Source organism: Anomaloglossus baeobatrachus, chromosome 9 (genome assembly GCF_048569485.1).
Source record: "Anomaloglossus baeobatrachus isolate aAnoBae1 chromosome 9, aAnoBae1.hap1, whole genome shotgun sequence".
NCBI classification, from domain to species: Eukaryota; Metazoa; Chordata; class Amphibia; order Anura; family Aromobatidae; genus Anomaloglossus; species Anomaloglossus baeobatrachus.
Window position 1 is genome coordinate 219150523 of NC_134361.1, and position 69200 is coordinate 219219722.

Here is a 69200-nt window from a genome sequence, read left to right on the forward strand (position 1 = left end):
TGCTCCATCTCCCATGCTGCGCACCCCCCCATCGTGCTCCATCCCCCATGCTGCGCACCCGTCATCGTGCTCCATCGCCCATGCTGCGCACCCCCCATCGTGCTCCATCCCCCATGCTGCACACCCCTCATCGTGCTCCATCCCCCATGCTGCACACCCCCCATCGTGCTGCTCCATCTCCCATGCTGCGCACCCCCCATCGTGCTCCATCCCCCATGCTGCGCACCCGTCATCGTGCTCCATCGCCCATGCTGCGCACCCCCCATCGTGCTGCTCCATCTCCCATGCTGCGCACCCCCCATCGTGCTCCATCCCGCATGCTGCACACCCCCCATCGTGCTGCTCCATCTCCCATGCTGTGCACCCCCCATCGTGCTCCATCCCCCATGCTGCGCACCCCCATCGTGCTCCATCCCCCATGCTGCGCACACCCCCCATCGTGCTCCATCCCCCATGCTGCACACCCCCCATCGTGCTCCATCCCCCATGCTATAATAGACCTCCTATTATACTCAGAGAGGAGTATAATAGGAGGACTATAATAGGAGGAGTGGTGCTGGGGAAAGAGGAGTATAATGGGAGGAGTGGTCCTGGGGTGCCGGCTCCCTGCACATGTGTACCGGGAGCCGGTGTACGCTGGTAACCATGATACACATCGGGTAACTAAGGGAAGCGCTTCCTATAGTTACCCGATGTTTATCATGGTTACCAGCGTACACCGGCTCTGTCACGATCCCAGCATCGCAAGGTTATGTCTGGGCTGGGTTGCCGGTGTGGACTCCTGGGAGTCGGGGCTTCGTTTGAATTCGGGGGAAGGGGCGTGGCCAAGCGGGCGATGCGTGCGAAGGGCCGGGGCAAGCGGCCAATCCATGCGGGGGGCGGGACCAGGCCGAGGCGAGCGGCCAATCTGTGGGGGGGGCGGGGCCAGGCCGAGCCCAGCGGCCAATCCGACGGCTGTCACTGTAACGACACAATTTTGGAGCAAGACAGACAGACAGAATAAGGCAATTGTATATATAGATATATAGAACAATCATTTTATATAAATATTTTTATTATAACTTTATTTATATAAATATATTTATATATTATATACAGTACAGACCAAAAGTTTGGACACACCTTATCATTCAAAGAGTTTTCTTTATTTTCATGACTCTGGAAATTGTAGATTCACATTGAAGGCATCAAAACTATGAATTATCACATGTGGAATAAAATAGTTCACAAAAAAGTGTGAAACAACTGAAAATATGTCTTATATTCTAGGTTCTTCACAGTCGCCACCTTTTGCTTTGATCACTGCTTTGCACACTTTGGCATTCTCTTGATGAGCTTCAAGAGGTAGTGACCGGAAATGGTCTTCCACAGTCTTGAAGGAATAGAGACAGACGGGGAAAGAGACAGACGGGGAAAGAGACAGACGGGGAAAGAGACAGACGGGGAAAGAGACAGACGGGGAAAGAGACAGACGGGGAAAGAGACAGACGGGGAAAGAGACAGACGGGGAAAGAGACAGACGGGGAAAGAGACAGACGGGGAAAGAGACAGACGGGGAAAGAGACAGACGGGGAAAGAGACAGACGGGGAAAGAGACAGACGGGGAAAGAGACAGACGGGGAAAGAGACAGACGGGGAAAGAGACAGACGGGGAAAGAGACAGACGGGGAAAGAGACAGACGGGGAAAGAGACAGACAGGCAAACGGGGAAAGAGACAGATGGGGAAAGAAACAGAGCGATTTGAGACAGACAAAGAAAGAGACAGACAGAGACAGGCAAACGGGGAAAGAGACAGACGGGGAAAGAGACAGGCAAACGGGGAAAGAGACAGACGGGGAAAGAGACAGGCAAACGGGGAAAGAGACAGACAGAGACAGGCAAACGGGGAAAGAGACAGCTTCTATTAGCTTAGTTTTTGCCTTTTAATAATTACATTTCTATCTATTTGTTTTGTGGTTTTTGTGTGCAGAATACATTTTTGTTAACAGCAGTTATTAACCCGGGCGAAGCCGGGTAGTACAGCTAGTGTATATATTATATATATATCTCAAGAAATAAAAATAATAGAAGATATATATATATATATATATATATATATATATATATATATCTCATATATATATATCTCATACATACACACACACACACACACACACACACACACACACACACACACACACTATATATAGAATTTATATTTGTATTTATTAGATATATATTTCATTATTTTTTTATTTTTTTATATATATATATAATATATATATATAAAAATATATTTTTAGTTTTAGAAATTTCCATTTTTTTTTGTCCACTCAAAAAAAAAAAAAAGTTTGGTTTTGCTGCCCTCGCACTTACCAGGAAAGTCATATTATTTATTATCAAGCAATTCTTACCGCATGATGTAAAAAATAAAACCCAAATAACAATGGCGAATTTGCATTTTTATTTTTTTACAAGTTGGATTTCATTTTCCATTTTCAAATGTCGTTAACTGTAAAGACCTCAAATCAATTAATATTTTTTATATTAAATATAAAGAATTGCGCAAAATCAAAATAAAATAACTGATACAAATGCCAGTGCAGTATACACTGACACCCTTAAAAGAATCAGCTGGAGACTAATGATAAGGGATGTAATACACACCTAGAGGGCCACCTGCTGGTGGAGAGTATGTATTGCAGGCGGAATTTCTTTCTGGGTGTCATATGCTCTGGTATGTGTACGATCAGCCTTTGCTATGAGCGACCTTTATAAATCGCCGGGTATTTTTTTTGTCTTTCTGCTCCCTCCTCTGGTGTCAGGGTGTGTGGGGTGTCAAGAAAGGGCACAGTGTTTAAGGAAGCCCTGGGGAGATCACATCATGCCTGTAGAACCAGCCCCCCTGGAATGGAGCAGAGTTTGATTCATTGTCTATGGGACTTAGCAGTCCCATAGACAATGAGAGGAGTGGAGGTGGAGCATGCGCACTTCTGCTCCATTTTTAGTAGTGATAAGGAAGCAGCAGCCTGGGTCTTAATGGGAAAAAGTCTCCTCTGGAAAATATTACAAAAAAGAAAAAGGTTTCAGCCATTTTTCAGTAAAAAAACCCATTTTATTTCTAAGAAATAGTTCATTAAAAAAAACAGTCATAAGACGCCAATATTTTTACTGCACCATAACTGGAAATTATATAGATCAGTGACACAGGTTGCTATGCACAGCGTTACAGTCGGGATGATTTTGCCATCACCTGCTGTGCTCTGCATAGGCAGCAACTGAAGGGGTAAAGACTGTAGTGTGCACGCGAACAGCTCTGTACCTCTCATTTCACTTGTCATTTTGTCATTGGAGCAATAGATACATGTTGGGAGGTGGGAGGGGATTGTGCCAAATTAAAAAAAAAGAAAAAAAATCCCGTGTCTAAAAATAACAAATATCCCCAAACATTAAAAGGTATAACAAACCTTATGTTTTTACATAAATGTAGTCCTATTTAGGGTTTGAAAAAGTGAGTATAAGGATCCAAAATTATATGCTGTATTATCCTTCAGAGCTGCACTCACTATTCTGCTGGTGCAGTCACTGTGTACATACATTACATTACTAATCCTGAGTTACCTCCTGTATTATACCCCAGAGCTGCACTCACTATTCTGCTGGTGCAGTCACTGTGTACATACATTACATTACTGATCCTGAGTTACCTCCTGTACTATACTCCAGAGCTGCACTCACTATTCTGCTGGTGCAGTCACTGTGTACATACATTACTGATCCTGAGTTACCTTCTGTATTATACTCCAGAGCTGCACTCACTATTCTGCTGGTGCAGTCACTGTGTACATACATTACATTACTAATCCTGAGTTACCTCCTGTATTATACTCCAGAGCTGCACTCACTATTCTGCTGGTGCAGTCACTGTGTACATACATTACATTACTGATCCTGAGTTACCTCCTGTACTATACTCCAGAGCTGCACTCACTATTCTGCTGGTGCAGTCACTGTGTACATACATTACTGATCCTGAGTTACCTCCTGTATTATACTCCAGAGCTGCACTCACTATTCTGCTGGTGCAGTCACTGTGTACATACATTACTGATCCTGAGTTACCTCCTGTATTATACTCCAGAGCTGCACTCACTATTCTGCTGGTGCATTCACTGTGTACATACATTACATTACTGATCCTGAGTTACCTCCTGTATTATACTCCAGAGCTGCACTCACTATTCTACTGGAGCAGTCACTGTGTACATACAGGAGGTAACTCAGGATCAGTAATGTATTTACACAGTGACTGCACCAGCAGAATAGTGAGTGCAGCTCTGGAGTATAATACAGGAGGTAACTCAGGATCAGTAATGTATTATACTACAGAGCTGCACTCACTATTCTGCTTGTGCAGTCACTGTTTACATACATTACTTTACTGATCCTGAGCTACCTCCTGTATTATCCTCCAGAGCTGCACTCACTATTCTGCTGGTGCAGTCACGGTGTACATACATTACTGATCATGAGTTACCTCCTGTATTTTACTCCAGAGCTGCACTCACTATTCTGCTTGTGCAGTCACTGTTTACATACATTACTATACTGATATTGAGTTACCTCCTGTATTATACTCCAGAGCTGCACTCACTATTCTGCTGGTGCAGTCACTGTGTACATATATTACTGTATTATACTCCAGAGCTGCACTCACTATTCTGCTGGTGCAGTCACTGTGTACATACATTATATTACTGATCCTGAGTTACCTGCTGTACAATACTCCAGAGCTGCACTCACTATTCTACTGGAGCAGTCACTATGTACAAACATTGCATTACTGATCCTGAGTTACCTCCTGTATTATACTCCAGAGCTGCACTCACTATTCTGCTGGTGCAGTCACTGTATACATACATTACTGATCCTGAGTTACCTCCTGTATTATACTCCAGAGCTGCACTCACTATTCTGCTGGTGCAGTCACTGTGTACATACATTACTAATCTTGAGTTACCTCCTGTATTATACTCCAGAGCTGCACTCACTATTCTGCTGGTGCAGTCACTGTGTACATACATTACATTACTGATCCTGAGCTACCTCCTGTATTATCCTCCAGAGCTGCACTCACTATTCTGCTGGTGCAGTCACGGTGTACATACATTACTGATCCTGAGTTACCTCCTGTATTATACTCCAGAGCTGCACTCACTATTCTGCTGGTGCAGTCACTGTGTACATACATTACTGATCCTGAGTTACCTCGTGTATTTTACTCCAGAGCTGCACTCACTATTCTGCTTGTGCAGTCACTGTTTACATACATTACTATACTGATCTTGAGTTACCTCCTGTATTATACTCCAGAGCTGCACTCACTATTCTGCTGGTGCAGTCACTGTGTACATATATTACTGTATTATACTCCAGAGCTGCACTCACTATTCTGCTGGTGCAATCACTGTGTACATTACATTACTGATCCTGAGTTACCTCCTGTATTATACTCAAGAGCTGCACTCACTATTCTGCTGGTGCAGTCACTGTGTACATACATTATATTACTGATCCTGAGTTACCTGCTGTACAATACTCCAGAGCTGCACTCACTATTCTACTGGAGCAGTCACTATGTACAAACATTGCATTACTGATCCTGAGTTACCTCCTGTATTATACTCCAGAGCTGCACTCACTATTCTGCTGGTGCAGTCACTGTGTACATACAGGAGGTAACTCAGGATCAGTAATGTATTTACACAGTGACTGCACCAGCAGAATAGTGAGTGCAGCTCTGGGGTATAATACAGGAGGTAACTCAGGATCTGTAATGTAATGTACACAGTGACTGCACCAGCAGAATAGTGAGTGTAGCTCTGGAGTATAATACAGGAGGTAACTCAGGATCAGTAATGTAATGTATGTACACAGTGACTGCACCAGCAGAATAGTGAGTGCAGCTCTGGAGTATAATACATGAGGTAACTCAGGATCAGTAATGTATGTACACAGTGACTGCACCAGCAGAATAGTGAGTGCAGCTCTGGAGTATAATACAGGAGGTAACTCAGGATCAGTAATGTATGTACACAGTGACTGCACCAGCAGAATAGTGAGTGCAGCTCTGGAGTATAATACAGGAGGTAACTCAGGATCAGTAATGTATTATACTCCAGAGCTGCACTCACTATTCTGCTGGTGCAGTCACTGTGTACATACACACCTAGTGAGGGAGGGAGGAAATGAGAAAACTCACACAAACACGGGGACAACATAGAAATGCCTTGCAGATGTCATGCTTGTGGGGGGGATGTGAACTCAGGTTCCCCGAGCTGCAAAGCAACAGTGCTAACCACTGAGCCTACGTAAACGCCTAACTACTGAACCACCGTATAGAGGTAACCACTGAGCCACCATGTACTAATCACTGAGTAACTGTATAGTGCTAACTACTGAACCACTGCATAGCGCTAACCACGGAGCCACGTATAGTGCTAACCACTGAGCCACCTTATCATGATAATCACTGATCCACCAAAATGTGCTACCCACTGAGCCACTATCGTGCTAAACACTGAGCCACTGTATCAAGTTAACCACTGAGCCACTGTATAGTGCTAACTAGTAAGCTACAATATAGTGCCAACGACTGAACCATCAGATAGTTTTAACCATTGAGCCACCATATCATGCTAACCACTGAGCCACTGTATAGCGCTAACCACTGAGCCACCATAGTGCTAACCACTAAATCACTGCATAGTGCTACCCACTGAGCCACCATATTGTTCTAACTACTGAGCCACCATATTATGCCAACTGCTGAGCCATTGTATAGTGATAACTACTGAGACACAGTATAGTACTAACCACTGAACCATCGGATAGTGTTAACCACTGAGCCACCCTATCATGCTAACCACTGAGTCACCATACAGTACTACCCACTGAACCACTGTATTGTGCTAAACACTGAGCCACCATATCATGCTAAGCACTGAGCCACCATATCATGCTAAGCACTGAGCCACTGTATAGTGCTAACCACTGAGCCACCATGTTGACATAAGCAGCCTGGTTTTGCTCTACATAACCGGTTGCTTTATTCCTTAGGCTATGTGCACACAGTGCGTTTTTCGCGGCGTTTTTCGGGTGCGTTTTTGGCCTCAAAACTGCATGACTTTGCTTCCCCAGCAAAGTCTGAGTTTTCATTTTTGCTGTCCCCACACAGCGTTTTTTTTCAGCTGCGTTTTTGTGGTGCCACAAAAACGCAGCATGTCAATTATTCCCGCGTTTTTCACTGCGCTTTTCATCCATTGAGTGCAATGGGATGTTGAAAGACGCAATGAGAAACGCAAATAGCTGCGTTTTGTTGCGTTTCTAGACCAAAAACGCAGCTATAAACGCAGGAGGTGGGTAGTAAAGTGACGTGTACAGGAAGAGGATTCCTTCTGTCAGTATATACAGAAGCGTGAATCCTCCCGGTACCGTCACCGCCGCGTCCACCTCCCGTCCTGTGCATGTCTGCTGCCGTGCGGCGCCATGTACAGGCAGGAGGTGGAAGCGGCTGCGAAAACAAAAGTGAACAGTAGAAAAAAAAGTCATACTCACCTGTCTGCAGGGTCCCGGTGCCATGCCCGCTCCCATCTCCTCTCACGGTATCGCCGCTCTGGGTGTGTGCAGTCTCCCCGGGCAGTACGATAGATGCAGGACCTGGCGATGGATCACCTGATGCAGTCACCTGACGCATCAGGTGATCGTAAGTCTCGGGCTGACGCCAGCGGCCGGCCGGTATCAGCGGATGCGTCAGGAGACTTCATCCCTGATTACCGGCAGCTCCTGCAGCGATCGGACGGGATCAGACTCCGCTGCAGGAGCTGCCGGTAATCAGCACATAAGTGAGTATTTTTTTTTTTTTTGCACCGATGCATCAGCTGATTGTATAAATGGCTTTTATACAATCAGCTGATATGTGATGTGATTCAGGCACTTGATCCTGACACATTATCTGATCGCTTTGCCTTCCAGCAAACCGATCAGATGATATTGGATCCGGATTGGACGACGCGGGACCCTTGACCCAGGATTACTGCGGAGGGGGGTTTATTTCAATAAAGATGGAGTCACTAATTGTGTTGTGTTTTATTTCTAATAAAAATATTTTTCTGTGTGTTGTGTTTTTTTTATCTTTACTAGAAATTCATGGTGGCCATGTCTAATATTGGCGTGACACCATGAATTTCGGGCTTAGGGCCAGCTATACAGCTAGCCCTAACCCCATTATTACCCAGCGAGCCACCCGGCATCAGGGCAGCTGGAAGAGTTGGATACAGCGCCATTTTCTGGGGTGGCTGCGGGACTGCAATTCACAGCGGGGGTGCCCAGAAAGCTTGGGCACCCTGTACTGCGGATTCCAATCCCCAGCTGCCTAGTTGTACCCGGCTGGACTCAAAAATTGGGCGAAGCTCACATCATTTTTTTATTTTAAATTATTTCATGAAATTCATGAAATAATTAAAAAGAAGGGAATTTTGTTTACTTACCGTAAATTCCTTTTCTTCTAGCTCCAATTGGGAGACCCAGACAATTGGGTGTATAGCTTCTGCCTCCGGAGGCCACACAAAGTATTACACTTAAAAGTGTAAAGCCCCTCCCCTTCTGCCTATACACCCCCCCGTGTATCACGGGCTCCTCAGTTTTGGTGCAAAAGCAGGAAGGAGGAAACTTATAATTTGGTCTAAAGTAATTCAATCCGAAGGAAGTTCGGAAAACTGAAAACCATTCAACATGAACAACATGTGTACACAAAGAACAACAGCCCGAAGGGAACAGGGGCGGGTGCTGGGTCTCCCAATTGGAGCTAGAAGAAAAGGAATTTACGGTAAGTAAACAAAATTCCCTTCTTCTTTGTCGCTCCATTGGGAGACCCAGACAATTGGGACGTCCAAAAGCAGTCCCTGGGTGGGTAAAATAATACCTCGTAATAGAGCCGTAAAACGGCCCCTTCCTACAGGTGGGCAACCGCCGCCTGAAGGACTCGCCTACCTAGGCTGGCATCTGCCGAAGCATAGGTATGCACCTGATAGTGTTTCGTGAAAGTGTGCAGACTCGACCAGGTAGCTGCCTGACACACCTGCTGAGCCGTAGCCTGGTGCCTCAAAGCCCAGGATGCACCCACGGCTCTGGTAGAATGGGCCTTCAGCCCTGAGGGAACCGGAAGCCCAGAGGAACGGTAGGCTTCGAGAATTGGTTCCTTAATCCACCGAGCCAGGGTTGATTTGGAAGCCTGTGACCCTTTACGCTGGCCAGCGACAAGGACAAAGAGTGCATCCGAGCGGCGCAGGGGCGCCGTACGAGAAATGTAGAGTCTGAGTGCTCTCACCAGATCTAACAAGTGCAAATCCTTTTCACATTGGTGAACTGGATGAGGACAAAAAGAAGGTAAGGAGATATCCTGATTGAGATGAAAGGGGGATACCACCTTAGGGAGAAATTCCGGAACCGGACGCAGAACCACCTTGTCCTGGTGAAACACCAGGAAAGGAGCTTTGCATGACAGCGCTGCTAGCTCAGACACTCTCCGAAGTGATGTGACTGCTACTAGGAAGGCCACTTTCTGCGAAAGGCGTGAGAGAGGAATATCCCTCATTGGCTCAAAAGGTGGTTTCTGAAGAGCCATCAGCACCCTGTTCAGATCCCAGGGTTCTAACGGCCGCTTGTAAGGAGGGACTATGTGACAAACCCCCTGCAGGAACGTGCGCACCTTTGGAAGTCTGGCTAGGCGCTTCTGGAAAAACACAGAGAGCGCAGAGACTTGTCCCTTAAGAGAACCGAGCGACAAACCCTTTTCCAGTCCAGATTGAAGGAAGGAAAGAAAAGTGGGCAAGGCAAATGGCCAGGGAGTAAAACCCTGAGCAGCGCACCAGGATAAGAATATTCTCCACGTCCTGTGGTAGATCTTGGCGGACGTTGGTTTCCTAGCCTGTCTCATAGTGGCAATGACCTCTTGAGATAACCCTGAAGATGCTAGGATCCAGGACTCAATGGCCACACAGTCAGGTTGAGGGCCGCAGAATTCAGATGGAAAAACGGCCCTTGAGACAGCAAGTCTGGTCGGTCTGGTAGTGGCCACGGTTGACCCACCGTGAGATGCCACAGATCCGGGTACCACGACCTCCTCGGCCAGTCTGGAGCGACGAGGATGGCGCGGCGGCAGTCTGACATGATCTTGCGTAACACTCTGGGCAACAGTGCCAGAGGGGGAAACACATAAGGCAGTTGAAACTGCGACCAATCCTGAACTAATGCGTCTGCCGCCAGAGCTCTGTGATCTTGAGACCGTGCCATGAATGCCGGGACCTTGTTGTTGTGCCGAGACGCCATGAGATCGACGTCCGGCACCCCCCAGCGGCAACAGATCTCTTGAAATATGTCCGGGTGAAGGGACCATTCCCCTGCGTCCATGCCCTGGCGACTGAGAAAGTCTGCTTCCCAGTTTTCTACGCCCGGGATGTGAACTGCGGATATGGCGGATGCTGTGGCTTCCGCCCACAGCAGAATCCGCCGGACTTCCTGGAAGGCTTGCCGACTGCGTGTGCCGCCTTGGTGGTTGATGTATGCCACCGCTGTGGAGTTGTCCGACTGAATTCGGATCTGTTTGCCTTCCAGCCACGGCTGGAACGCTTTTAGGGCAAGATACACTGCCCTTATCTCCAGAACATTGATCTGCAGGGAGGACTCTGGCTGAGTCCAGGTACCCTGGGCCCTGTGGTGGAGAAAGACCGCTCCCCACCCTGACAGGCTCGCGTCCGTCGTGACCACCGCCCAGGATGGTGGTAGGAAGGATTTCCCCTTCGACAATGAAGTGGGAAGAAGCCACCACCGAAGAGAGGCTTTGGCTGCCCGAGAAAGGGAGACGTTCCTGTCGAGGGACGTCGACTTCCTGTCCCACTTGCGGAGAATGTCCCATTGAAGTGGACGCAGATGAAACTGCGCAAAAGGAACTGCCTCCATTGCTGCCACCATCGTCCCTAGGAAGTGCATGAGGCGCCTCAAGGGGTGTGACTGGCCTTGAAGGAGAGATTGCACCCCTGTCTGTAGTGAACGCTGTTTGTCCAGCGGAAGCTTCACTATCGCTGAGAGAGTATGAAACTCCATGCCAAGATATGTCAGTGATTGGGTCGGTGTCAGATTTAACTTTGTGAAATTGATGATCCACCCGAATCTCTGGAGAGTCTCCAGAGCAATGTCCAGGCTGTGTTGGCATGCCACTCGGGAGGGTGCCTTGACAAGCAGATCGTCTAAGTAAGGGATCACCGAGTGTCCCTGAGAGTGTAGGACTGCTACAACTGCTGCCATGACCTTGGTGAAGACCCGTGGGGCTGTCGCCAGGTCGAAAGGCAGTGCCACAAACTGAAGGTGTTCGTCCCCTATGGCGAAACGCAGGAAGCGCTGATGCTCTGGTGCAATTGGTACGTGGAGATAAGCATCTTTGATGTCGATTGATGCTAGGAAATCTCCCTGGGACATTGAGGCGATGACGGAGCGGAGCGATTCCATCCGGAACCGCCTGGTTTTCACGTGTTTGTTGAGCAGTTTTAGGTCCAGAACAGGACGGAAAGATCCGTCCTTTTTTGGCACCACAAACAAGTTGGAGTAAAAACCGTGACCCTGTTGCTGAAGAGGAACAGGGATCACCACTCCTTCTGCCTTCAGAGTGCACACCGCCTGAAGAAGAGCATCGGCTCACTCGGGGGGCGGAGATGTTCTGAAGAAACGAGTCGGAGGACGAGAGCTGAACTCTATCCTGTAACCGTGAGACAGAATGTCTCTCACCCAACGGTCTTGTACCTGTGGCAACCAGGCGTCGCAAAAGCGGGAGAGCCTGCCACCGACCGAGGATGCGGCGTGAAGAGGCCGAAAGTCATGAGGAGGCCGCTTTGGGAGCGGTTCCTCCGGCGGTCTTTTTAGGACGTGACTTAGACCGCCATGAATCGGAGTTCGTCTGACCCTTCTGTGGCCTGTTGGACGAGGAGAATTGAGACCTGCCCGCGGGCCGAAAGGACCGAAACCTCGATTGTACCTTCCGTTGTTGAGGTCTTTTTGGTTTGGACTGGGGTAAGGATGAGTCCTTTCCCTTGGATTGTTTAATGATTTCATCCAATCGCTCACCAAACAAGCGGTCGCCAGACAATGGCAAACCGGTTAAGAACTTTTTGGAAGCAGAGTCTGCTTTCCATTCACGTAGCCACATGGCCCTGCGGACTGCCACCGAATTGGCGGATGCTACCGCCGTACGGCTCATAGAGTCCAGGACAGCATTAATGGTGTAGGACGCAAACGCCGACGCCTGAGAGGTTAATGACACCACCTGCGGAGCAGAGGCACGTGTGACTGCATTAATCTGCGAGTGACAAGCTGAGATAGCTTGGAGCGCCCATACGGCTGCGAATGCTGGAGCAAAAGACGCGCCGATAGCTTCATAGATGGATTTCAACCAGAGCTCCATCTGTCTGTCAGTGGCATCTTTGAGTGAAGCCCCATCTTCCACTGCGACTATGGATCTGGCCGCCAGTCTGGAGACAGGAGGATCCACCTTGGGACACTGAGCCCAGCCCTTGACAACGTCAGGGGGAAAGGGATAACGTGTGTCCTTAAGGCGCTTAGAAAAACGCTTATCTGGACAAGCTCGGTGTTTCTGGACTGCCTCTCTGAAGTCAGAGTGATCCAGAAACGTACTCAATGGACGCTTGGGAAACCTAAAACGGAATTTCTCCTGCTGAGAAGCTGACTCCTCAATTGGAGGAGCTGGGGGAGAAAGATCCAACACCTGATTGATGGTTGCTATAAGGTCATTCACTATGGCGTCCCCTTCTGGTGTATCTAGGTTGAGAGCGGCTTCAGGATCAGAATCCTGATCTGCCACCTCCGCTTCATCCTCTAGAGAGTCCTCCTGCTGAGACCCTGAGCAGTGTGATGAAGTTGAGGGAAGCTCCCAGCGAGCCCGCTTAGGCGGTCTGGGACTGCGGTCCGTGTCAGAGACCTCACCTTGGGACCTATGAGTCACCCCAGGAGCACTTTGCTGCTCCAACAGAGGGGGGCCTGGGGTCAATGATTCAACAGTGCCCGGGGCCTGTGTTACAGGTCTGGACTGCAAAGCTTCTAGTATCTTAGCAGACCATTTATCCATACTCTCAGACAGTTTGTCAGCAAATACTGCAAACTCTGTCCCTGTCACCTGGACAGTGGCAGCCGGTGTTTCTACCTGGGCCGAGGGTCCCACTAGTGGCTGAGGCTCCGGCTGAGTAAGTACCATAGGTGCCGAGCATTGCACACAATGAGGGTAGGTGGAACCTGCCGGTAGCATAGCCGCACATGAGGTACAGGTTGCAATGTAAGCCTGTGCTTTGGCACCCTTGCTATTTGCAGACGACATGCTGTTGTCTCCTCTGAGTACAATCTGGGAGGGTATATAGCCAAAAACCAGTGCGACCGTACAGAGTAAATGTATAGCATATAAGCATATATATATATATATATACACTTCGGCACCCAGGGGGGCCAGCACCTAGAAACAGGTGCGGCTTACCGACCGCCCAAAGCGGTTGTGTGACCACCAGATTCCCTGCCTGGATCTCCCAGAGCCGTTTAGCTCTCCTCTCTAGCTTCAGAAGTGCTGACAGGAATGGCTGCCAGCGTTCTGTGAGGAGGAGGGGGCCGTGGGCGTGCCCAAGAAAGTGCGGGAATCTGGTGCCCCACGGTGCTCAGTGAGGGGGGAGGAGGATACAAAGTATGCTCCAGCCCTCAGCACTGACGTCCAGTGCAGCGTCCCTCCCTTCCCCTGACTGACAGGCCCGGGGGCGGGAATATGCGGTACTAGGCCGCAAAAGCCGGGGACTAAAGTTATAAGCGCGGCCGGCAAACAAGCGCGGTCAGCGCGGTAGTCCCGGCGCACTAACACACCCAGCAGTGCTGCAGCGTGTATGACACAAGCGCTCCATGCGCTGTCCCCAAGGGGACACAGAGTACCTCACAGTAGCAGGGCCTTGTCCCTGACGATACCCGGCTCCTGTCCAGCAGATTCCCCAGGGGCTGCGGAGGGAGCACGGTCCCAGTGTCTGGAGATCGATTAGGATCCCACTTCACCCAGAGCCCCTAGGGGATGGGGAAGGAAAACAGCATGTTGGCTCCTGCCTATGTACCCGCAATGGGTACCTCAACCTTAACAGCACCGCCGACCAGAGTGGGGTGAGAAGGGAGCATGCTGGGGGCCCTATATGGGCCCACTTTTCTTCCATCCGATATAGTCAGCAGCTGCTGCTGACTAAATTGTGGAGCTATGCGTGCATGTGTGCCTCCTTCAACACAAAGCATAAAAACTGAGGAGCCCGTGATACACGGGGGGGGTGTATAGGCAGAAGGGGAGGGGCTTTACACTTTTAAGTGTAATACTTTGTGTGGCCTCCGGAGGCATAGCTATACACCCAATTGTCTGGGTCTCCCAATGGAGCGACAAAGAAAAAAGGGCTTCCCTATATTTTTGGTTCCCAGCCGGGTACAAATAGGCAGCTGGGGGTTGGGGGCAGCCCGTACCTGCCTGCTGTACCCGGCTAGCATACAAAAATATGGCGAAGCCCACGTCATTTTTTTTGTTGGGGGGGCAAAGAAATCCTGCATACAGTCCTGGAAGGAGGATGCTGAGCCTTGTAGTTCGACAGCTGCTGTCTGCTCTCCTGCATTCACTATTGGATGGAGGATGCTGAGCCTTGTAGTTCGACAGCTGCTGTCTGCTCTCCTGCATACACTATTGGATGGAGGATGCTGAGCCTTGTAGTCCTGCAGCTGCTGTCTGCTCTCCTGCATACACTATTGGATGGAGGATGCTGAGCCTTGTAGTCCTGCAGCTGCTGTCTGCTCTCCTGCATACACTATTGGATGGAGGATGCTGAGCCTTGTAGTTCGACAGCTGCTGTCTGCTCTCCTGCATACACTATTGGATGGAGGATGCTGAGCCTTGTAGGTCTACTCACCCTGACTCTCCCTCAAGCATATAGTCCTGGATGGAGCATGCTGAGCCTTGTAGTTCGACAGCTGCTGTCTGCTCTCCTGCATACACTATTGGATGGAGGATGCTGAGCCTTGTAGTTCGACAGCTGCTGTCTGCTCTCCTGCATACACTATTGGATGGAGGATGCTGAGCCTTGTAGTTCGACAGCTGCTATCTGCTCTCCTGCATACACTAGCGGAGAATGAAGAACACATTAAAGAAGGAAATGACATCAGAGCTTTTTTTTTTGTTCACTGATAAAAAACGCATAAAGACGCAGTGAGCAAAAACGCAGCAAAAAACGCGTGCGTTTTTTGACGCGGGTGCGTTTTTGTGCGGTTTTTGCCACAAAAAAACGCACAAACGCAGCGTCAAAAAAACGCAGTGTGTGAACCTAGCCTTAGATTGTCAGTGTCCCAATAAAGTGTGTCCACCCATATCCTGTATACACCGCACCTATACACAGCGTGTCCACCCATGTCCTGTCCACCGCACCTATATACAGTGTGTCCACCCATATCCTGTATACACCGCACCTATATACAGTGTGTCCACCCATGTCCTGTATACACCGCACCTATATACAGTGTGTCCACCCATATTCTGTATACACCGCACCTATATACAGTGTGTCCACCCATATCCTGTATACACCGCACCTATATACAGCGTGTCCACCCATATCCTGTCCACCGCACCTATATACAGTGTGTCCACCCATATCCTGTATACACCGCACCTATATACAGTGTGTCCACCCATATCCTGTATACACCGCAGCTATATACAGTGTGTCCACCCATATCCTGTATACACCGCACCTATATACAGTGTGTCCACCCATATCCTGTATACACCGCACCTATATACAGTGTGTCCACCCATCTCCTGTATACACCGCACCTATATACAGTGTGTCCACCCATATCCTGTATACACCGCAGCTATATACAGTGTGTCCACCCATATCCTGTATACACCGCACCTATATACAGTGTGTCCACCCATATCCTGTATACACCGCACCTATATACAGTGTGTCCACCCATATCCTGTATACACCGCACCTATATAGTGTGTCCACCCATCTCCTGTATACACCGCACCTATATACAGTGTGTCCACCCATATCCTGTATACACCGCACCTACAGTGCCTACAAGTAGTATTCAACCCCCTGCAGATTTAGCAGGTTTACATATTCGGAATTAACTTGGCATTGTGACATTTGGGCTGTAGATCAGCCTGGAAGTGTGAAATGCAGCAAAAAAGAATGTTATTTCTTTTTTTATTTTTTTTTTAAATTGTGAAAAGTTTATTCTGAGGGTCATTTATTATTCAACCCCTCAAACCACCAGAATTCTGTTTGGTTCCCCTAAAGTATTAAGAAGTATTTCAGGCACAAAAAACAATAAGCTTCACATGTTTGGATTAATTATCTCTTTTTCCAGCCTTTTCTGATTAATTAAGACCCTCCCCAAACTTGTGAACAGCACTCATACTTGGTCAACATGGGAAAGACAAAGGAGCATTCCAAGGCCATCAGAGACAAGATCGTGGAGGGTCACAAGGCTGGCAAGGGGTACAAAACCCTTTCCAAGGAGTTGGGCCTACCTGTCTCCACTGTTGGGAGCATCATCCGGAAGTGGAAGGCTTATGGAACTACTGTTAGCCTTCCACGGCCTGGACAGCCTTTGAAAGTTTCCACCCGTGCCGAGGCCAGGCTTGTCCGAAGAGTCAAGGCTAACCCAAGGACAACAAGGAAGGAGCTCCAGGAAGATCTCATGGCAGTGGGGACATTGGTTTCAGTCAATACCATAAGTAACGTACTCCACCGCAATGGTCTCCGTTCCAGACGAGCCCGTAAGGTACCTTTACTTTCAAAGCATCATGTCAAGGCTCGTCTACAGTTTGCTCATGATCACTTGGAGGACTCTGAGACAGACTGGTTCAAGGTTCTCTGGTCTGATGAGACCAAGATCAAGATCTTTGGTGCCAACCACACACGTGACGTTTGGAGACTGGATGGCACTGCATACGACCCCAAGAATACCATCCCTACAGTCAAGCATGGTGGTGGCAGCATCATGCTGTGGGGCTGTTTCTCAGCCAAGGGGCCTGGCCATCTGGTCCGCATCCATGGGAAGATGGATAGCACGGCCTACCTGGAGATTTTGGCCAAGAACCTCCGCTCCTCCATCAAGGATCTTAAGATGGGTCGTCATTTCATCTTCCAACAAGACAACGACCCAAAGCACACAGCCAAGAAAACCAAGGCCTGGTTCAAGAGGGAAAAAATCAAGGTGTTTCAGTGGCCTAGTCAGTCTCCTGACCTTAACCCAATTGAAAACTTGTGGAAGGAGCTCAAGATTAAAGTCCACATGAGACACCCAAAGAACCTAGATAACTTGGAGAAGATCTGCATGGAGGAGTGGGCTAAGATAACTCCAGAGACCTGTGCCGGCCTGATCAGGTCTTATAAAAGACGATTATTAGCTGTAATTGCAAACAAGGGTTATTCCACAAAATATTAAATCTAGGGGTTGAATAATAATTGACCCACACTTTTATGTTGAAAATTTATTAAAATTTAACTGAGCAACATAACTTGTTGGTTTGTAAGATTTATGCATCTGTTAATAAATCCTGCTCTTGCTTGAAGTTTGCAGGCGCTAACTTATTTGCATCTTATCAAACCTGCTAAATCTGCAGGGGGTTGAATACTACTTGTAGGCACTGTATATACAGTGTGTCCACCCATATCCTGTATACACCGCAGCTATATACAGTGTGTCCACCCATATCCTGTATACACCGCACCTATATACAGTGTGTCCACCCATATCCTGTATACACCGCACCTATATACAGTGTGTGCACCCATATCCTGTATACACCGCACCTATATAGTGTGTCCACCCATCTCCTGTATACACCGCACCTATATACAGTGTGTCCACCCATCTCCTGTATACACCGCACCTATATACAGTGTGTCCACCCATCTCCTGTATACACCGCACCTATATAGTGTGTCCACCCATCTCCTGTATACACCGCACCTATATACAGTGTGTCCACCCATCTCCTGTATACACCGCACCTATATACAGTGTGTCCACCCATCTCCTGTATACACCGCACCTATATACAGTGTGTCCACCCATATCCTGTATACACCGCACCTATATACAGCGTGTCCACCCATCTCCTGTATACACCGCACCTATATACAGCGTGTCCACCCATATCATGTATACACCGCACCTATATAGTGTGTCCACCCATCTCCTGTATACACCGCACCTATATACAGCGTGTCCACCCATATCCTGTATACACCTCACCTATATACAGTGTGTCCACCCATCTCCTGTATACACCGCACCTATATACAGTGTGTCCACCCATCTCCTGTATACACCGCACCTATATACAGTGTGTCCACCCATCTCCTATATACACCGCACCTATATACAGTGTGTCCACCCATCTCCTGTATACACCGCACCTATATACAGTGTGTCCACCCATCTCCTGTATACACCGCACCTATATACAGTGTGTCCACCCATCTCCTGTATACACCGCACCTATATAGTGTGTCCACCCATATCCTGTATACACCGCACCTATATACAGTGTGTCCACCCATCTCCTGTATACACCGCACCTATATAGTGTGTCCACCCATATCCTGTATACACCGCACCTATATACAGTGTGTCCACCCATATCCTGTATACACCGCACCTATATACAGTGTGTCCACCCATATCCTGTATACACCGCACCTATATAGTGTGTCCTCCCATATCCTGTATACACCGCACCTATATAGTGTGTCCCCCCATCTCCTGTATACACCGCACCTCTATACAGTGTGTCCACCCATATCCTGTATACACCGCACCTATATACAGTGTGTCCACCCATCTCCTGTATACACCGCACCTATATACAGTGTGTCCACCCATCTCCTGTATACACCGCACCTATATACAGTGTGTCCACCCATCTCCTGTATACACCGCACCTATATAGTGTGTCCACCCATATCCTGTATACACCGCACCTATATACAGTGTGTCCACCCATATCCTGTATACACCGCACCTATATAGTGTGTCCTCCCATATCCTGTATACACCGCACCTATATAGTGTGTCCCCCCATCTCCTGTATACACCGCACCTATATACAGTGTGTCCACTCATCTCCTGTATACACCGCACCTATATACAGTGTGTCCACCCATATCCTGTATACACCGCACCTATATACAGTGTGTCCACCCATCTCCTGTATACACCGCACCTATATACAGTGTGTCCACCCATCTCCTGTATACACCGCACCTATATACAGTGTCCCCCCATATCCTGTATACACCGCACCTATATACAGTGTGTCCACCCATCTCCTGTATACACCGCACCCATATACAGTGTGTCCACCCATCTCCTGTATACACCGCACCTATATACAGTGTGTCCTCCCATATCCTGTATACACCGCACCTATATACAGTGTGTCCACCCATATCCTGTATACACCGCACCTATATAGTGTGTCCTCCCATATCCTGTATACACCGCACCTATATAGTGTGTCCCCCCATCTCCTGTATACACCGCACCTATATACAGTGTCCACCCATATCCTGTATACACCGCACCTATATACAGTGTGTCCACCCATCTCCTGTATACACCGCACCTATATACAGTGTGTCCACCCATCTCCTGTATACACCGCACCTATATACAGTGTGTCCTCCCATATCCTGTATACACCGCACCTATATACAGTGTGTCCACCCATCTCCTGTATACACCGCACCTATATACAGTGTGTCCACCCATCTCCTGTATACACCGCGCCCATATACAGTGTGTCCACCCATCTCCTGTATACACCGCACCTATATACAGTGTGTCCTCCCATATCCTGTATACACCGCACCTATATACAGTGTGTCCACCCATATCCTGTATACACCGCACCTATATAGTGTGTCCTCCCATATCCTGTATACACCGCACCTATATAGTGTGTCCCCCCATCTCCTGTATACACCGCACCTATATACAGTGTCCACCCATATCCTGTATACACCGCACCTATATACAGTGTGTCCACCCATATCCTGTATACACCGCACCTATATACAGTGTCCACCCATCTCCTGTATACACTGCACCTATATACAGTGTGTCCACCCATCTCCTGTATACACCGCACCTATATACAGTGTGTCCCCCCATATCCTGTATACACCGCACCTATATACAGTGTGTCCACCCATCTCCTGTATACACCGCACCTATATACAGTGTGTCCACCCATCTCCTGTATACACCGCACCTATATACAGTGTGTGCACCCATATCCTGTATACACCACACCTATATACAGTGTGTCCACACATATCCTGTATACACCACACCTATATACAGTGTGTCCACCCATCTCCTGTATACACCGCACCTATATACAGTATGTCCCCCCATATCCTCTATACACCGCACCTATATACAGTGTGTCCACCCATATCCTGTATACACCGCACCTATATACAGTGTGTCCTCACATCTCCTGTATACACCGCACCTATATACAGTGTGTCCACCCATATCCTGTATACACCGCACCTATATAGTGTGTCCACCCATATCCTGTATACACCGCACCTATATACAGCGTGTCCACCCGTATCCTGTATACACCGCACCTATATACAGTGTGTCCACCCATCTCCTGTATACACCGCACCTATATACAGTGTGTCCACCCATATCCTGTATACACCACACCTATATACAGTGTGTCCACCCATATCCTCTATACACCGCACCTATATACAGTGTGTCCACCCATATCCTGTATACACCGCACCTATATACAGTGTGTCCCCCCATATCCTCTATACACAGCACCTATATACAGTGTGTCCACCCATATCCTGTATACACCGCACCTATATACAGTGTGTCCTCACATCTCCTGTATACACCGCACCTATATACAGTGTGTCCACCCATATCCTGTATACACCGCACCTATATAGTGTGTCCACCCATATCCTGTATACACCGCACCTATATACAGCGTGTCCACCCGTATCCTGTATACACCGCACCTATATACAGTGTGTCCACCCATCTCCTGTATACACCGCACCTATATACAGTGTGTCCACCCATATCCTGTATACACCGCACCTATATACAGTGTGTCCACCCATATCCTCTATACACCGCACCTATATACAGTGTGCCACCCATGTCCTGTATACACCGCACCTATATACAGTGTGTCCACCCATCTCCTGTATACACCGCACCTATATACAGTGTGTCCACCCATATCCTGTATACACCACACCTATATACAGTGTGTCCACCCATGTCCTGTATACACCGCACCTATATACAGTGTGTCCACCCATCTCCTGTATACACCGCACCTATATACAGTGTGTCCACCCATATCCTGTATACACCGCACCTATATACAGTGTGTCCACCCATATCCTCTATACACCGCACCTATATACAGTGTGCCACCCATATCCTGTATACACCGCACCTATATACAGTGTGTCCACCCATGTCCTGTATACACCGCACCTATATACAGTGTGTCCACCCATCTCCTGTCCACTGCCATTAACTTGAGAACGGCGGCAGCTATAGGCATAGAAGTGGTGTCTAGGTATAGTAAAGTAGCCATGCGCTACGCAATGAAGCCACCTATAGCGCCACCTGGTGGAAAACAACGGAGTTAGCATTTTTATCTGGAAAATGGAACGAGATAGAGAAAAAAAGTGAATTCCAAAGTTTTGGGCATCATCAATTCAATACGAATCCACACCTTGCATACAGAAATGCTATGATTAGAAGGTGTAAACCTCACAAGGCTGCGGACGTGAAGCGATACCTCATGGAGACCTTCCTACAAGTCATTGGGTATGGTGGCTGTGTGGAGTGGCCTCCGCTCACCTGACCTGACCCCATTGGACTTCTTTCTGTGAGGTCACATCAAACAGCAGGTGTATGCGACCCCTCCCCCAACATTGCAGGACCTACCACCACGTATCACAGATGCTTGTGCAGACGTGTCACCACCATATTGCACAGCGTGCAGCAAGATACAGTATGCTGTGCAGAGGCCAGATGTGCATTGCAGCAAGATACAGAATGCTGTGCAGAGGCCAGATGTGCATTGCAGCAGGATACAGTATGCTGTGCAGAGGCCAGATGTGCATTGCAGCAGGATACAGTATGCTGTGCAGAGGCCAGATGTGCATTGCAGCAAGATACAGTATGCTGTGCAGAGGCCAGATGTGCATTGCAGCAAGATACAGTATGCTGTGCAGAGCCCAGATGTGCATTACAGCAAGATACAGTATGCTGTGCAGGGGCCAGATGTGCATTGCAGCAAGATACAGTATGCTGTGCAGAGGCCAGATGTGCATTGCAGCAAGATACAGTATGCTGTGCAGAGTCCAGATGTGCATTGCAGCAAGATACAGTATGCTGTGCAGAGTCCAGATGTGCATTGCAGCAAGATACAGTATGCTGTGCAGAGGCCAGATGTGCATTGCAGCAAGATACAGTATGCTGTGCAGAGCCCAGATGTGCATTGCAGCAAGATACAGTATGCTGTGCAGAGTCCAGATGTGCATTGTAGCAAGATACAGTATGCTGTGCAGAGGCCAGATGTGCATTGCAGCAAGATACAGTATGCTGTGCAGAGGCCAGATGTGCATTGCAGCAAGATACAGTATGCTGTCCAGAGGCCAGATGTGCATTGCAGCCAGATACAGTATGCTGTGCAGAGTCCAGATGTGCATTGCAGCAAGATACAGTATGCTGTGCAGAGGTCAGATGTGCATTGCAGCAAGATACAGTATGCTGTGCAGAGGCCAGATGTGCATTGCAGCAAGATACAGTATGCTGTGCAGAGGCCAGATTGCATTGCAGCAAGATACAGTATGCTGTGCAGAGGCCAGATGTGCATTGCAGCAAGATACAGTATGCTGTGCAGAGGCCAGATGTGCATTGCAGCAAGATACAGTATGCTGTGCAGAGTCCAGATGTGCATTGCAGCAAGATACAGTATGCTGTGCAGAGTCCAGATGTGCATTGCAGCAAGATACAGTATGCTGTGCAGAGGCCAGATGTGCATTGCAGCAAGATACAGTATGCTGTGCAGAGGCCAGATGTGCATTGCAGCAAGATACAGTATGCTGTGCAGAGGTCAGATGTGCATTGCAGCAAGATACAGTATGCTGTGCAGAGGCCAGATTGCATTGCAGCAAGATACAGTATGCTGTGCAGAGGCCAGATGTGCATTGCAGCAAGATACAGTATGCTGTGCAGAGGTCAGATGTGCATTGCAGCAAGATACAGTATGCTGTGCAGAGGCCAGATGTGCATTGCAGCAAGATACAGTATGCTGTGCAGAGGCCAGATGTGCATTGCAGCAAGATACAGTATGCTGTGCAGAGGCCAGATGTGCATTGCAGCAAGATACAGTATGCTGTGCAGAGGCCAGATGTGCATTGCAGCCATATCTAGTATGCTGTGCAGAGGCCAGATGTGCATTGCAGCAAGATACAGTATGCTGTGCAGAGTCCAGATGTGCATTGCAGCAAGATACAGTATGCTGTGCAGAGGCCAGATGTGCATTGCAGCAAGATACAGTATGCTGTGCAGAGGCCAGATTGCATTGCAGCAAGATACAGTATGCTGTGCAGAGGCCAGATGTGCATTGCAGCAAGATACAGTATGCTGTGCAGAGGCCAGATGTGCATTGCAGCAAGATACAGTATGCTGTGCAGAGTCCAGATGTGCATTGCAGCAAGATACAGTATGCTGTGCAGAGGCCAGATGTGCATTGCAGCCATATACAGTATGCTGTGCAGAGGCCAGATGTGCATTGCAGCAAGATACAGTATGCTGTGCAGAGGCCAGATTGCATTGCAGCAAGATACAGTATGCTGTGCAGAGGCCAGATGTGCATTGCAGCCATATACAGTATGCTGTGCAGAGGCCAGATGTGCATTGCAGCAAGATACAGTATGCTGTGCAGAGGCCAGATTGCATTGCAGCAAGATACAGTATGCTGTGCAGAGGCCAGATGTGCATTGCAGCCAGATACAGTATGCTGTGCAGAGGCCAGATGTGCATTGCAGCCAGATACAGTATGCTGTGCAGAGGCCAGATGTGCATTGCAGCAAGATACAGTATGCTGTGCAGAGGCCAGATTGCATTGCAGCAAGATACAGTATGCTGTGCAGAGGCCAGATGTGCATTGCAGCAAGATACAGTATGCTGTGCAGAGGCCAGATGTGCATTGCAGCTGACGGGGGACACTGTGACCATCAAAGTTACATGAGCGCCATATGCGTGACCAGCATTCAATGGTTTTTTTGGGGGTGGGGGGGGGTCATGGGTTTCATATCATAGCATTTCTGTATGCAAGGTGTTGATTCGTATTGAATTGATGATGCCCTACAACTTTGTAATTCACTTTTTTTCTCTATCTCGTTCCGTTTTCGAGATAAAATTGCTAACTCCGATGTTTTACACCAGGTGGCGCTATAGGTGGTTTCATTGCGTAGCACATGGCTACTTTACTATACCTAGACACCACTTCTATGCCTATAGCTGCCGCCGTTCTCAAGTTGATGTCGTGGACAGGATATAGGTGGACACACTGTATATCTATATACTGTGTTATTCTTGCCATACACTGCCAACCCTACCACCCAAGGGTGAATTAGCCAAGGGTTCATGTGCTCTCGGGATGGTAATCTGTGGGCCGACACCTCTGACAGCGACTTCTCTTCCCATGCACAAGGGTGAGGTCATGAAACTGAAATCCAACTGCTTGAGCCTTAATTTCCATAGGGAGAAAGTTGGCACCATAAACCTTGAATTGTAGACAAACCTAAAATCGACCTAGTCACAGTTGACCAGAATAACCCCCAAAGGGTCAAACTAAAGGGGGAAAGTACAGATGTAAATGTACCCAATCCTTCAATTCTTGTGTATGTAAATTAATACAGATAAGCTGCCCTATAAAGGATGATCTCAATGGATGAAGTCAATGTGTCAAGAGTCACTGAATTTTTTCTTCTGGGCCTTTCTCACGACCAAGACCAGAAGATGACACACTTTGTTGGGTTTCTTTTGACGTATCTTCTGACTCTTCTGGGCAATTCACTGATCATTATGGTCACCAACAAGGATCCAAGGCTTAACTCTCCCATGTACTTCTTCCTCGGGAACCTCTCCTTCGTCGACATTTGTTTCAGCTCCCTTACGGCTCCAGTCATGTTGGCCAACCTTCTCCGGGAGAGGAAGACTATCACCTTTAAAGGATGTATGAGCCAGCTGTTCTTTCTGTTCTGCACGGCCAGCATGGAATGCTTCGTCTTGGCCGTCATGGCTTACGACAGACTGGTTGCCATCAGGAATCCTCTTCGTTACTTTTCCATCATGGATAGGAAGACGTGTTTGGGTCTCATTGTGTTCTGCTGGATATTCACCTTGTTACATTCACTTCTACACGTCTGTATCGTTTCTTCTATGAACTTCTGTGGACCAAACAAGATCCGAGAACACTTCTGCGACCTGCCCCCTTTGCTTGCCTTGTCCTGCTCGGATACATCACAATATGACCTTTTAGTGTTTACCGAAGGTTCCCTGGTCACAATGAGCCCCTTCGTATTTGTAGTCTTCTCCTATTGTAGGATTCGGAAAATCATCTTAATGCGTTCATCCTCCGGAAGACATCAGGCTTTCTCCACTTGTTCTTCTCATCTTACATCTGTAGGACTTTTCTTCGGCACCGTATTCTTTACATATTTCCACCCTTCCTCGTCGAATTCTGTGGAAGACGACAGGTCGGTGACCGTTGTGTACTCCATCCTTACCCCTCTTCTCAACCCTTTTATCTATAGTCTAAGGAACAAGCAAATAGAGTCTCTGAAGAAGATTTTTCCCAAGTCGTCGCTCTACCCATGAGGTCCATGTTTGTAGACAAGTCCTCAAAAATCGACGTTCCACGCGTGAGGTCCATGTTTGTAGACAAGTCCTCCCAAATCGTCGTTCCACGCGTGAGGTCCATGTTTGTAGACAAGTTCTCCCAAGTTGTTGCTCCACCCATAAGGTCCATGTTTGTAGACAAGTCCTCTCAAGTCGTCACTCCAACCATGAGGTCCATGCTTGTAGACAAGTCCAAGTCATCACTCCACCCATAAGGTCGATGTTTGTAGACAAGTCTTCCGAAGTCGTAGCTCCACCCATGAGGTCCATGTTTGTAGACAAGTCCTTCCAAGTAGTCGCTGTACCCATGAGGTCCATGTTTGTAGACAAGTCCTCCCAAGTTATCACTCCAACCATGAGGTCCATGCTTGTAGACAAGTCCTCCCAAGTCGCCACTCCAACCATGAGGTCCATGCTTGTAGACAAGTCCAAGTCATCGCTCCACCCATAAGGTCCATGTTTGTAGAGAAGTCTTCCGCAGTCTTCGCTCCATCCATGAGGTCCATTTTTGTAGACAAGTCCTCCCAAGTAGTCACTCTACCCATGAGGTCCATATTTGTAGACAAGTCCTCCCAAGTAGTCACTCTACCCATGAGGTCCATGTTTGTAGACAAGTCCTCCCAAGTAGTCGTTCCACCCATGAGGACCATGTTTGTAGACAAGTCCTCCCAAGTCGTTGCTCCACCCATGAGGACCATGTTTGTAGACAAGTCCTCCCAAGTCGTTGCTCCACCCATGAGGTACATGTTTGTAGACAAGTCCTCCCAAGTAGTCGTTCCACCCATGAGGTCCATGTTTGTAGACAAGTCCTCCCAAGTAGTCGTTCCACCCATGAGGACCATGTTTGTAGACAAGTCCTCCCAAGTCGTTGCTCCACACATGAGGTCCATGTTTGTAGACAAGTCCTCCCAAGTCGTTGCTCCACCCATGAGGTACATGTTTGTAGACAAGCCCTCCAGATAAAAAGAAAAAAAAAAAAAAGAGGGGAAACTTGCTCATCGTAAACAAAATAAAATTTATTGGAGAAACAATGAACTTCCTCGAAAGGTGAAACTCGGTTACAGTTACTTATGGCAAATCACACATAAAACCTGAAATTGTAGACTGGATCCGTCACTTTCTCACCGGACATTTTTGTTGGTAAGCTAAAAAGATAGCGTTACCCATTGCATAAGAGGAAAATAAAAGGTCTACGATATTCGGGAAGTGTCCTAGTGACATCAGTACAACTGCTGCCCACGGTAATAACGGTTACCCGAGATGCTGATATATCCGTCCGGGGAGATAATACTGTGTCCGGGATCCGCAGTGCAAACGTTTACTTCTAAGGTGGTGGAATTATACGTCTTAAGTCATTGACTTGGCTATGGACGTGCTCCAGTGTTTTATACTAAGACCCTACATCAGAGTCGCCCCGGAATGATGCAAAATACATATCTGAGCGGACACATCCGGGAAGGCAAAATAAAGGGCAGCTCCATCCGACTACGGACAGAAAATATTAAGTATCCGTGGTCTTCATTCTTTGGAATAATCTGAGACTTCAAGCTACCGTACTAGGTGGCATTAAAAGGCAAGTATTGCTAAGACGATCCTCAATAAAGGGGAAGCCCACCATTAAAATATATAATATATTCTATATATGAAAACAAGATGCAATGGAAAGTTGTAAGTACATTACTGATCCGGAGTTATATCTTGTATTATACCCCAGAGCTGCACTCACTATTCTGCAGGTTCATATATTACATTACTTATCCTGTACTGATCCGGAGTTACCTCCTGTATTATACTCCAGAGCTGCACTCACTATTCTGCTGGTGCAGTCACTGTGTACATACATTACTGATCCTGAGTTACCTCCTGTATTATACTCCAGAGCTGCACTCACTATTCTGCTGGTGCAGTCACTGTGTACATACATTACTGATCCTGAGTTACCTCCTGTATTATACTCCAGAGCTGCACTCACTATTCTGCTGGTGCAGTCACTGTGTACATACATTACTGATCCTGAGTTACCTCCTGTATTATACTCCAGAGCTGCACTCACTATTCTGCTGGTGCAATCACTGTGTACGTACATTACTAATCCTGCGTTACCTCCTGTATTATACTCCAGAGCTGCACTCACTATTCTGCTGGTGCAGTCACTGTGTACATACATTACTGATCCTGAGTTACCTCCTGTATTATGCTCCAGAGCTGCACTCACTATTCTGCTGGTGCAATCACTGTGTACATACATTACTAATCCTGCGTTACCTCCTGTATTATACTCCAGAGCTGCACTCACTATTCTGCTGGTGCAGTCACTGTGTACATTACATTACTGATCCTGAGTTACCTCCTGCATTATACTCCAGAGCTGTACTCACTATTCTGCTGATGCAGTCACTGTGTACATTACATTACTGATCCTGAGTTACCTCCTGTATTATACTCCAGAGCTGCACTCACTGTTCTGCTGGTTGCCAAATGAAATAGTCAGAAACTCTAACAACCTAGTCAAGAGGAATTTGGTACAAATCAGTATAGTGCCAGGTGTAAATACTAACAGGATTTCAGCTCTGAAGCCGGTAAAAATTGTTAATGTAGCTCTGAATAATAATACGGGATATAATGCAAGATCAGTAATGTAATGTATGTACACAGTGACTGCACCAGCAGAATAGTGAGTGCAGCTCTGAAGTATAATACAGGATGTAACTCAGCATCAGTAATGTATGTACACAGTGACTGCACCAGCAGAATAGTGAGTGCAGCTCTGGAGTATAATACAGGATGTAACTCAGGATCAGTAATGTATGTACACAATGACTGCACCAGCAGAATAGTGAGTGCAGCTCTGGAGTATACTACAGGGCCTGTAATGTAATGTATGTACACAGTGACTTCTCCAGCAGAATAGTGAGTGCAGCTCTGGAGTATACTACAGGAGGTAACTCAGGATCAGTAATGTAATGTATGTACACAGTGACTGCACCAGCAGAATAGTGAGTGCAGCTCTGGAGTATAATACAGGAAGTAACTCAGGATCAGTAATGTATGTACACAGTGACTATACCAGCAGAATATTGAGGGCAGCTCTGGAGTATAATACAGGGCCTGTAATGTAATGTACGTACACAGTGACTTCAGCAGAATAGTAAGTGCAGCTCTGGAGTATAATACAGGAGGTAACTCAGGATCAGTAATGTAATGTATGTACACAGTGACTGCACCAGCAGAATAGTGAGTGCAGCTCTGGAGTATAATACTGGAGGTAACTCAGGATCAGTAATGTATGTACACAGTGACTGCACCAGCAGAATAGTGAGTGCAGCTCTGGAGTATAATACAGGAGGTAACTCAGGATCAGTAATGTAATGTATGTACACAGTGACTGCACCAGCAGAATAGTGAGTGCAGCTCTGGAGTATAATACAGGAGGTAACTCAGGATCAGTACAGGATAATTAATGTAATTTTCTCGGGGGATCCCCTAATTCTAGGGGGTTTGTGCCAGATGGCTATTGGGCAATAACAAAAAAAATATTTCTTAACAAAGAGGGGTCCATTAACGAGACAGTGGTGCCTGTTCACACTTGACCCCCCCGACAGGACAACGCGACGTATAAACCAGACATTTCTGTACAGAATAACAAATATAAACATATTTATCCTTTATTTAAAAAGCAGCAACTTTTTTTTTTGTGTTTGTTTTTTGATCTCCGGTGAGGAGAGGTCCTACTGCCGGCAACACGAAAGCCCGCCCGTCTGCGGAGAAACTGATAGGAAGACTGATCAGACGGGGCCGGGGTAAAAGACATAAAACCAACTCTGCGGAAAAACCTGAAAATATACGATTAACCAAGAACTTTATATTATCTGCGGCCCAGCCTCAGGTACGTCCAGTGTAGAAAGAACAAAGAGTCCGGAGAACCGTCCCCCTAAAAGATCATCTATTCCCTAGAAATCTGAGAACAGCTCACGTCACGAGACAACACAAAAAAAGAACCGAACACTACGGGCCCAGCTAGAACACCCCATAGGGACCCCCTGCACCCCCACAATGACCTCTGACAGGCCAAGACCACCTCATCGGTGACAAGTGGAGGTCTCGCCTCCTCCCCAATGTGACCTTTCGACTGAGAGTGCCACAAAGGGGGAGAAGGTCTTCTTGGTGGAACTTGATGACCACCATTGGCCAAGTCTTGGCTGAACGCTCGTTTTCACCAACAGTTATCGCTTCCGACCTCTCCGTAGACGTGCGTGGTCGGTTTGGTTGAGCATGCGTTTTGAGTGGGAAGACCGACGTAAGGTCGGTTTAACACATCCACGTGTCATGGTTTGGGGTCTCCTCGCCCAAACTCTACACCTCCATGGGCATAAATGAGGCATTAGGGTTGGGAAGGTTCATTCATCGCGGTCCGGACTTGGCCGACAGATGTGTTTGGGGTCTCCTCGTCCAAACTCTACGCCTCCATGGGGATAAACAAGGCATTAGGGTTAAGAAGGTTTATTCATCGCGGTCCAGACTTGGCCGACAGATGTGTTTGGGGTCTCCTCACCCAAACTCTACACCTCCATGGGTATAAATGAGGCATTAGGGTTAAGAAGGTTCATTCATCGCGGTCCGGACTTGTTCTTCAGATGTGTTTGGGGTCTCCTCGCCAAAACTCTACACCTCCATGGGCATAAATGAGGCATTAGGGTTAGGAAGGTTCATTCATCGCGGTCCGGACTTGTTCTTCAGATGTGTTTGGGGTCTCCTCGCCAAAACTCTACACCTCAATGGACATAAATGAGGCATTCGGGTTAGGAAGGTTCATTCATCGCGGTCTGGACTTGGCCGACAGATGTGTTTGGGGTCTCCTCGCCAAAACTCTACACCTCCATGGGCATAAATGAGGCATTAGGGTTAGGAAGGTTCATTCATCGCGGTCCGGACTTGGCAGACAGATGTGTTTGGGGTCTCTTTGCCAAAACTCTACACCTCCATGGGCATAAATGAGGCATTCGGGTTAAGAAGGTTCATACATCGCGGTCCAGACTTGGCTGACAGATGTGTTTGGGGTCTTCTCGCCTGAACTCTACACCTCCACGGGGATAAAGGCGGAATTTGGATTGAGAAGGTTCATTCATCGCGGTCTGAACTTGGCCCACAGATGTGTTAAACCGACCTAATGAGAAAGGATTGGGCGTGTCCAAATCCAACATGCCCGATCCCTTTTACTAGGGAGAACATTACATACACGTTGGCAGGTGAAGGTGTTGTGGTCACTTTAACCTCCTGTGATGTTATACATGTAGACGATCTGAGTCAAGACAGGAGTCGTTCTTACAAGTGGCGCCAAGACAGGAGTCGTTCTTACAAGTGGCGCCAAGACAGGAGTCGGTCTTACAAGTGGCGCCAAGAGAGGAGTCGGTCTTACAAGTGGCGCCAAGAGAGGAGTCGGTCTTACAAGTGGCGCCAAGAGAGGAGTCCTTCTTACCAGTCGTGTCAAGACAAGAGTTGTTCTTACAAATGGCGCGAAGACAGGAGTCGTTCTTACAAATGGCGCGAAGACAGGAGTCGTTCTTAGAAATGGCGCGAAGACAGGAGTCGTTCTTACAAATGGCGCGAAGACAGGAGTCGTTCTTACAAATGGCGCGAAGACAGGAGTCGTTCTTACAAATGGCGCGAAGACAGGAGTCGTTCTTACAAGTGGTGCCAAGACAACAGTCATTGTTACAGGTTGCGCCAAGACAGGAGCCATTCTTACAACAGGGGGACCCCTGTCAATGAGCCCCCCAGACACTGTAAAATCTCAAAACAAAAAAAGGGGGGGTCTTACTTACCCTTTAAGTTAAAGGGGCTGTGCCAAGATTGCCGGTTCGGATAGGTGATAACGTGCTGATTATAGGGGGTCCTAACAATCACAAGAACAGGGGTCCCGTTGCGGTTGAGCAAGCGTACTGCCGAGGTTGCAGTGCACAAGCTGGACAGGGGGCTCCTGTGACTTGTGGGGGTCCCAGCAATCTTGGCTACAGCCCCCGTGACCCCCAATCCTACGCATACTATCATCCCTCTAAACGAAAACATGGCTTTTATTTGGTCCCTATGACTGAAGCTGGGTGGAAGTGATGTTATGCTTAGATACACCTATAGCTAAAATCGGCTACACCTCTGGGCTATTGGGAAGCCCCCGCTAATAATCGGCCCCTCGCTCACTCTTCTTTGGACGCTGAGATGCCCAGCTTTAATGGGAGGTGGGATATTTAACCACCCTCCGTGCACAGGCTTGTCCATTCTGATCCTGTCCATCCACAGCTAAAATGTCATGAGCAGTCCCTTGTCCCTGAGCGCTGGCCCACCCTTCACCCTCGGCTTCAGTGGTAAATGCCTGACGGCCAGGGTGTTGTGCAACATTCGGGGCACCGATCCTCGTACACCAACACCATACAGTTTGGAGAAGGCAGGCCGCTTTTCGGTAGACCTCCGCAGGGACGATAGGCCTCCAGGTCGCAGATGAGCTCCACCACCTCGTCCACGGTGGTGAGCCGGCTCGGATGCTTGCTGAAGAGTTCGTGGGTGGTGGGGACGGGGTAATTCCTCACTGCGATATTAAAGTGAAGTCCCGGTAGTATGTGGATGATTGTCTCTGCCATGGTGGACACCCGCGACCTCTGGATTAGGTGTAGGTTGGGGCCGGTGGGAGCAAGGACTTCCCAGTGTGCCGGTAAGGGAATCTCATTCAGTTCATCCATAAATTCCTGCAGGAGTGGATCCAGATCATTTCTGGCGTTGTAAGAGCCCAGACTGTAGATCTCCATGATCTGTGGAGCAAATGGAAACACGGAGGGATAAGTCAAATGGAAGCACTCCCAATCCTGCCAACCCCGGAACAACTCCTAATCCCGCCAACCCCGGAACGACTCCCAATCCCGCCAACCCCGGAAAAACGACTCCCAATCCCGCCAACCCCGAAAGAACTCCCAATCCCGCCAGCCCCGGAACGACTCCCAATCCCACCAACCCCGGAACGACTCCCAATCAAGCCAACCCCAAAAGGACTCCCAATCCCGCCAACTCCGGAAGGACTCCCAATCCCGCCAACTCTGGAATTACGACTCCCAATCCCGCCAACCCCGGAATTACGACTCCCAATCCCGCCAACCCCGGAACGACTCCCAATCCCGCCAACCCCGGAACGACTCCCAATCCCGCCAACCCCGGAACGACTCCCAATCCCGCCAACCCCAGAAGGACTCCCAATCCCGCCAACCCCGGAACGACTCCCAATCCCGCCAACCCCAAAAGTACTCCCAATCCCGCCAACCCCGGAAGGACTCCCAATCCCGCCAACCCCGGAAGGACTCCCAATCCCGCCAACCCCGGAAGGACTCCCAATCCCGCCAACCCCGGAAGGACTCCCAATCCCGCCAACCCCGGAAGGACTCCCAATCCCGCCAACCCCGGAAGGACTCCCAATCCCGCCAACCCCGGAAGGACTCCCAATCCCGCCAACCCCGGAAGGACTCCCAATCCCGCCAACCCCGGAAGGACTCCCAATCCCGCCAACCCCGGAAGGACTCCCAATCCCGCCAACCCCGGAACGACTCCCAATCCCGCCAACCCCGGAACGACTCCCAATCCCGCCAACCCCGGAACGACTCCCAATACCGCCAACCCCGGAACGACTCCCAATCCCGCCAACCCCGGAACGACTCCCAATCCCGCCAACCCCGGAACGAAGGGAATTTTGTTTACTTACCGTAAATTCCTTTTCTTCTAGCTCCAATTGGGAGACCCAGACAATTGGGTGTATAGCTATTGCCTCTGGAGGCCACACAAAGTATTACACTTAAAAGTGTAAGGCCCCTCCCCTTCTGGCTATACACCCCCAGTGGGATCACTGGCTCACCAGTTTTAGTGCCAAAGCAAGAAGGAGGAAAGCCAATAACTGGTTTAAAGACCAATTCAATCCGAGGAAACATCGGAGAACTGAACCATACCACATGAACAACATGTGTACCCGAAAAAACCGAAAAACCCCGAGAAAACAGGGCGGGTGCTGGGTCTCCCAATTGGAGCTAGAAGAAAAGGAATTTACGGTAAGTAAACAAAATTCCCTTCTTCTTTTTCGCTCCTAATTGGGAGACCCAGACAATTGGGACGTCCAAAAGCAGTCCCTGGGTGGGTAAAAGAATACCTCGTGATAGGGCCGTCAAACAGCCCTTCCCTACAGGTGGGCAATCGCCGCCTGAAGGACTTATCTACCTAGGCTGGCGTCTGCCGAAGCGTAGGTATGCACCTGAAAATGCTTGGTAAAAGTATGCAGACTCAATCAGGTAGGTGCCTGACACACCTGCTGAGCCGTAGCCTGGTGCCGTAATGCCCAGGATGCACCCACGGCTCTGGTAGAATGGGCCTTCAGCCTTGAGAGAACCAGAAGCCCAGAAGAACTGTAGGTTTCAAGAATTGGTTCCTCGATCCCCCGAGCCAGGGTGGATTCAGAAGCTTGCGACTGTTTACGCCGACCAGCGACAAGGACAAAGAGTGCATCCGGGTGGCGCAGGAGCGCCATGCGGGAAGTAGAACCTGAGTGCTCTCACCAGAACCAACAGATGCAAATCCTTCTGAAATTGATGGACTGGACGAGGGCACAAAGAAGGTGAGGTGATATCCTGATTGATATGAAAGAGGGACACCACCTTAGGGAGAAATTCCGGAATCGGACGCAGAACTACCCTGTCCTGGTGAAGGACCAGGAAGGGAGATTTGTATGAGAGCGTTGCTAGCTCGGAAACTCTCCCAAGAGACGAGACCGTTACTAGAAGGCCACTTCCCGAGAAAGCGGGAAGGGAGACCTCTTTCAAAGGCTCGAAAGGCGGCATCTGGAGAGCAATTAGAACCTTGTTCAGATCCCAGGGCTCTGACGGCCGCCTGTACGGAGTGCTGAGAAGACAAACTCCCCGTAGGAACGTGCGTACCTGAGGAAGTCGTTTCTGAAAAAATACAGATAGCGCTGAGACTTGTCCCTGAAGGGAACTGAGCGACAACCCTTTTTCCAACCTAGATTGCAGGAAGGAAGGAAACATGGACGATGCAACCGGCCAGGGAGAAACACCCTGCGCCGAGCACTGAGATAAGAATATCTTCCACGTCCTGTGGTCAATCTTGGCGGACGTTGGTATGCTAGCCTGTCTCATGGTGGCAACCACGTCCTGAGGTAACCCTGACGACACTAGGTTCCAGGACTCAATGCCACACCATCAGGTTGAGGGCCTTAGAATTCAAATGGAAGAATGGCCCTTGAGACAGCCAGTCTGATTGGTCTGGTAGTGCCCCCGGTTAGCCTACCGTGAGGCACCACAGAACCGGGAACCACAACACCCTCGGCCAATCTGTAGCGACGAGGATGGCGCGGCCGCAGTCGGTCCTGATCTAACGCAGCACTCTGGGCAATAATGCTAGAGGTGGCACATAAGGTAGCTGGAACTGCGACCAATGCTGAACTAAGGCGTCTGCCGCCAGAGCTCAATGATTGTGAAACCGTGCCATGAAGCTGGCACATTGTTGTTGTGCCGTGACGCCATTAGATCGACGTCCGGCCTCTGTCAGCGGCGCCAGATCTCCTGAAACCCGTCCGGGTGAAGAGACCATACTCTTTCGGCCACACCCCGGCGACTTAGGAAGTCAGCTTCCTAGTTTTCCACGCCTGGGATGTGAACTGTGGATATGGTGGATGCCGTGTCTTCCACCCATATCAGAACCTGCCGGACTTCCTGGAAGGCTTGTCGGTTGCGCGTTCTTCCTTGGTGGTTGATGTATGCCACCGCTGTGGAGTTGTCCGACTGAAGTCGGATTTGCTTGCTTTCCAGCTGCTGTTGGAAGGTTTGTAGGGCAAGATACACTGCTCTGTGTTCAAGAACATTGATCTGAAGGGTGGACTGTTGCTGAGTCCACGTACCCTGAGCGCTGTGGTGGAGAAAAAACTGCTCCCCACCCTGATCGACTCGCGTCTGTCGTAACTATCGCCCAGGATGGGGATAGGAAGGACCTTCTTTTTGACCATGAGGTGGGAAGAAGCCACCACCGTAGAGATTCCTTGGCCGCCTGAGAAAGAAAGACGACTCTGTTGAGGGAGGTCGACTCCCCGTCCCATTGGCGGAGAATGTCACATTGTAGTGGACGCAGATGAAACTGCGCGAAAAGAACTGCCTCCATTGCTACCATCTTACGTAGGAAGTGCATGAGGCGTCTCAATGTGTGCGACTGGTTCTTAAAGAAGAGATTGCAGCCCGTAGTGAATGCTGTTTGTCTAGCGGAAGCTTCACTATCGCTGAGAGAGTATGAAACTCCATGCCTAGATATGTTAGCGATAGGGTCGGGGTCGGATCTGACTTTAAAAAGTTGATGATCCACCCAAAACTCTAGAGAGTCTCCAGCGCAACGTTCGGGCAGTGTCGGCATGTTTCCTAAGAGAGTGCCTTGACAAGTAGATCGTCTAAATATGGGATCACAGAGTGACCCTGAGAGTGCAGGACTGTGACTACTGCTGCCCTGACCTTGGCGAAGACCAGTGGGACTGTCGCTAGCCGGAAGGTAGAGCTACGAACAGAAGGTGTTCGTCTCCTATAACGAAGCGTAGAAACGCTAGTGCTCTGGATCAAACGGCACGTGTGGATAGGCATCCTTGATGCCTAATGATGCTAGGAAATCTCCTTGGGACACTGAGGCGATGACATGGCGGAGGGATTCCATCCGGAACCGCCTGGTGTCCACGAGCTTGCTGAGCAGTTTTAGATCTAGAACGGGACGGAACGGCCCGTTCTTATAGGCACCGCAAATAATTTGGGGTAAAAACCGTGACCTTGTTCCTGAAGAGGAACGGGGGTCATCACTCTTTCTGCCTATAGAGTGCACCCTGTTTGCAGAAGAGCAGCGGCTCGGCCGGGAGGTGGAGAAGTTCTGAAGAATCGAGTTGGAGGACGAGAAGTGAGCTCTATCCTGTACCCGTGAGACAGAATGTCTCACACCCAACGGTCATTGACCTATGGCAGCTAAATATCGCCAAGGCGGGAGAGCCTGCTACCGACCGAGGATGCGGAGAGAGGAGGCCGCAATTCATGAGGAAGCCGCCTTGGAAGCGGGTTTTCAGACTGTCTCTTTTTTGGGCGTGACTGAGCCCGCCAAGAATCTGAGCTCCTCTGATCCTTTTGAGTCCACATTGGACGAGGAAAAATGGGACCTGGCCGAGCCTCGAAAAGACCGAAACCCCGACTGCCTCCTGCTCTGTTGGGGTTTGTTGTGTCCGGGCTGAGGAAAGGATGAATCCTTACCCCTGGACTGTTTAATGGTTACATCCAAACGCTCACCAAACAGTCGGTCAGCAGAAAAAGGCAACTGGTTAAGCACCCTTTTTTGGAAGCAGAATGTGCCTTCCATTCACTTAACGAGCAGACCAGGCTCTGCTTAAAAACACGGAGTAGCGGAGGCTACTGCCGCACGGTTCGCAGAGTCTAGGGCAACCTGACTCGCGTAAGAAAGAAATGCAGACATTTGAGAGGTTAAGGATGCCACCTGCGGCACAGATGTACGTGTAACCGTGTCAATCTGTGTAAGACAAGCTGAAATAGCTTGGAGTGCCCCAAGGGTGAGAATGCTGGAGCCAACGGTGCGCCGACAGCCTCATAGATGGATTTCGACCAGAGATCCATCTGTCTGTCAGTGGCATCTTTAAGTGCAGCTCCATCTCCCACTGCAACTATGGATCTAGCTACAAGCCTGGAGATTGGAGGATGCCGCTTGGGACACTGGGTCCAGTCCTTGACCACGTCAGGGGGCAGGGATAACGTGTATCCTAAGCCGTTTGGAGAAGCGCATATCTGGATAAGTGTGGTGTTCCTGGACTGCCTCTCTGAAGGCAGAGTGCTCCAGAAAAATACGTGTGAGAAATAACCAACATTCTATTGATGGACGCTATAAGATTATTCACTATGGCGTCACCATTAGGTGTATCCAGATTGAGAGCGGTCTCAGGATCAGAATCCTGAGCCGCTACTTCCGCCTCAGTACACAGAGAGTCCTTCTGCTAGGACCCTGATGAAACCGAGGGCCGCTCATAGTGAGCCCGCTTAGGCTGTCTGGGACTGACGTCTGTGCAGAGCCGTGACTCTGGGATGCGTGTGACATTCCCGGAGTTGTTAGTTGTTCACACTGAGGGGGGCCATGGATCAATGATTCAACAGTGCCCATATTGTGAGAGACATGTCCGGACTGCTAGGCTTCTAGTATCATAGCCATAGTCTCAGAAAATCTGTCAGTAAATACTGCAGACACCGTCCTCATCCTCTGGCCATTAGCAGAGACTCCGGCTGAGTTGGATACAATGGGGGTCTATGTAACCTGCCGGCCGTATAGCCGTACATGCTGTACCGGCTGCATAGAAAAAACATGTGGTTCTGCACCTTTGTTTTACACAGAGAATATGCTGATAACTCCTCCGCACAATCCAGGAGGGTATATACAACGTGCGACCAAACAGTGCAATGTATATAGTACAAGCATATCTATAAGTGCACCTCTGCACTAGTGGGGTTAGCACCACAGGTGCTGCTTAACGCCTGTTGCAGCGATTGTGTGACTATCAGAATGCCAGGGTCTTCCACACTTGTCTCTGTATCGTACAGAAAACTGACACTAATGGCTGCCGGCGTCCTTGTAGAGAAGGAAGCCGTGGGCGTGCCTGAGAAAGTGCGGGAATCCGGTTTCACAGTGCACACAGTGAGAGGGGTGGAGTATGCAAAACATACTCCAGCTCTCAGTGCTGCTGTGCTATGCAGCGTCACGCCCCTACCCTGACTGTCAGGGCTGTGGGCGGTAACGAAGGGAGACTAGGCCCAGAAGCCGGGGACTCGAGTTAATAAGCGCGGCCGGCATATCAGTGCTGGCCGGCGCGGAAGTCCCCGGCGCACCACAACTCCCAGCGGCGCCTTAAATAAAAACGGCAGCGGCGTTAGCGCGGTAGTCACCCAATACACTAACACACCCAGCAACGCTGTGGTGTGCGATGGCACTAGTGCGGACAGCGCCGCTGTCCCTGGCGCACTAACACACCCAGCAGTGCTGCCGTGTGTCTGCGCGGTCCCCACAGGGACACCGAGTACCTCCATGTAGCAGGGCCATGTCCCTGAAGATACTCCGCTCCATGTCCAGCAGTACCAGGGGCTGTGGATGGAGCACGGCCTCAGTGCCTGGAGACCGATAGAATCCCACTTCACCCAGAGCCCTGTAAAAAGGGATGGGGAAGGAAGCAGCATGTGGGCTCCAGCCTCCGTACCCGCAATGGGTACCTCAACCTTAACAAACACCTCCGACATGAAGTGGGGTGAGAAGGGAGCATGCTGGGGGCCCTTAGTATGGGCCCTCTTTTCTTCCATCCGACATAGTCAGCAGCTGCTGCTGACTAAACAGTGGAGCTATGCGTGGATGTGTTGCCTCCTTCGCACAAAGCACAAAACTGGTGAGCCAGTGATCCCACTGGGGGTGTATAGCCAGAAGGGGAGGGGCCTTACACTTTTAAGTGTAATACTTTGTGTGGCCTCCAGAGGCAATAGCTATACACCCAATTGTCTGGGTCTCCCAATTAGGAGCGAAAAAGAAGACTCCCAATCCCGCCAACCCCGGAAGGACTCCCAATCCCGCCAACCCCGGAAGGACTCCCAATCCCGCCAACCCCGGAAGGACTCCCAATCCCGCCAACCCCGGAAGGACTCCCAATCCCGCCAACCCCGGAAGGACTGCCAATCCCGCCAACCCCGGAACGACTCCCAATCCCGCCAACCCCAGAACGACTCCCAATCCCGCCAACCCCAGAAGGACTCCCAATCCTGCCAACTCTGGAATTACGACTCCCAATGCCGCCAACCCCAGAACGACTCCCAATCCCGCCAACCCCGGAATTACGACTCCCATCCTACCAACCCCGGAATTACGACTCCCAATCCTGCCAACTCCGGAATTACGACTCCCAATCCCGCCAACCCCGGAACGACTCCCAATCCCGCCAACCCCGGAAGGACTCCCAATCCTGCCAACCCCGGAATTACGACTCCCAATGCCGCCAACCCCAGAACGACTCCCAATCCCGCCAACCCCGGAATTACGACTCCCATCCTACCAACCCCGGAATTACGACTCCCAATCCTGCCAACTCCGGAATTACGACTCCCAATCCTGCTAACTCTGGAAGGACTCCTATCCTGCGAAACCCGGAAAGACTCCTATCCTGCCAACCCAGCGGAAGGACTCCCATCCGCAGCCAACTTTTTTTTTGCGTTTTTGTTTTCTCCCCTTACTTTTAAGACCCATGATTTTTTTTCTAATTTTCCTGTTTTTTCAGTACATGAAAGAGAATGGCGTCATACTTTCTGCAGACGTTCCGCTCGGCCTTACTTTACAAGCTTGGGGCACATGATCGCTGCAGCCAATCAGTGATTGCAGCGGTCACGTCATACTGCTGAGATCACTGATGAGAGCATTGTAAACACTGAGCACCGCGCTGAATCTGCCGCTTACAGACATGTGAAGTCTCACCACGGGAGTATTGCTGTCCGCCAGCGCGACGTCATCATCCTCCACCAGGAACTCTTCCGATTTCACCGGGCAATGGAGATCCTGTAAAACAAAGCGCGGACCGTATAACCCGGGAGGGCACAGATTAAATCCTCCATCGCGTGGGCAAGGGGTGAGGACGGAGCGCGTACCAGGGGCTGCTCGTCATCATCGTCGTCAATGATAGTGATCTCTTCTTCCACCGCTTTGGAGTCCACGGCACCTATGACCCAGCCGCCACGTGTGCCCTGTAACAATCAATGATGGCAGTGCCAGGCGGCGGTATACAAGGGGGGCGCCCACACGCTCCACGTATCTATAGAGCACACATATATCGCACAGTTCTTACATCGGCAGCAGGATAGCCTCCATTCTTCAGCGCCAGTCGGATCACCGGTATCCTCGGTGGTGACTCCTCAGCGTCATCCAAACACTGATGGGGCGGGATCAAGAAAATACGGTAAAAACTCTTCCGAAACCCCCCCCAAAAAAAACCAAAAAAAAACTGTGCCTACACTTGTCACCCATTTCTTTATGTCATACGCCCTCCTGTTCTGTGCATGCAACGTCCATGCGGAGCCACGAGCCTTAACCCCTTCACGAACGGCTGTTTTCTCTCTTTTTGGTTTTTGTCCTCCGCTTTTTCCAGGAGCCATAGAGAATGATCTCTTACACTAAATATTCTAACACTACAGTTTTGCAGTTAACCATATTTTTAATTTTATAAAGACGCACCGGATTATAAGAGGCACCCCGAATTTAAAAAAAAAAGGGGGGGGGGAAATAGGTCAGTCTTGTTACCGGAGGAGGAAACAGCAGTGGTGGAGCGGGGTCAGAGGAGGCAGGGGTGGTGGTGGAGCGGGGTCAGAGGAGGCAGGGGTGGTGGTGGAGCGGGGTCAGAGGAGGCAGGGGTGGTGGTGGAGCGGGGTCAGAGGAGGCAGGGGTGGTGGTGGAGCGGGGTCAGAGGAGGCAGGGGTGGTGGTGGAGCAGGGTCAGAGGAGGCAGGGGTGGAGCGGGGTCAGAGGAGGCAGGGGTGGTGGTGGAGCGGGGTCAGAGGAGGCAGGGGGGTGGTGGAGCGGGGTCACGATGCTGCGGGCAGTGGTGGAGTAGGGCGATGCTGCGGGCAGTGGTGGAGTAGGGCGATGCTGCGGGCAGTGGTGGAGTAGGGCGATGCTGCGGGCAGTGGTGGAGTAGGGCGATGCTGCGGGCAGTGGTGGAGTAGGGCGATGCTGCGGGCAGTGGTGGAGTAGGGCGATGCTGCGGGCAGTGGTGGAGTAGGGCTATGCTGCGGGCAGTGGTGGAGTAGGGCTATGCTGCGGGCAGTGGTGGAGTAGGGCTATGCTGCGGGCAGTGGTGGAGTAGGGCTATGCTGCGGGCAGTGGTGGAGTAGGGCTATGCTGCGGGCAGTGGTGGAGTAGGGCTATGCTGCGGGCAGTGGTGGAGTAGGGCTATGCTGCGGGCAGTGGTGGAGTAGGGCTATGCTGCGGGCAGTGGTGGAGTAGGGCTATGCTGCGGGCAGTGGTGGAGTAGGGCTATGCTGCGGGCAGTGGTGGAGTAGGGCTATGCTGCGGGCAGTGGTGGAGTAGGGCTATGCTGCGGGCAGTGGTGGAGTAGGGCTATGCTGCGGGCAGTGGTGGAGTAGGGCTATGCTGCGGGCAGTGGTGGAGTAGGGCTATGCTGCGGGCAGTGGTGGAGTAGGGCTATGCTGCGGGCAGTGGTGGAGTAGGGCTATGCTGCGGGCAGTGGTGGAGTAGGGCTATGCTGCGGGCAGTGGTGGAGTAGGGCTATGCTGCGGGCAGTGGTGGAGTAGGGCGATGCAGCGGGCAGTGGTGGAGTAGGGCGATGCAGCGGGCAGTGGTGGAGTAGGGCGATGCAGCGGGCAGTGGTGGAGTAGGGCGATGCAGCGGGCAGTGGTGGAGTAGGGCGATGCAGCGGGCAGTGGTGGAGTAGGGCGATGCAGCGGGCAGTGGTGGAGTAGGGCGATGCAGCGGGCAGTGGTGGAGTAGGGCGATGCAGCGGGCAGTGGTGGAGTAGGGCGATGCAGCGGGCAGTGGTGGAGTAGGGCGATGCAGCGGGTGCTGAGGCAGGAGGAGCATCCAGAAACTGTCGGCGGTGCGGGCTTCAAAGAAATGGCGCCCTGAAGCGGTGCATGCACAGATTGAGCTATCGGCTCAATGGCAAGCGGAGATCTCATCTGTGCACGCGCCGCCTCCGGGCGCCATTTTTCTTAAGTCAGCTGCTTGGAGATCAATGGGCCAGAGGCGGTGCATGCGCAGATGGGATTCTTGAGCCGAGAAGCTCCATCTGCGCATGCGCTAACTCCGGGGGCCACTATTTGAAGCCCGCTCCACCGACAATTTCGTAAATGGTGGCGCCCACAGCACAGCCCACAGCGCGCTGCTCGCAGCACAGCGCACCTCCCAAGACGGCGCATGCACAGATGAGATTCTTGAGCCAAGAGCTGCATCTGCGCATGCGACGACTCCGGGCGATATTATTCGAAGCTCACACCACCGACGTTTTCAGAATGGAGGCTACTGCAGCACAGCCCACAGTAAGCCCACACTGCAGCGCACCGCCCCTGCCTCCCGTGACCCCTCTCCACCCCACCCTCCAATTATGAGACGCACCCATCATTTTCCTCCCAATTGTTTGGGAGGAAAAGTGTGTCTTACAATTTGAAAAATACGGAAGTTTAAAGAGACGTTCTGCAAGGAAGCTACAGAAGGACCAATATGGCAGCTGATGGACCCCCCCACCTGTAGCCCCTAGCTGATGGGTCCCTCCTATAGCCCCCAGCTGATGGGTCCCCCGCTATAGCCTGCAGCTGATGGGTCCCCCGCTATAGCCTGCAGCTGATGGGTCCCCCCTATAGCCCCCAGCTGATGGGTCCCCCCTATAGCCCCCAGCTGATGGGTCCCCCCTATAGCCCCCAGCTGATGGGTCCCCCCCTATAGCCCCCAGCTGATGGGTCCCCCCCTATAGCCCCCAGCTGATGGGTCCCCCCCTATAGCCCCCAGCTGATGGGTCCCCCCTATAGCCCCCAGCTGATGGGTCCCCCCCTATAGCCCCCAGCTGATGGGTCCCCCCTATAGCCCCCAGCTGATGGGTCCCCCCCTATAGCCCCCAGCTGATGGGTCCCCCCTATAGCCCCCAGCTGATGGGTCCCCCCCTATAGCCCCCAGCTGATGGGTCCCCCCTATAGCCCCCAGCTGATGGGTCCCCCCCTATAGCCCCCAGCTGATGGGTCCCCCCCTATAGCCCCCAGCTGATGGGTCCCCGGCTATAGCCTCCAGCTGATGGGTCCCCCGCTATAGCCTCCAGCTGATGGGTCCCCCACTATAGCCTCCAGCTGATTGGTCCCCCCCCTATAGCCCCCAGCTGATGGGTCCCCCGCTATAGCCTCCAGCTGATGGGTCCCCCGCTATAGCCTCCAGCTGATGGGTCCCCCCCCTATAGCCCCCAGCTGATGGGTCCCCCCCCTATAGCCCCCAGCTGATGGGGGCTACAGTGGGGGGCCCCTGACTGCTTTGATGACCCTTTAGGACCCCACAATAGTATTGTGGAAGTTGGGGGTCGGTGTCCCGATAATTTAAATGTCACTGTCAGAGATGGACTGCCGCATCTAAAAGGTGACACAGCAGCGATCTGAGCTGACTCGAGTTGTGCAGTTTGGGGCAGATGCCCTTCTGCATGATAAGACACCCCCCCCTGACTGTGACAGATGGAAGGGGTGAATGATCACAACTGCCGTCTTGTCTGATAAGCAGAGAATGACGTGGACTAAAATGAGGATTGTTTGCAGTCTGTAACCATAAGCGACGCATAGGCCTGCATAGGAGCTGCATACAAAAGAAGGGAATTTTGTTACTTACCGTAAATTCCTTTTCTTCTAGCTCCTATTGGGAGACCCAGACGATTGGGTGTATAGCACTGCCTCCGGAGGCCACACAAAGCAATTACACTAAAAAGTGTAAGGCCCCTCCCCTTCTGGCTATACACCCCCAGTGGGATCACTGGCTCACCAGTTTTAGTGCCAAAGCAAGAAGGAGGAAAGCCAAGAACTGGTTTAAACAAATTCACGCCGAGTAACATCGGAGAACTGAAAAACCGTTCAACATGAGCAACATGTGTACCCGAAACAACCCAAAAATCCCGAAGGACAACAGGGCGGGTGCTGGGTCTCCCAATAGGAGCTAGAAGAAAAGGAATTTACGGTAAGTAACAAAATTCCCTTCTTCTTCGTCGCTCCATTGGGAGACCCAGACGATTGGGACGTCCAAAAGCTGTCCCTGGGTGGGTAAAGAAATACCACATGTTAGAGCTGCAAGACAGCCCTCCCCTACGAGGAGGCAACTGCCGCCTGCAGGACTCTTCTCCCTAGGCTGGCGTCCGCCGAAGCATAGGTATGCACCTGATAATGTTTGGTGAAAGTGTGCAGACTCGACCAGGTAGCTGCCTGGCACACCTGTTGAGCCGTAGCCTGGTGTCGTAATGCCCAGGACGCACCCACGGCTCTGGTAGAATGGGCCTTCAGCCCTGAAGGAACCGGAAGCCCAGAAGAACGGTAGGCTTCAAGAATTGGTTCTTTGATCCATCGAGCCAGGGTGGCCTTAGAAGCCTGCGACCCTTTGCGCTGACCAGCGACAAGGACAAAGAGTGCATCCGAACGGCGCAAGGGCGCCGTGCGGGAAATGTAGATTCTGAGTGCTCTCACCAGATCTAACAAATGTAAATCCTTCTCATACCGATGAACTGCATGAGGACAAAACGAAGGCAAGGAGATATCCTGATTAAGATGAAAAGAGGATACCACCTTCGGGAGAAACTCCTGAATGGGGCGCAGCACTACCTTGTCCTGGTGGAAGACCAGGAAGGGAGTCTTGGATGACAGCGCTGCTAGCTCAGACACTCTCCGAAGAGATGTGATCGCTACCAGAAAAGCCACGTTCTGGGATAGTCTAGAAAGTGAAACCTCCCTCAGAGGCTCGAAGGGCGGCTTCTGGAGGGCAACTAGTACCCTGTTCAGATCCCATGGATCTAACGGCCGCTTGCACGGGGGAACGATATGGCAAACCCCCTGTAGGAACGTGCGCACCATAGGAAGGCGTGCCAAACGCCTCTGAAAAAAGACGGATAGCGCCGAGACCTGACCTTTAAGGGAGCCGAGCGCCAAACCTTTTTCTAACCCAGATTGCAGGAAAGAAAGAAAGGTAGGCAATGCAAATGGCCAGGGAGACACTCCCTGAGCAGAGCACCAGGATAAGAATATCCTCCACGTTCCGTGGTTCTTAGCGGACGTGGGCTACCTAGCCTGTCTCATGGTGGCAACGACCCCGTGGAATAATCCTGAAGACGCTAGGATCCAGGACTCAATGGTCACACAGTCAGGTTCAGGGCCGCAGAATTCCGATGGAAAAACGGCCCTTGGGACAGTAAGTCTGGTCGGTCTGGTAGTGCCCACGGTTGGCCGACCGTGAGCTGCCACAGATCCGGATACCACGCCCTCCTCGGCCAGTCTGGGGCGACGAGTATGACGCGGCTGCAATCGGATCTGATCTTGTGTAGCACTCTGGGCAAGAGTGCCAGAGGTGGAAACACATAAGGGAGCCGGAACTGCGACCAATCTTGCGCTAGGGCGTCTGCCGCCAGCGCTCTTTGATCGCGAGACCGTGCCATGAAGGTTGGGACCTTGTTGTTGTGCCGGGACGCCATTAGGTCGACGTCCGGCCTTCCCCAGCGGCGACAGATTTCCTGAAAACACGTCCGGGTGAAGGGACCATTCCCCTGCGTCCATGCCCTGGCGACTGAGGAAGTCTGCCTCCCAGTTTTCTACGCCGGGGATGTGAACTGCGGATATGGTGGAGGCCGTGGCATCCACCCACATCAGAATCCGCCGGACTTCCTGGAAGGCTTGCCGACTGCGTGTCCCCCCTTGGTGAATGATGTATGCCACCGCTGTGGAGTTGTCCGATTGAATTCGGATCTGCTTTCGTTCCAGCCACTGCTGGAAGGCTAGTAGGGCAAGATACACTGCTCTGATTACCAGAACATTGATCTGAAGGGTGGACTCCTGCTGAGTCCACGGACCCTGAGCCCTGTGGTGGAGAAAAACGCTCCCCACCCTGACAGACTCGCGGCTGTCGTGACCACCGCCCAAGACGGTGGTAGGAAGGATCTTCCCTGTGATAATGAGGTGGGAAGAAGCCACCATTGCAGAGAGTCCTTGCCGTCTGTGAAAGGGATACTTTCCTGTACAGGGATGTTGACTTCCCGTCTCATTGGCGGAGAATGTCCCATTGAAGTGAACGCAGATGAAACTGCGCAAACGGAACCGCCTCCATTGCCGCCACTATCTTCCCGAGGAAGTGCATGAGGCGTCTTAAGAAGTGCGACTGACCTTGAAGGAGAGTCTGCACCCCAGTCTGTAGTGACCGCTGCTTGTCCAGCGGAAGCTTCACTACCGCTGAGAGGGTATGAAACTCCATGCCAAGATACGTTAGTGATTGGGTCGTGACAGGTTTGACTTTGAGAAGTTGATGATCCACCCGAACGTCTGGAGAGTCTCCAGCGCAACATTCAGGCTGAGTTGGCATGCCTCTGGAGAGGGTGCCTTGACAAGTATATCGTCCAAGTAAGGGATCACAGAGTGTCCCTGTGAGTGCAAGACTGCTACCACTGCCGTCATGACCTTGGCGAACACCCGTGGGGCTGTCGCCAGCCCGAATGGCAGAGCTACGAACTGAAGCTGGTCGTTTCCTATCACGAAATGTAGAAAACATTGGTGCTCTGTAGCAATCGGCACGTGGAGATAAGCATCTTAGATGTCTATTGATGCTAGGAAATTTCCTTGAGACATTGAGGCAATGACGGAGCGGAGGGTATCATCCGGAACCGCCTGGCCTCCACGTGCTTGTTGAGCAGTTTTAGGTCCAGAACGGAACGGAAAGAGCCATCCTTGTTTGGCACCACAACCAGATTGGAGGAAAACCGTGTCTTGTTCCTGAAGAGGAACCGGGATTACCACTCCTTCTGCCTGCAGAAGAGCATCTGCTCGGTGGGGAGGTGGGGACGTTCTGAAGAATCGAGTCGGAGGACGAGAACAGAACTCTGTCCTGTGCACGTGGGCACAATGTCCCTCACCCACCGGTCTGTGACCTGTGGCAGCTAAATGTCGCCAAAGGCGAGCGAGTCTGCCATCAACCGCGGATGCGGAAAGATGAGAGAGCTGAGAGTCATGAGGAGACCGCCTTGGTAGCGGTTCCTCCGGCTGCCTTCCTTGGGCGTGATTGAGCCCGGCCGGCAGCTGAGCCCCTCTGAGGCTTTTCAGCCCTTTTGGACGAGGACAATTGGGACCTGCCCGAGCCTGGGAAGGACCGAAACCTCGGCTGTCCTTCCAGGACAGCATTAATAGGGTAAGTCGCAATGCAGACATTGCGAGGTTACGGACGCCCCTGCGGCACAGATGTACTTGTGCTCAAGACCAGCTGCGCAAGAACAGCTGAAAAGCTTAGGGTGCCCATACGGCTGTGAATGCCGGAGCAACCGACACGCCGATAGCCTCACAGACAGATTTCAACCAGAGTCCATCTGTCTGTCAATGGCATCTGTAAGTGAAGTCCCATCTCCACTGCAACTATGGCTCTAGCCGCAAGCCTGGAGATTGGAGAATCCACCTTTGGACCCTGGGTCCAGCGCCTGACCACGTCAGGGGGAAAGTGATAACGTGTATCCTTAATACGTTTGGAGAAAACGCTTATCTGGGAAGCGTGGTGTTCCTGGACTGCTTCTCTGAAGTCAGCGTGGCCAGAACAATACTCAATATACGTTTGAGCTTGAAATGGGACTTCTCCTGCTGTGAAGCTGACTCCTCCGCTGGGGGAGCTGAGGGAGAAAGATCCAACATTCCATTGATGGACGCTATAGGATCATGCCTTATGGCGTCACCATCCGGTGTATCCGGAGTGAGAGCGGTGTCAGGATCAAAGTCCTGATGAGCTACGTCTACCTCATCATACAGAGAGCCTCCTGGGACCCCCCCGGAGCACCGATTTTTAATCCAAGTGAGGGTGGCCAGGGAGCAATGATCCAGATTGCCCATGGCCTGTCCGGACTGCAAGTCTCTATCCCATTGCAACTCCGTCCCTGTCCTTGGACAGGGTTGAGAGGTGGTTCTTTTGGCCACGTCAAGTAGAGACCCCGGCTGACCAAGTGCTACAGGGGAGCATTGCACCCAATGGGGAGCAGTGCCGTGGAACAGTATCACATGCAGCAAAAACAGCATCGAAAGCCTGTGTTGCTTGTATGCTGCTGCCGACTTATAGAGCCAAGAATGGCGACCGTACAGTGCAATGTATATCATACAAGCATAAAGTACAAATGAACACTGCAGCACATGCAATACAAGCAGCATAGAAAGCCTGCTTTTCTGCTGCTGTAGACTAGCCATCTAGGGGAATATAGCCCAGAATAGCGATCATACAGTGCAATGTATAGCATACAAGCATAAGAACAAATGAACACTGCAACACCTGCAATACAAGCAGCATAGAAAAAAACCTGTGCCTCAGCACCCTTGCTTTTCTGCTGCTGTAGTCTAGCCATTCTATGGCGAATATAGCCAAGACTAGCGACCGTACAGTGCAGTGTATAGCATACAAGCATAAATACACATGAACACTGCAGTACGTGCAATACAAGCAGCATAGAAAGCCTGTGCCGTAGCACCCCTGCTGTCCTGCTGCTGATGTGTCGCCATCTAAGAGGGCATATAGCCCGAAATAGCGACCTATGCAGTGTACTTAAATACAAATAGACAAACTGCGGTATTTAGTGTCAGCACCCCAGGTGCCGCTTACCGCCCGCCTATAAGCGGGTGTGTGGTCGCCCCATTCCTGTTGGTTGCCCAGAGTCCGTTCTCCCAGCTCGGGCTGCAGGAATGGCTGCCGGCGTCCTTCTCCAGCTCGTGTGAGTAGGGGCGGGCCGTGGGCGTGCCCCAAGTCAGAGCGGGAAACCGGCGTCCCACAGTGTCTAGTGAGAAGGCTGGAGCATGTAAATAAGGCTCCAGCCCTCGGCGCTGCTGATTGTACAGCGTCTCTCCCCTACCCTGATTGACAGGGTGGGGGCGGGAACGAAGCTGAGCTAGGCCGCAAAAGCCAGGGACTGGATTTATGAGCGCCGCCGCCGTAAAAGCGCGGTCGGCGCTAAGTCCCCGGCGCACTACAAGTCCCAGCCGCGCCGCCGCTCCCGGAGCGTCCGGCGCGGTAGTTCCCAATAAATAAAGTCACTCAGCTAGGCTGCAGTGACTGTAACCCTTTACTGTCCCCGGCGCACTAGCACACCCAGCAAGTCTGGAGTGTGCTGTGCCTGTGTGTACGGGGACACAGAGTACCTGAATGGTGCAGGGCCATGTCCCTGAACGGCACTCCCGCTCCACATCCAGCAGGTTCAATGGGTCTGTGGATGGAGCCCGGCCTCAGGGCTTTGGGGCCGGTAAGATCCCACTTCCTCAGAGCCCCTCAGGGGGATGGGGAAGGAAAACAGCATGTGGGCTCCAGCCGCCGTACCAGCAATAGGTACCTCAACCTTACAAACCACCAGTGGGGTGAGAAGGGAGCATGCTGGGGGCCCCATATGGGCCCTCTTTTCTTCCATCCGATATAGTCAGCAGCTACTGCTGACTAAACAGTGGAGCTATGCGTGGATGTCTGACCTCCTTCGCACAAAGCCGAAAACTGGTGAGCCAGTGATCCCACTGGGGGTGTATAGCCAGAAGGGGAGGGGCCTTACACTTTTTAGTGTAATGCTTTGTGTGGCCTCCGGAGGCAGTACTATACACCCAATCGTCTGGGTCTCCCAATGGAGCGACGAAGAAACGGTAAGTGATTTGTAAACCAAAACCCTATTTAGAAGCATCACAGTGACCGACTGATGGGGCCGCCGTACTTACCACGGTCACCGTATCCTCTTCGGCCTCGGCCGCCTCCTTCTGTATCCGCTCCAGCAGGATGGGGTGATTGGACGATTTCAGGTATAGCGGTATGTTCTTCTCCTAAAATGTAAAGCGGCACAAAAAAAAAAACAAGGGGGAACGGAGCGTTAATTGCAAGAATCACCCGTCCAACCAACAGCGGGGAGATATAGCATGGGATGGTCGGCCATGGGTCACACCAACAACTCATGAACTGTGCCAGAAAAGCGGAGCGGGATCCCCCAAAATACAGTGGGGGTCGGGAGTCCGCACTTATCAGACCGCAAAACGTGCGAGTGTCCGCCAATCATAGGGATCGGGGCCACTGTGGGTGAGACGGACCGGCCCGTGGGTTCCCACCGATTGCCCCAAAAAAAAACCCAAAAAACCAACAATTGGTAAAAGCCCAGAAGGTGAGAAATTTAGGAAGAAAGCGGAGGAGACAGGACGTGAACCCACCACTGCGAAACGCAGGCACTGCCGCCAGCGACACTTCTGCCGCTTGAGATTGCGGCCACCGAATTTGGGCTTGTCTCGGCAGAAGTCACATTCGCCACAGTCCACGTTCCTGAGGCAGGGCTCGCACTGCCCACATTTCCGGTTCTTGCGGCGGCCCGCCAGCTGGGGAGAGGGGTGAAGAGGAAGAACAGATCACGGGCTCGGCCGAAAAGAGGGGGCAGGTGTGAGAGGAGGGGGGTACGGAGGAGGGGGAGGGTCCTACGAGGGGTGCGGGATCTGCGGGGGTCATGCAGGTGATTAGAGATGGAGCAGCAACCAACGCAGCATGGAAGCAGCAGGAAAAAAAGGAGGTCTGGGGGCATCAGCACCGCCGGCTAAGCCCTCGTCACCCACCTGTCCACTCAACCCAAGTTTGGTCTTCACTTTTATTTTCTTTTTCTGGGGAAAAAAAATATATATATATATATTTGTCAGCGGCAACCAATCAAATCTCTGTGTCTATTGTCAAAGCCCAGTTACCGCATTTTTCGGATTATAAGACGCACTTTGGGGTGATGTGCTGGGGCTGCGTGCTGCGGCCGATGTGCTGGGGCTGCGTGCCGTGGGCTATGTGCTGGGGCTGCGTGCCGCGGGCTATGTGCTGGGGCTGCGTGCCGCGGGCTATGTGCTGGGGCTGCGTGCCGCGGCCGATGTGCTGGGGCTGCGTGCCGCGGCCGATGTGCTGGGGCTGCGTGCCGCGGCCGATGTGCTAGGGCTGCGTGCCGCGGCCGATGTGCTGGGGCTGCGTGCCGCGGCCGATGTGCTGGGGCTGCGTGCCGCGGCCGATGTGCTGGGGCTGCGTGCCGCGAGTGCTGTGCTGGGGCTGCGGGTGCCATCCTGAAAATGTCGGTTGTGTGGAGTTCAAATAATAGTGCCCAGAGTCAGCACGTGCGCAGATGGAGCTCTCGGCTCAAGATCTCATCTGTGCACGCGCCGCCTCCGGGCCATTGATCTCCCAGCAGAGGACTTAAGGGAAATGGTGCCTGGAAGTGGCGCGTGCACAGATGAGATTTTAGGCCGAGAGATCCATCTGTGCACGCACCAACTCCGGGGCGCCATTTCTTTGAAGCCCGCACCGCCGACAGTTTCTAGAAGTTGCCTGCCTCACTGCGCCTGCAGCGAGCATCTGGGACACCCGCCGCACCATCGCCCCTGCCTCTTGTAACCCCGCACCACCACCGCTGCCGCCCGCTCCCGGTAAGACACCACCAGATTGTAAGACGGATTCACTTTTTTTCTTCTAAATTTGGGGTGCGTCTTATAAACTGAAAAAATACAGTATATGATTGGTCGATTTCACTTTTGGCAGATTGCATCGGTCAGGCTAGCCAGCAGCGATCAGAGCTGAGCTCCGGCCACTGTGCTTAACCCCTCAAACGCTGCTGCCAATCTCTGACTGTGGCAGTTAGGGGGCGCTTGTTCTTGCAACCTCAGAGGCCACCCTGCAACACAATCACGGGGTCTCCCTTGGATGCTATGGCGTGGCGCGGGGGAAAGGGGGGGGCATGTTGGTTCCTGTAAAGCCCAGGATGAGCCCAAAAGCGTTTCCCCAGCAGCAGCCACTAGAGGGGAAACGAGGTATTACACACGGTTGTGCCTGCCGGAGCCTGCAATGCACATATGCACCGATATCCCGCTGGGAGTTGTAGTCCACCACGGCGTTCGGGAACAGCTCCTCACCTTGTTGTGACACCGTCGCTTTAAACACTTTCCTTTAATCTTGCGCCCCGGGTTGTGCTTCCTCCGGAGACACAGCGAGCAGCAACCGCAGTTTTCTGCCGTCAGGCAGCCCGGACAGTGACCGCAGTTTCCTCTCTGTGGAGCATAAAACAGGCGGTCAGCTCTGTCAGCGGGGGGCGCCATCGGGCGGTGCCGATCAGGGGATACGTACCAGGTTCAACGTCTTCGTCAACTTCTTGGCTACGGGAGGTTTGATCTTTTGCTTCTGTGTGAAGATGAAAAACAGAAATTCAATGCAATGATGCCAGATCTAGACGACGGCCGCGCATGCGCCAGAAATAGACGACGGCTGCGTGTGCGCCAGATCTAGACGACGGCCGCGTGTGCGCCAGAAATAGACGACGGCTGCGTGTGCGCCAGAACTAGACGACGGACGCGCGTGCGCCAAAACTAGACGACGGCCGCGCGTGCGCCAAAACTAGACGACAGACGCGCGTGCGCCAAAACTAGACGACGGCCGCGCGTGCGCCAAAAGTAGACGACGGCTGCGCGTGCGCCAAAACTAGACGACGGCCGCGCGTGCGCCAAAACTAGACGACGGCCGCGCGTGCGCCAAAACTAGACGACGGCCGCACATGCGCCAAAACTAGACGGCCGCGCGTGCGCCAAAACTAGACGGCCGCGCGTGCGCCAAAACTAGACGGCCGCGCGTGCGCCAAAACTAGACGGCCGCGCGTGCGCCAAAACTAGACGACGGCCACGCGTGCGCCAAAACTAGACGACGGCCACGCGTGCGCCAAAACTAGACGACGGCCACGCGTGCGCCAAAACTAGATGACGGCCGCGCGTGCTCCAGAACTAGACGACGGCCGCGCGTGCTCCAGAACTAGACGACGGCCGCGCGTGCTCCAGAACTAGACGACGGCCGCGCGTGCTCCAGAACTCGACGACGGCCGCGCATGCGCTAGAGGTAGGCGACGGCCGCGCGTGCGCCAGAACCAGACAACGGTATCGGACGACACCGACTCCTCACCTTATTGTGACACCAGCGCTTCAGACACTTCTTGTCGCCCTCCTCCTCGGGGTTCTGCTCCTTACTGACGCACACGGCGCAGGTGCCGCAGTCTTCCTTCCTGAAGCAGCCCGGGCAGCGGCCGCACACCCCTCCCTAGTGATACAACAGGGCGTCCATTATAGGGGGGCACCGCCGTTATTTACACCCCTCCATATGATCAGGAGGTCGGGAGATTCTGCCGATATTCTACCATACACATTCCAATATCTCCGCTTGCCAATAGGGAATGTAAACCCAAGGTGGTCCTGAGGGTTTGTTACAATGTATCAGCGCAGGCGATCGCTATCAGCCTGAAGTGCAGGGAAAGCAGAGGATTGTCCACACTGATACACTGCAACAACAGCTCAGCTGTGTGAGCAGCACCAGGTCTTTTCTATTATTAATTCACATCCCCGGGTCCAATTCCTGGCAGCAAGCAGAGATCTTGGAAATGAAGACGTGAATTAAACCATAAAAGGTCCACACTGACCGCGCCCTGCCCGACCACCACCGCCATCCACCCACAGGCCCCGGGACTGACTTCTCACACCTTGCTGATGACCTGCAGGCAGCGTCGCCTCACACACTTCCAGGAGCTTCCGAATTCAGGGTTCTGAGACCGGAGGAGACACACCGAGCAATATCCACAGTTCTCCGTCAGCCGGCAGGCGGTGCACGTCCCACAGCCGCTGGTCTGCAAGAGAGGGGGACGGATCAGAGGCGGCAGCGGCCCCTGCGGGGTCTATGTACAAGAGGGAACAGGGGCCACAGACAGGAGCCCAAGAGCCAAAGACAGGAGCCACAGACAGGAGCTCATGAGCAGAGACATACAGAAGTCCAGTAGTCACAGACAGGAGCCCAAGAGCCATATGCAGGAGCCCAAGAGCCACAGACAGGAGCCCAAGAGCAGTCACAGACAGGAGCCCAAGAGCAGTCACAGACAGGAGCCCAAGAGCCACAGACAGGAGCCCAAGAGCCACAGACAGGAGCCACAGACAGGAGCCCAAGAGCAGTCACAGACAGGAGCCCAAGAGCAGTCACAGACAGGAGCCCAAGAGCAGTCACAGACAGGAGCCCAAGAGCAGTCACAGACAGGAGCCCAAGAGCAGTCACAGACAGGAGCCCAAGAGCCACAGACAGGAGCCACAGACAGGAGCCCAAGAGCAGTCACAGACAGGAGCTCAAGAGCAGTCACAGACAGGAGCCACAGACAGGAGCCTAAGAGCAGTCACAGACAGGAGCCCAAGAGCAGTCACAGACAGGAGCTCAAGAGCAGTCACAGACAGGAGCCACAGACAGGAGCCTAAGAGCAGTCACAGACAGGAGCCCAAGAGCAGTCACAGACAGGAGCTCAAGAGCAGTCACAGACAGGAGCCACAGACAGGAGCCTAAGAGCAGTCACAGACAGGAGCCCAAGAGCAGTCACAGACAGGAGACCAAGAGCAGTCACAGACAGGAGCCCAAGAGCAGTCACAGACAGGAGCCCAAGAGCAGTCACAGACAGGAGCCCAAGAGCAGTCACAGACAGGAGCCCAAGAGCAGTCACAGACAGGAGCCTAAGAGCAGTCACAGACAGGAGCCCAAGAGCCAAAGACAGGAGCCACATACAGAAGCCCCTTAGCAGTCACATACAGAAGTCCAGGAGTCACAGACAGGAGTCCAAGAGCCAAAGAGAGGAGCCACAGACAGAAGCCCAAGAGCAGTCACAGACAGACGCCCAAGAGCCAAAGACAGGAGCCACAGACAGGAGCCCAAGAGCCAAAGACAGGAGCCACAGACAGGAGCCCAAGAGCAGTCACAGACAGGAGCATAAGAGCAGTCACAGACAGGAGCCCAAGAGCAGCCACAGACAGGAGCCCAAGAGCCAAAGACAGGAGCCACAGACAGGAGCCCAAGAGCCAAAGACAGGAGCCACATACAGAAGCCCCTTAGCAGTCACATACAGAAGTCCAGGAGTCACAGACAGGAGCCCAAGAGCCAAAGAGAGGAGCCACAGACAGAAGCCCAAGAACACTCACAGACAAAAGCCCAAGAGCCAAAGACAGGAGCCACAGACAGGAGCCCAAGAGCCAAAGACAGGAGGCACATACAGAAGCCCCTTAGCAGTCACATACAGAAGTCCAGGAGTCACAGACAGGAGCCCAAGAGCCAAAGAGAGGAGCCACAGACAGAAGCCCAAGAACAGTCACAGACAGAAGCCCAAGAGCCAAAGACAGGAGCCCAAGAGCCAAAGACAGGAGCCACAGACAGGAGCCCAAGAGCAGTCACAGACAGGTGCATAAGAGCAGTCACAGACAGGAGCCCAAGAGCAGCCACAGACAGGAGCCCAAGAGCCAAAGACAGGAGCCACAGACAGGAGCCCAAGAGCCAAAGACAGGAGCCACAGACAGGAGCCCATGAGCAGTCACATACAGAAGTCACAGACAGAAGTCCAGGAGTCACAGACAGGAGCCCAAGAGCCACAGACAGGAGCCCAAGAGCCACAGACAGGAGCCACAGACAGAAGCCCGTGAGCAGACACATACAGAAGCTCAGAAGCCGCAGACAGGAGCCGACGAGCCGCAGACAGGAGCCCACGAGCAGACACATACAGAAGCCACAGACAAGAGTCCAGGAGCAGACACATACAGAAGCCACAGACAGGAGCCCACGAGCCGCAGACAGGAGCCGAGGAGCAGACACATACAGACTCACCTTCAGCAGCTTCTGTTGCTTGTTGTACGCCCGCCGGGAAGCTGCACAGAACAGAAATGTAACATTGCGTCAAAACGCTGCAGAAAGAATCGCGGACCCCAAAATATTCTACAGCACGAGGACAGGGGGGATTATACATAGAGAGGTTACACCCGTGGTTACAAACCAGTTCCCCCAGGCCCAGAATAAAGTGGGCTGAATTATACGGATGCCCCACAAGCTCACTGCAGGCTCTGACTACATAATCTCAGTTTGTAGTCTGTTACCATGGAGATGTATACCGCTCCTGCACACATTTATGGAAGGGGGGGGTCTTAGCTTCTGGACCCCGCCATTGTCCTCACCTCTGCAGTACGCACAGTACCACACCACTTGCTTTGATTTGCCAAACTCAACTCCCGTAAACCATTCATGACAGCCAGAACAGCACCTTGAAAACAAGAGGATACAGTCAGCAGGTAGGGCGTGTGGGCCTGTGGGCAGGGTGGGTTCCCCATTGGTAGGAAAATAGTCAGGTGCCCATACGTCGCCATATCGACCCCATAGTACGTCGCCACTGTGACTTACGCAATGTGTGACGGCTCCACGTCCTTCCCATTCTGCAGGTCTTGTTCGGGGTCCGCCGGAGGAGGGGGCGGCGTCGGGGGCTTCTTCTTCGAATGAGAGTTGGCCGAGCACTTTGGGTGTTTTCGGCTATAGTGCCTAAGAGGCTTCCTCTGTTGGGAAAGGAGAAGAGGAAGAATTGACACAAAGGGCAGAGATGACATAAGGGGTGGCACAACGTGGACGTGACCACTGACCACAGCACAGCAAATTTTCTGGTAAAGCGCCACACCTGTCCACAGGCTGGATGAGGTACTGCGGCTCTAGCCACACCGACGTGAATAAGACTATGACGTAGTACCACTTACAGTCTTGCCCATAGGTGTGGCGCTATTGTGTCTACTCCGCTGCTATTGGTTACCCATACTTTATGGGTTCATTCTGCCTTGCCACACATGCGCCAGAACCGGACGTCGGCCGCGCACGCTCCAGAACCGAACGTCGGCCGCGCACGCTCCAGAACCGGACGTCGGCCGCGCACGCTCCAGAACCGGACGTCGGCCGCGCACGCTCCAGAAACGGACGTCGGACGCGCACGCTCCAGAAACGGACGTCGGACGCGCACGCTCCAGAAACGGACGTCGGACGCGCACGCTCCAGAAACGGACGTCGGACGCGCACGCTCCAGAAACGGACGTCGGACGCGCACGCTCCAGAACCGGACGTCGGCCGCGCACGCTCCAGAACCGGACGTCGGCCGCGCACGCTCCAGAACCGGACGTCGGCCGCGCACGCTCCAGAACCGGACGTCGGCCGCGCACGCTCCAGAACCGGACGTCGGCCGCTCACGCTCCAGAACCGGACGTCGGCCGCTCACGCTCCAGAACCGGACGTCGGCCGCGCACGCTCCAGAAACGGACAACAGGATTTCAGAAATGTTTTGGATGATGCGCCTTATTTCTGAAAGCCTATCTCGCACCAGACTTGCCAGGCACGAGATACACCCTGCATCACTGTGCCAGACCTAGTGGTCACCGGCGCATCCGCAGGACTTCACTGGAACCCTGTGCCAGCACCAGACAGACCCTGCAACACTGTGCCAGATCTAGTCGTCACCGGCAGCGCATGCGCAGGATTTCACTGATGCAGTGTGTCAGTAATAATCCAGGCCAGTCTAAAGACACGCCCCAGAGGATCCGGTGGGCAATTATGCACCAATTGCCTTCTGCAATGCTGGCTGCAAAATGAGTTAGCTGAGAGTCAGCCAGTGAGCTCGTTATGACAGGAGAGCTTAACTCTTTTTTCTGAGCGCCTCTCGGCTGATTTATGACCACAGACCACATCGACGTTATATGTGGAGGGAAAGAAGCGAAAACGGTGCAAAACTGTTAATGGTACCCAAATGATGTCTAGTCCAAAATACATGAATTTCCATAAAGAAAAGTGTCCATAAAGATGAACAACCCCTTTAAGGACGACAATCAAGACAGATTGGGCAGCTTGACTTCTGTGGCTACAAGCGTGGCGTGTTTTTTTGGGTCGTTCTGGCGCAGGGGCGGAGAAGCCGGGTGTACTTACGCTGGATTTCCTGGCGCACCCTGCACCACTAGAGGCCACTGGCGCATGCGCAGGATCTGAGAGCGCCAGATGGGGCGTAACCGCCGATGATTCGGCTTTTTTTACCTTCTCCGCTGGTAATAACTTTCCGCTCTTGAAATCAAAGAACGACAGGTCCACGGAGTCCCCCAGGTATTTTGCGAGCTCGGTCCGGCTCCGGAAGCGTTGTCCTACGGGGCTGAAAGAGAAGGAAGACGAGACCGTCCACCATCAAGTAACCGCCGGCCAACGCAGAGATAAAGGTGGTAGCCCCCCTCCCCCGATGATCCTCCGTACCTCTGATAATAGGTGTCCGACAGTCCAGAAGATGCTCCGGATTTGCGGACGACGGTCCGTCTCTTCCAGCCGGGCCCCAGCACCGGCCAGTCCACCCAGCCCTCGGACATGGTGCAGGGCGACGCCTGAGACAATGAGAGGAGATGATCAGTGAGGCTGGAAGTGAGGAGCAGCTGCAGTAATCAGCCATGGAGGAGGGGAGCACACGCTGGAGACACACATGGATGCTCCGCGCTCTCCGGAGCCTCTGACTCACTACATTCCTGCTGCTGCAGCCCACAAGCGCTGCGGGAGGAAGCCGCGCAGACAGGAACACCCGGAGGCGGCAGCCCCGCTCCGCACGCAGGGGGACTACAGCTACCAGCATGCCCTGCAGATAATCACCGGCCTCCAGCAGCTCCGCTCCGCACGCAGGGGGACTACAGCTACCAGCATGCCCTGCAGATAACAACCGGCCTCCAGCAGCCCCGCTCCGCACGCAGGGGGACTACAGCTACCAGCATGCCCTGCAAATAATACCCAGCCTCCAGCAGCTCCGCACGCAGGGGGACTACAGCTACCAGCATGCCCTGCAAATAATACCCAGCCTCCAGCAGCTCCGCACGCAGGGGGACTACAGCTACCAGCATGCCCTGCAGATAACAACCGGCCTCCAGCAGCTCTGCTCTGCACGCAGGGGGACTACAGCTACCAGCATGCCCTGCAGATAACAACCGGCCTCCAGCAGCCCCGCTCTGCACGCAGGGGGACTACAGCTACCAGCATGCCCTGCAGATAACAACTGGCCTCCAGCAGCCCCGCTCTGCACGCAGGGGGACTACAGCTACCAGCATGCGCTGCAGATAATCACCGGCCTCCAGAAGCCCCGCTCCGCACGCAAGGGGACTACAGCTACCAGCATGCCCTGCAAATAATACCCAGCCTCCAGCAGCTCCGCACGCAGGGGGACTACAGCTACCAGCATGCCCTGCAGATAACAACCAGCCTCCAGCAGCTCCGCACGCAGGGGGACTACAGCTACCAGCATGCCCTGCAGATAATACCCAGCCTCCAGCAGCTCCGCTCCGCACGCAGGGGGACTACAGCTACCAGCATGCCCTGCAGATAATACCCAGCCTCCAGCAGCTCCGCTCCGCACGCAGGGGGACTACAGTTACCAGCATGCCCTGCAGATAACAACCAGCCTCCAGCAGCTCTGCACGCAGGGGGACTACAGCTACCAGCATGCCCTGCAGATAATCACCGGCCTCCAGCAGCCCCGCTCCACACGCAGGGGAACTACAGCTACCAGCATGCCCTGCAGATAATACCCAGCCTCCAGCAGCTCCGCTCCGCACGCAGGGGGACTACAGCTACCAGCATGCCCTGCAGATAATACCCAGCCTCCAGCAGCTCCGCTCCGCACGCAGGGGGACTACAGTTACCAGCATGCCCTGCAGATAACAACCAGCCTCCAGCAGCTCTGCACGCAGGGGGACTACAGCTACCAGCATGCCCTGCAGATAATCACCGGCCTCCAGCAGCCCCGCTCCACACGCAGGGGAACTACAGCTACCAGCATGCCCGGCAGATAACAACCGGCCTCCAGCAGCCCCGCTCCGCACGCAGGGGGACTACAGCTACCAGCATGCCCTGCAGATAATAACCGGCCCCCAGCAGCTCTGCACGCAGGGGGACTACAGCTACCAGCATGCCCTGCAGATAACAACCGGCCTCCAGCAGCTCCGCACGCTGGAGGACTACAGCTACCAGCATGCCCTGCAAATAACAACCAGCCTCCAGCAGCTCCGCACGCAGGGGGACTACAGCTACCAGCATGCCCTGCAGATAACAACCGGCCTCCAGCAGCTCCGCACGCAGGGGGACTACAGCTACCAGCATGCCCTGCAAATAACAACCAGCCTCCAGCAGCTCCGCACGCAGGGGGACTACAGCTACCAGCATGCCCTGCAGATAATCACCGGCCTCCAGCAGCCCCGCTCCGCACGCAGGGGGACTACAGCTACCAGCATGCCCTGCAGATCAGCACCGGCCTCCAGCAGCCCCGCTCCACACGCAGGGGGACTACAGCTACCAGCATGCCCTGCAGATAATCACCGGCCCCCAGCAGTCCCGCTCTGCACGCAGGGGGACTACAGCTACCAGCATGCCCTGCAGATAACAACCAGCCTCCAGCAGCTCCGCACGCAGGGGGACTACAGCTACCAGCATGCCCTGCAGATAACAACCGGCCTCCAGCAGCTCCGCACGCAGGGGGACTACAGCTACCAGCATGCCCTGCAGATAACAACCGGCCTCCAGCAGCCCCGCTCCGCACGCAGGGGGACTACAGCTACCAGCATGCCCTGCAGATAATCACCGGCCTCCAGCAGCTCCGCACGCAGGGGGACTACAGCTACCAGCATGCCCTGCAAATAACAGCCAGCCTCCAGCAGCCCCGCACGCAGGGGGACTACAGCTACCAGCATGCCCTGCAAATAACAACCGGCCTCCAGCAGCCCCGCTCCGCACGCAGGGGGACTACAGCTACCAGCATGCCCTGCAAATAATACCCAGCCTCCAGCAGCTCCGCACGCAGGGGGACTACAGCTACCAGCATGCCCTGCAGATAACAACCGGCCTCCAGCAGCCCCACTCCGCACGCAGGGGGACTACAGCTACCAGCATGCCCTGCAGATAACAACCGGCCTCCAGCAGCCCCGTTCCGCACGCAGGGGGACTACAGCTACCAGCATGCCCTGCAGATAATCACCGGCCTCCAGCAGCCCCGTTCCGCACGCAGGGGGACTACAGCTACCAGCATGCCCTGCGGATAATCACCGGCCTCCAGCAGCCCCGCTCCGCAGGCAGGGGGACTACAACTCCCAGCATGCCCTGCAGATAATCACCGGCCTCCAGCAGCCCCGCACGCAGGGGGACTACAGCTACCAGCATGCCCTGCAAATAACAACCGGCCTCCAGCAGCCCCGCTCCGCACGCAGGGGGACTACAGCTACCAGCATGCCCTGCAGATAATCACCGGCCTCCAGCAGCCCCGCTCCGCACGCAGGGGGACTACAACTCCCAGCATGCCCTGCAGATAATCACCGGCCTCTAGCAGCCCCGCACGCAGGGGGACTACAGCTACCAGCATGCCCTGCAAATAACAACCAGCCTCCAGCAGCTCCGCTCCGAGGGGGGACTACAGCTACCAGCATGCCCTGCAGATAATCACCGGCCTCCAGCAGCCCCGCTCCGCACGCAGGGGGACTACAGCTACCAGCATGCCCTGCAGATAATAACCGGCCCCCAGCAGCCCCGCTCCACACGCAAGGGAACTACAACTCCCAGCATGCCCTGCAGATAACAACCGGCCTCCAGCAGCTCCGCTCCGCACGCAGGGGGACTACAGCTACCAGCATGCCCTGCAGATAACAACCGGACCCCAGCAGCCCCGCTCCGCACGCAGGAGGACTACAGCTACCAGCATGCCCTGCAGATAACAACCGGCCCCCAGCAGCCCCGCTCCACACGCAGGGGAACTACAACTCCCAGCATGCCCTGCAGATAACAACCGACCTCCAGCAGCCCCGCTCTGCACGCAGGGGGACTACAGCTACCAGCATGCCCTGCAGATAACAACCGGCCTCCAGCAGCCCCGCTCCGCACGCAGGGGGACTACAGCTACCAGTATGCCCTTCAGATAATCACCGGTCTACAGCAGCTCCGCACGCAGGGGGAACTACAACTCCCAGCATGCCCTGCAGATAACAACCGGCCCCCAGCAGCTCCGCTCTGCAGGCAGGGGAACTACAACTCCCAGCATGCCCTGCAGATAATCACCGGCCTCCAGCAGCCCCGCTCCGCACGCAGGGGGACTACAGCTACCAGCATGCCCTGCGGATAATCACCGGCCTCCAGCAGCTCCGCACGCAGGGGGGACTACAGCTACCAGCATGCCCTGCAGATAACAACCGGCCTCCAGCAGCCCCGCTCCGCACGCAGGGGGACTACAGCTACCAGCATGCCCTGCAGATAATCACCAGCCTCCAGCAGCCCCGCTCCGCACGCAGGGGGACTACAGATACCAGCATGCCCTGCAGATAATCACCGGCCTCCAGCAGCCCCGCTCTGCACGCAGGGGGACTACAGCTACCAGCATGCCCTGCAAATAACAACCGGCCTCCAGCAGCCCCGCTCCGCACGCAGGGGGACTACAGCTACCAGCATGCCCTGCAAATAATACCCAGCCTCCAGCAGCTCCGCACGCAGGGGGACTACAGCTACCAGCATGCCCTGCAGATAATCACCGGCCTCCAGCAGCCCCGCTCTGCAAGCAGGGGGACTACAGCTACCAGCATGCCCTGCAGATAACAACCGGCCTCCAGCAGCCCCGCTCCGCACGCAGGGGGACTACAGCTACCAGCATGCCCTGCAGATAACAACCGGCCTCCAGCAGCCCCGTTCCGCACGCAGGGGGACTACAGCTACCAGCATGCCCTGCAGATAATCACCGGCCTCCAGCAGCCCCGCTCCGCACGCAGGGGGACTACAGCTACCAGCATGCCCTGCGGATAATCACCGGCCTCCAGCAGCCCCGCTCCGCAGGCAGGGGGACTACAACTCCCAGCATGCCCTGCAGATAATCACCGGCCTCTAGCAGCCCCGCACGCAGGGGGACTACAGCTACCAGCATGCCCTGCAAATAACAACCAGCCTCCAGCAGCTCCGCTCCGAGGGGGGACTACAGCTACCAGCATGCCCTGCAGATAATCACCGGCCTCCAGCAGCCCCGCTCCGCACGCAGGGGGACTACAGCTACCAGCATGCCCTGCAGATAATAACCGGCCCCCAGCAGCCCCGCTCCACACGCAGGGGAACTACAACTCCCAGCATGCCCTGCAGATAACAACCGACCTCCAGCAGCCCCGCTCTGCACGCAGGGGGACTACAGCTACCAGCATGCCCTGCAGATAACAACCGGCCTCCAGCAGCCCCGCTCCGCACGCAGGGGGACTACAGCTACCAGTATGCCCTTCAGATAATCACCGGTCTACAGCAGCTCCACTCCGCACGCAGGGGGAACTACAACTCCCAGCATGCCCTGCAGATAACAACCGGCCCCCAGCAGCTCCGCTCTGCAGGCAGGGGAACTACAACTCCCAGCATGCCCTGCAGATAATCACCGGCCTCCAGCAGCCCCGCTCCGCACGCAGGGGGACTACAGCTACCAGCATGCCCTGCGGATAATCACCGGCCTCCAGCAGCCCCGCTCTGCACGCAGGGGGACTACAGCTACCAGCATGCCCTGCGGATAATCACCGGCCTCCAGCAGCTCCGCACGCAGGGGGACTACAGCTACCAGCATGCCCTGCAGATAACAACCGGCCTCCAGCAGCCCCGCACGCAGGGGGACTACAGCTACCAGCATGCCCTGCAGATAACAACCGGCCTCCAGCAGCCCCGCTCCACACGCAGGGGGACTACAGCTACCAGCATGCCCTGCAGATAATAACCGGCCTCCAGCAGCCCCGCTCCACACGCAGGGGGACTACAGCTACCAGCATGCCCTGCAGATAACAACTGGCCTCCAGCAGCTCTGCTCCGCACGCAGGGGGACTACAGCTACCAGCATGCCCTGCAGATAACAACCGGCCTCCAGCAGCCCCGCATGCAGGGGGACTACAGCTACCAGCATGCCCTGCAGATAATAACCGGCCTCCAGCAGCTCCGCACGCAGGGGGACTACAGCTACCAGCATGCCCTGCAGATAATCACCGGCCTCCAGCAGCCCCGCTCCGCACGCAGGGGGACTACAGCTACCAGCATGCCCTGCAGATAATAACCGGCCTCCAGCAGCTCCGCACGCAGGGGGACTACAGCTACCAGCATGCCCTGCAGATAATCACCGGCCTCCAGCAGCTCCACTCCGCACGCAGGGGGACTACAACTCCCAGCATACCCTGCAGATCAGCACCGGCCTCCAGCAGCCCCGCTCTGCACACAGGCAGGGGAACTACAACTCCCAGCATGCCCTGCAGATAACAACCGACCCCAGCAGCTCCGCTCTGCAGGCAGGGGAACTACAACTCCCAGCATGCCCTGCAGATAATCACCGGCCTCCAGCAGCCCCGCTCCGCACGCAGGGGGACTACAGCTACCAGCATGCCCTGCGGATAATCACCGGCCCCCAGCAGCCCCGCTCTGCACACAGGCAGGGGAACTACAACTCCCAGCATGTCAGCACTGGCCTCTAGCAGCTCAGCTCTACACATAGGGCAGATCCCACCAGGGAACTACAACTCCCATCATGCCCTGCAACTCATCTCTCTATGTTACAGGCCTTCAAGGTGTGCTGGGAGTTGTAGTTTCTCTGCTGGAGGTCGATTACAGTCCCCGGGACCCCCTCGTCCTGCGCCCGCGGACCTCGGCCCATCCATATGACCACTGTGACAACACCGCGGCTCCTTACCCGGACCTGAGAGGGGCTCGCTTTCTGTCTGCAGAAGAGTTTAGGTCCAGACTGAGCAATAACAAGCAGCGCTGCAGTGTAAAGCACAGCGGAGAGAAAAAAGGCGCCGGGCTGCTGCAATGGAGGAAGAGCAGAGGGATACAGCGATACACAGCAGTATATACATATACACACACAGGAGCCGGGGGATACAGCGATACACAGCAGTATATACATATACACACACAGGAGCCGGGGGATACAGCGATACACAGCAGTATATACATATACACACAGGAGCCGGGGGATACAGCGATACACAGCAGTATATACATATACACACACAGGAGCCGGGGATACAGCGATACACAGCAGTATATACATATACACACACAGGAGCCGGGGATACAGCGATACACAGCAGTATATACATATACACACACAGGAGCCGGGGATACAGCGATACACAGCAGTATATACATATACACACCCAGGAGCCGGGGATACAGCGATACACAGCAGTATATACATATACACACACAGGAGCCGGGGGGATACAGCGATACACAGCAGTATATACATATACACACACAGGAGCCGGGGATACAGCGATACACAGCAGTATATACATATACACACAGGAGCCGGGGATACAGCGATACACAGCAGTATATACATATACACACACAGGAGCCGGGGATACAGCGATACACAGCAGTATATACATATACACACACAGGAGCCGGGGATACAGCGATACACAGCAGTATATACATATATACACCACAGGAGCCAGGGATACAGCGATACACAGCAGTATATACATATACACACAGGAGCCGGGGATACAGCGATACACAGCAGTATATACATATACACACACAGGAGCCGGGGGATACAGCGATACACAGCAGTAATATACATATACACACACAGGAGCCGGGGGATACAGCGATACACAGCAGTATATACATATACACACAGGAGCCGGGGGATACAGCGATACACAGCAGTATATACATATACACACAGGAGCCAGGGATACAGCGATACACAGCAGTATATACATATACACACCAGGAGCCGGGGATACAGCGATACACAGCAGTATATACATATATACACACAGGAGCCGGGGATACAGCGATACACAGCAGTATATACATATATACCACACAGGAGCCGGGGATACAGCGATACACAGCAGTATATACATATACACACAGGAGCCGGGGATACAGCGATACACAGCAGTATATACATATACACACACAGGAGCCGGGGATACAGCGATACACAGCAGTATATACATATACACAGGAGCCGGGGGATACAGCGATACACAGCAGTATATACATATACACACCCAGGAGCCGGGGATACAGCGATACACAGCAGTATATACATATATACACACAGGAGCCGGGGGATACAGCGATACACAGCAGTATATACATATACACACACAGGAGCCGGGGGATACAGCGATACACAGCAGTATATACATATACACACACAGGAGCCGGGGATACAGCGATACACAGCAGTATATACATATACACACACAGGAGCCGGGGATACAGCGATACACAGCAAGTAATATAACATATACACACAGGAGCCGGGGATACAGCGATACACAGCAGTATATACATATACACAGGAGCCGGGGATACAGCGATACACAGCAGTATATACATATACACACACAGGAGCCGGGGATACAGCGATACACAGCAGTATATACATATACACACAGGAGCCGGGGATACAGCGATACACAGCAGTATATACATATACACACAGGAGCCGGGGGGATACAGCGATACACAGCAGTATATACATATACACACAGGAGCCGGGGATACAGCGATACACAGCAGTATATACATATACACACAGGAGCCGGGGATACAGCGATACACAGCAGTATATACATATACATACACAGGAGCCGGGGATACAGCGATACACAGCAGTATATACATATACACACACAGGAGCCGGGGATACAGCGATACACAGCAGTATATACATATACACACAGGAGCCGGGGGATACAGCGATACACAGCAGTATATACATATACACACAGGAGCCGGGGGATACAGCGATACACAGCAGTATATACATATACACACACAGGAGCCGGGGATACAGCGATACACAGCAGTATATACATATACACACAGGAGCCGGGGATACAGCAATACACAGCAGTAATATACATATACACACACAGGAGCCGGGGGGATACAGCGATACACAGCAGTATATACATATACACACACAGGAGCCGGGGATACAGCGATACACAGCAGTAATATACACACACAGGAGCCGGGGATACAGCGATACACAGCAGTATATACATATACACACACAGGAGCCGGGGATACAGCGATACACAGCAGTATATACATATACACACACAGGAGCCGGGGATACAGCGATACACAGCAGTATATACACACACAGGAGCCGGGGGATACAGCGATACACAGCAGTATATACATATACACACAGGAGCCGGGGATACAGCGATACACAGCAGTATATACATATATACACACAGGAGCCGGGGATACAGCGATACACAGCAGTATATACATATATACACACAGGAGCCAGGGATACAGCGATACACAGCAGTATATACATATACACACAGGAGCCAGGGGATACAGCGATACACAGCAGTATATACATATACACACAGGAGCCGGGGGATACAGCGATACACAGCAGTATATACATATTACACACAGGAGCCGGGGGATACAGCGATACACAGCAGTATATACATATTACACACAGGAGCCAGGGATACAGCGATACACAGCAGTATATACATATACACACAGGAGCCGGGGATACAGCGATACACAGCAGTATATACATATATACACACAGGAGCCGGGGATACAGCGATACACAGCAGTATATACCATATATACACCACAGGAGCCGGGGATACAGCGATACACAGCAGTAATATACATATACACACAGGAGCCGGGGATACAGCGATACACAGCAGTATATACATATACACACAGGAGCCGGGGATACAGCGATACACAGCAGTATATACATATACACACACAGGAGCCGGGGATACAGCGATACACAGCAGTATAATACACACACAGGAGCCGGGGGATACAGCGATACACAGCAGTATATACATATACACACACAGGAGCCGGGGATACAGCGATACACAGCAGTATATACATATACACACACAGGAGCCGGGGATACAGCGATACACAGCAGTATATACATATACACACACAGGAGCCGGGGATACAGCGATACACAGCAGTATATACATATACACACAGGAAGCCGGGGATACAGCGATACACAGCAGTATATACATATATACACACAGGAGCCGGGGATACAGCGATACACAGCAGTATATACATATATACACACAGGAGCCGGGGATACAGCGATACACAGCAGTATATACATATACACACAGGAGCCGGGGATACAGCGATACACAGCAGTATATACATATACAACACAGGAGCCGGGGATACAGCGATACACAGCAGTAATATACATATACACACAGGAGCCGGGGATACAGCGATACACAGCAGTATATACATATACCACACAGGAGCCGGGGATACAGCGATACACAGCAGTATATACATATAAACACACAGGAGCCGGGGATACAGCGATTACACAGCAGTATATACATATACACACACACAGGAGCCGGGGATTACAGCGATACACA

The 69200-nt window shown here is 52.5% G+C and overlaps 2 protein-coding genes across 3 annotated transcripts; one reads left to right on the top strand and one right to left on the bottom strand.

Annotated features, from left to right (window-relative positions):
• Window positions 1-25138: 25138 nt before the first annotated feature.
• LOC142251905 (olfactory receptor 1f45-like) lies at window positions 25139-26071 on the top strand. The gene has a single exon (XM_075324955.1). It carries the CDS (start codon window positions 25139-25141, stop codon window positions 26069-26071), a length of 933 nt encoding a protein of 310 aa, XP_075181070.1.
• Window positions 26072-29483: 3412 nt separating this feature from the next.
• Window positions 29484-59256, bottom strand: LOC142251594 (methyl-CpG-binding domain protein 1-like). 2 transcript variants are annotated; one of them, XM_075324547.1, is made up of 16 exons: window positions 59008-59253; window positions 58798-58909; window positions 57139-57287; window positions 56916-57001; window positions 56572-56612; window positions 54428-54571; window positions 53857-53991; window positions 53035-53088; window positions 52824-52958; window positions 51498-51542; window positions 51105-51266; window positions 50625-50726; window positions 41025-41108; window positions 40828-40923; window positions 40658-40738; window positions 29484-32892 (listed from the first exon to the last, which is right to left on the bottom strand). In XM_075324547.1, exons 1-16 carry the CDS (start codon window positions 59115-59117, stop codon window positions 32446-32448), a joined length of 1983 nt encoding a protein of 660 aa, XP_075180662.1. In that variant the 5' UTR covers window positions 59118-59253; the 3' UTR covers window positions 29484-32445. The 2 variants fall into 2 exon arrangements, with proteins under 2 accessions (XP_075180662.1, XP_075180663.1); XM_075324548.1 differs by lacking the exon at window positions 51105-51266 and having other exon boundaries at window positions 59008-59256.
• Window positions 59257-69200: the final 9944 nt, after the last annotated feature.

Excerpts from the sequence above, each read along its gene's own strand:
- LOC142251905 (XM_075324955.1), top strand. The coding sequence starts at position 25,139 with ATGGATGAAGTCAATGTGTCAAGAGTCACTGAATTTTTTCTTCTGGGC.
- LOC142251594 (XM_075324547.1), bottom strand. The coding sequence starts at position 59,117 with ATGTCCGAGGGCTGGGTGGACTGGCCGGTGCTGGGGCCCGGCTGGAAG. Across the intron at positions 52,959-53,034 it reads TGACGAAGACGTTGAACCTG|AGAGGAAACTGCGGTCACTG; the intron begins GTACGTATCCCC and ends TATGCTCCACAG. Across the intron at positions 40,739-40,827 it reads ATGATGACGAGCAGCCCCTG|GATCTCCATTGCCCGGTGAA; the intron begins GTACGCGCTCCG and ends TTTGTTTTACAG.